General features: G+C 39.2%; 1 protein-coding gene across 1 annotated transcript; it reads right to left on the reverse strand.

Moving 5' to 3' along the window:
* Positions 1-25,875: 25,875 nt before the first annotated feature.
* Positions 25,876-38,742, reverse strand: LOC104112180 (ribose-phosphate pyrophosphokinase 1). Its single transcript, XM_009622030.4, has 9 exons — positions 38,535-38,742; positions 38,225-38,419; positions 33,690-33,938; positions 32,312-32,455; positions 31,984-32,151; positions 28,838-28,907; positions 28,257-28,338; positions 27,522-27,681; positions 25,876-26,130 (listed from the first exon to the last, which is right to left on the reverse strand). Exons 1-9 carry the CDS (start codon positions 38,616-38,618, stop codon positions 26,092-26,094), a joined length of 1,191 nt encoding a protein of 396 aa, XP_009620325.1. The 5' UTR covers positions 38,619-38,742; the 3' UTR covers positions 25,876-26,091.
* Between the last annotated feature and the right edge of the window lie 33,347 nt (positions 38,743-72,089).

A 72,089-nucleotide genomic window follows, 5' to 3' on the forward strand; every position in this document is an offset into this window, starting at 1 on the left:
TATGATTTTGTTTACCCGAAAAATCAGATAACGTTAAATTTGTGTATGGTTATAAGGATACGTGATATCCTTTGATACGAATCGTATAGAGAAATAGAAATACGATTATTCTTGACTATGAGAATGGGAATAATGAACAGAAAGACCGAGTAAGATGAAGTAAAACAAGCACAAAGAGATATCTTTATATATGAGAAAAGATCTTTTGTTACAATCTATTCAGTATGTCCATAACTTACAAGGATCCCCCTTTATAATAGAGGGTCATTACTTTATTTATAACAAAAAATAATAAAATAAAGCATATAGTGGAGGACCCATGATGATTTATTTTTTCCTCGATTCCCGCCAAGATTCTCTCTCTTGGTACGAGTGTAACGGCTCTTGTCTGTGGGCTCGATATTGGCTCGAACTCGATACTGGGTCGAGCCCTTCGGTTTTAGCTTGAGCTCGAACTTCGGGGTGGGTGTGGTGCATTTTCGACCTCGAAGCAATGTCTTGCGGATCGATTTGGTCACGGGCTCGATAAGATTATCGAGCCGACTCCTCGAGCAGCCTTCGGACTCGGGGCTCATTTGTACTGTCTTCATAGCTCACTCCCAAAAATCCCACTCCGATTTCTTGCCATTCGAACATAATCGAACGTAGGAAGTCCGAAATCTATTTCGACCGTATACAGATAGTCCCCTCGTTTCTCATGAAGGATGCGGTGAGAATCGATATGATTTTTGACGGTTCGATCGGGTTATAAGTTGACGTTTTCACAGGGATCGATTATGATGTATGTGATAGCTATCACATCGATTTAGTCTTTCAAGGTATTTAATGCTTGTCAGATGGCGGTCGGCTACCTCTGACATTGAACCGCCACGATGCGAGCCTATAAATAACCCTTCCGTCTAACATTTACCAGTTTTACGCCTTCACTCTTCCAAATTTCCTTATCCTTTCTCTCTATTTCGTCGCTTGCAGAGCCATCTATACCAGAGTTTGGTGTCGTCAATTTTTCACTTTCCTTTGGCTTTTTTCCTCTCATATCAATGGCCAAAACTTCGAAAACTGTACCTCAGAAGGAAAAAGCTTCTTCTTCACGGCCGTCCGGCGATAAGGTGCCGGTGAAGATCGATTTTAAGGTTGAGAATCCTTCATCTGTTCCGGGTCGATGCAAGCATGTGTCGATGTACATGTGCTCGATAACGGAGGGTCATCTCGAAGCCATTAGGAAAGACTGCAACCCCCCGAGGTTGTGTTGCAAATTCCATCCCCCGAAGAGAGCGTCATCACCCATGTGGAGGGGTTTTTAAGTGTTTACACTTATCCCTTCACGTTAGGTCCCGTTAACCCGATGATCATTGATATTTTCAAAAGATATCAGGTCACCCTCGGTCAAATTCATCCCTCTCTATGGCGTATAGTAATCCTACTTTGCTTCTTCTCCATCAAAGTCGGGGGGCTAGATTTTTCCCTGAATCACCTCATACGATTGTATTGGCCTCAAATCTTTAGAGGACTAATCAGACTTCATCGCCGGGCATCGAAGGATTTGATGTCGAGCATCGATAAAGACAAGGATCGGGGTTGGATGGGCCGTTATATTCGGGTGAGGACCTGTGACCTCATTCCGGAAGAGAAGATGTCGTTCCCCGAGGAATGAAATTTTGACCGTAAGTGGTTCTCATAAGACATTGCTTTTCGTATCTTTTCCCGATTTTTTCTGATGTCTTTCTCCGATATACAGCTGCCCCTTGGATGCCACAAGCGGTACCCGACCTCGAGGATTAGGTTCGAAAGTTAGACTCGACTTCCTCTTATGCCGAACACGCTTGGCGTGATTTGGCAAAAGGTAGATGGGAGGCCAAAAATCATGGTAAGGTTTTATTTCTCATTTCCTTCGAAGTGTTTTTTGTGCTCTATTCGTTACTGATTTCCTTTCATGCAGGTGTAACCAAGGATGCCGCTTTGAGGCCCTCGAGTGGTGAAGAAGGAACCAAGTCCCCGGTCTCGAAACCGGGGAAAGATAAGAAGCGAAAAGCTGCCTCTCGGTCAGAGGACCCCAAGACCAAAACTCGAAGGGTGAGGAGGAAGGAAATTGCTCTTCCGATGGACTTGGTCCAACGACTGAGAGAAGAATAATAATAATAAGAAGAAGAAGAAGAAGAAGAAGAAGAGAAAGACGATGCCTCAGCTTTGGTGATCCGATCTGCGAAAGCTATCGAGGTCACCAGAGCTCCTGAGCCGATGGCGGCTGTACCGATCGGGATCTCGGTCCTGGTATCCCGAGTCTTGATCGGAGCGTCCCGAGTGATTCGCTTGGGGCTATGAAAATAGGTCATTTGCCTTCTCTTCCAACCTTTTCTGAGGAGGCGTTAAAGGAAGTTCGAGAATTGAAGACCCCCGATATGGGCGGAGGCTCTTGTGTAGGGGACCCTTTTCGGGATTTCTTTACTGGAGTCGATGATGCTTCCAATATTGGTGATGCTTCTCTTCTACTAGAAGAGGCCCAACGTTTCATTACTCGGGTAATTATTTTACTATACTTGGTTTCTTTATTTTTTTCCAAACTTGACTTGTGTTCTTTCCCTACTGTGCAGGCAATTAGTAGGTTTCGAGACGACCTTAGCCAGTGTGAGGTCGAGCTTCAGAAGATCTCGGGGGAGAGAGATGCCCTGCGACTTCTTTGCAGCCAAAAGGACGAGGCTTTAAAGGACCTCCAAGCGGATTTGGCTAAGGTTCGTGAAGAAGAGGCCGAACTCGATAAGCAGGTGAGCCTCGTTCTGTTAAAGTATGGGTTTGATTCAACTGTGGAAGTTAACTCTTCATTGTCTCAGCTGCAGCAAAAGGTTGAAAAGATCGGGTTACTTCAAGAAGAAGTTGATCAAATCAAAGCTGAATGTAATCGGTGGAAGGAGACTATCGACCGCCTGGCTGCGAAAAAAGAAACCATTTTGACGAAATTATTATCAGCCAATGTTCAGCTTCGAAGCGTCAAGCAAAAGGGTTCGGCTCAAGCTAAGAGGATCGAGGAGCTTGAAACACGGCTTGCTGAGGCCAAGGCAGAAGTTGAGTCGTCGAAAGTCATGGCGGATAGGTTCATTGCCGTGTATCGAGCTGATGCTGAGGCTGCTAAGATGGAGGCACGAGAGGCGGCGAATACTGCCGACACTCAAGCATATTGGGTTGCCGAACTTGCTAAATGTAGGTCTCGGAGGGAGACCCTCGAGGAGATACACGCTCGAGGTTTCGACCTTGCTGAAGAGATAAAAAAGGCTAAAGAGCTCGAAGCTAAAGCTGAAGCCTTGGCTTCTGATGGCGATGATGATGATGATGACGGAAGGATCCATCTTAGCTCTTGTTCGGACTTCTGCTAGGTCAGTTTTGAAATGTAAATGAATATGGAAGGATCGTACCTTAGCAGTAGTATCATTTTAGATGTGACATATTCCAATTTCTTGATAGCTGTTTGCCGTTTATAATGTCGAGCATGTATGATCCATTTCCGACGTTCTCGAGAACCTGATATGGTCCTTCCCAATTTGGTCCTAGTTTTCCTTCGTTCGAATTTCGGGTATTGATGGTGACTTTCCTTAATACTAAGTCCCCGGGCTTGAAATGGCGGAGCTTGGTTCTTCGATTATAATATCTTTCGATTCGTTATTTTTGGGAGGCCAATTGGACGGGAGCAGTTTCTCGTATTTCGTCCGATAATTCAAGGCTGGTATTCATAGCCTCATTATTTGATTCTTCCATCGTGAATTAAAATCTTGTACTGGGTTCGCCGACTTCGACTGGTATCAATGCTTCGGACCCATATACTAAGGAGAATGGGGTCGCCCCCGTACTGGATTTTGACGTTGTCTGATATGCCCAAAGGACTTCGGGCAGGATTTCTCTCCACTTTCCTTTAGCATCGTTCAACCTCTTCTTTAGGTTTTGAATGATAGTTTTGTTCGTCGATTCGGCCTGTCCATTCCCACTGGGGTGGTATGGTGTTGATAATATCCTTCTTATTTTGTGATCTTCGAAGAATTTTGTTACTTTGCTGCCAACGAATTGCTTCCCATTGTCACATACTATTTCGGCGAGTATCCCGAATCGGCATACGATATGATCCCAGATAAAGTCTATAACTTCTTTCTCTCTTATTTTCTCGAACGCCTGTGCTTCAACCCATTTAGAAACATAGTCAGTCATAAATAAAATGAATTTGGCTCTACCTGGGGTCGATGGCAGAGGGCCGACGATATCCATTTCCCATTTCATGAACGGCCATGGGGATAGGACTGAGTGAAGTTGCTCTCCGGGTTGATGGATCATTGGCACAAACCTTTGACATTTGTCACATTTTCGAACAAATTCCTTCGCATCTTTGCCCATATCGATCCAATAATATCTTGCTCTGATTATTTTTTGAACTAATGTATCGGCACCGAAGTGATTCCCACAAGTGCCCTTGTGCACTTCCCGTAGGATGTAATCGGTATCTCCCGGACCCAAGCATAATGCCAACGGTTCGTCGAATCTCCTTCAATATAGCGTTCCATCCGAAGCCAATGTGAATCGAGCAGCTTTAGTCTATAGGGCCCTAGAATCTTTAGGGTCCGATGGGAGCTTTCCACTCTTTAAGTATTCAATATACTTATTTCTCCAATCCCAGGTTAAGCTTGTAGAATTTATCTCGGCGTGACCTTCTTCGATTACTAATCTTGAGAGTTGAACGACAGTCCCCGAGCTCAAGTCACCTTCCTCGACCGACGATCCCAAATTTGCAAGTGCATCAGGCTCACTATTTTACTCTCATGGAATATGCTGTAAAGTCCATTGTTTGAAATAGTGCAAAGTGACATGTAGTTTATCCAAATACAGTTGCATTTTGTCCTCTCGAACTTCGAAGGTTTTGTTTACTTGACTTACCACCAGCAAGGAGTCACATTTGGCTTCAATGCCTTCTACTCCCAAGTTTTTAGCTAACTCGAGACCTGCAATCATGGCCTCATACTCAGCCTCGTTGTTAGTCAACTTGGTAGTTTTAATAGATTGCCTAATAGTGTTACCCGTGGGTGGCTTCAAAACTATGCCTAGCCCGGACCCCTTCATGTTCGAAGCCTCGTTCGTAAAAAGGGTCCATACCCCCGATGATGTACCCGATTTCAACAGGAGTTCTTTTTCGACTTCGGGTACGAGGGTTGCCTTGAAATTGGCCACGAAGTCTGCTAAAATTTGAGACTTGATGGCCGTACGGGGTTGATATTCGATATCGTACCCACTAAGTTCGACGGCCCATTTGGCCAATCGGCCTGATAGTTCAGGCTTGTGCAAAATATTACGAAGCGGGTAAGTGGTTAATACGCATATGGGGTGACATTGAAAGTATGGTCTTAACTTTCTAGAGGCATTTATCAGTGCAAGTGCCAATTTTTCTAAGTGCGAATATCTAGTTTTTGCTTCTCCTAAGGTCTGACTTATATAATAAACGGGAAATTGCGTACCTTTCTCTTCTCGAACAAGGACACCACTTACGGCAATTTCCGATTCTGCCAAGTACAAGCAAAGTTTTTCGTCTGTTTTTGGAGTGTGAAGTAGTGGTGGGCTCGATAGATATCGTTTTAGTTCCTTTAATGCTTGTTGGCATTCCGGGGTCCAAGCAAAATCGTTCTTCTTTTTTAGTAGAGAGAAAAATTTGTGACTTCGATCTGATGATCTCAAAATGAATCGGCCTAAGTCTGCAATCCGTCCTGTTAGCCTTTGTACAACTTTCACGCTATCGGGGTTAATCTCGATTCATCGATTTGACACCATGAAGCCGAGGAACTTGCCCGAATAAAGGTAAGGAACCTCTTACTCTATATATATTTAAGATTATCCAAGTTGTGGCTAAGTCGTTGATGCTAGAACTTGTGAAATATATATCAAAAGGCTTGGTAGTAATGTTGTTAGTTGGTGGACTGTTTTGGAGGCTCAATATGATTATTAATGATGTTGTTTGGGCTGTTTGGTGATTGTATTGACTTGTGGGAAGTCATATAAATAGGGGAGGTGCTGTCCGTTTCATCGTAAAATAGGTTGCGGTCGATACATAATAGTTACGACGCTTAAACGATAATGATAGTGTCATTTCTCTTATTGTAGACTAAGGAGTCGTGACATTTGCATAGCTTGAGGTTGGGAAGTATATACAAGGTATGTGAGGCTATCCCCTTCATTCTTTTGCACGACTCCAATTGTACATAATGTAATGAACGAGCTCCCAAAGATACTCTACTCTTAGAAGCTAGCAGTACTTACATTGCTGCCCTTCTTATGAAACGATTGATATTGATGTTACTTCTCTTATTCTTATATTATCAATTTTGTTGGTAGTTCCTGATTCTTATAAGATTCTTGATGAAGAGTTAATCCTAATAACGTGTACGAAGGATACCGACCTTATGTCACTCCGAAAGGTTCAAAATGTGATTCCAATGAGTCCAGCATGCATCATATATATATATGTATCTATTTTACTCTACCGAGCCACGCTATAGTCGGCCGTGTATGGCACCTATAGTGCAACCACTGATCAGTTGGGTTTTACCGAGCTCCACGTGGCCGGGTACGATTCTACCGAGCCCTATGATGGCCGGGTACGTTTTACCGAACCTATTACGGCCGGGTACGATATGATGATGATGATGCCCATAAAGGCGTATGTTTTAAAAGTTTATGTATATATATATATATATGTATATATTATGTATTTCATGTCAGTAGCCCTCAGAGGTACCCAGATGTCACAGGTTGTATATTCCCTATCACTGTTTACATTATTGTTCTTACTTATGCTTTCCTGCCTTATATACTCAGTACTTTATTCGTACTGACGTCCTTTTTATTTGTGGATGATGCATGTCGTACTGCAGGGCCTGATAGACGGGTAGACGCAGCTCCCCCACCATAGTAGGCTGTCCAGTTCAGCGGTTATTGGCGAGATCCCTTCTCCGGACTTGCCGTGGTCTTGGTATGCATTATTGTTATAGACATTATGGGTATGTCGGGGCCCTGTTCCAGCAATGTTGTAGCTCTTAGGTTCCTTTAGAGGCTCATAGACAGGTGTCGACTTATGTATGGTTTAGAATGCCTTGTCGGCTGATTTTTGTTGTATAGTCTTTCATTGGCAGCATGGTAGCTCGTACCTTATATATAGTTTTTTGACAGTCTTGTCGTCCCATGTTATGGATGTTCATGACATTATCTTTCATTGTTGGATGTTCATGATCCATGTCTACTATTTATATTGATCTTGTCGGCCCTTAAAGATAATAAGGAAGGTTAGATAAAATGTACATTGGTGCTCGGCAAGTATGGCCCGGGTGCTAGTCATGACCCTCCAGTTGGGTCGTGACAAACTTGGTATCAGAGCAAGTCTGTCCTAGGGGATGTCTATGGGCCGTGTCTAGTAGAGTTTTGATTATGGATATGTAGCGCGCCACATTTATAATCAGGAGGCTACGTGACATCTAGGGTTGTTACCTTCTTCCTGAATCTAGATCGTGCGTAGAGTTGAGTAGTAAGTGTTCATATCTAATATTCACCTTGTTTTCTTTCAGCGATGCCTTCGACTAGGAAGCAAGCGATTAGTAAACGGCTTGATACAGCTGTGGGAGAGGGTAACATTCAGGTGCCTCCAGCCAGAGCAGGCCAAAGTGAGGCTCAGAGTGAGATGCCGTCTCATACCTCTCCGTCTCCTCTAGAGGATATTAGGAGGCACCCAGTACATCCAGTTCCTCCGTCTGGCACTACAGACCACGATATGCGCAGTGCGGTGCAATTGTTGACTAGCTTGGTAGCTGCTCAGGCTCAGAGGCAGAATACCAGTGCTGCTGATAAACCGGTTAGTGCGAGAGTTTGTGATTTTATTAATCTAGACCCTCCAGTGTTTACCGGATCAGACCCCAAGGAGGACCCACAAACATTTATTGATCAGGTTCATCGTACATTGCGGGTTATGCATGCTAGTGATATGGAGGCAGTAGAGTTGGCTTCTTATTGGTTACGGGATTTAGCGATTTTCTGGTATGATATTTGGGAGAGATCTAGGGGTCCGAACGCTCCTCCAGCCGTGTGGAAGGAATTTTCTGAGGCCTTTCTTCGTCACTACTTCCCAGTTGAGATACGACGAGCTAGAGCTGATAAGTTCTTGAACCTTCGATAGGGTAATATGAGTGTACGAGAGTATAGTATACAGTTTGATTCTTTAGCAAGGTATGCTCCCCATATGGTGTCCGAGATGAGTGATAGGGTGCATCTGTTCGTGAACGGGTTGGGACCACATCTGATAAATGAGTGCACAACAGCCTCCTTGGTAGAGGGCATGGATATTTCCCGTATTCAGGCTTATGCCCAGACCCTAGAGGATCGTAAGCGCCAGCAAAGGGCAGATAGGGAGTAGGATAGGGGCCAGCATAAGAGGGCGAGATTTGCAGGGTATTCTGATGAGTTCAGAGGCAGTATCAGGCCCCAATCTTCGAGGAGTTCGGCGCCACCTGTAGCTAGTGCTCCTCCATAGTTTCAGAGGCCTCGGTATGATTGATTTATCTATTCTGGTTCAGGTCAGAGTTCGAGGGCATCAGGCTCACAATTTCATAAAGATACTAGTCAGACGAGACCCCCAACACCTCGTTGTGATCAGTGCGGCAAGGCCCACTTTCGACTGTGCCGTCGAGGTTCCGATGCGTGCTATTCTTGCGGACAGCCTGGTCATATGATGCGGGATTGTCCTAACAGAGGAGGTGGTGGTATGGCTCAGCCGACTGGATCTGTGTCTAGTTCTTCCTCATCAGTTCGACCTCCAGCACAAGGTTTTCAATAGTTGACAGGTCGTGGTAGAGGTAGAGGTTCAGTGCCGAGTTCGAGTGGTGCTCAAAATCGAACCTATGCTCTAGTAGGTCGACAAGATCTCGAGTCGTCTCCGGATGTTGTTACAGGTATATTGTCTGTGTTTTCTTATGATGTATATGCGCTAATTGATCCAGGATCTACCTTATCATATGTTACACCCTTTGTGGCTAATAAGTTTGGCATTGAACCTGAATTGATAAGTAAACCACTTGCGGTATCCACTCCGATAGGAGATTCTGTGATTGCTAGAAGGGTATATAAAGGTTGCACTGTGATGATTTGTAGTCGTCAAACCTCGGCAAATTTATTTGAGTTAGAAATGGTTGATTTCGATGTGATAATGGGAATGGACTGGTTGGCCTCATGCTATGCAAATGTTGACTGTCGTACGAAGATGGTTAGGTTTCAGTTTCCTTGTGAACCCGCCATTGAATGGAAGGGGAACATTGCTACGCCGAAAGGTAGGTTTATTTCCTATCTTAAGGCAAGGAAGATGATCTCAAAAGGTTACATTTATCATCTTGTTCGCGTTAGGGATGCGGAGGCGAAGCCGCCTACTCTACAATTAATCCCCGTGGTCAATGGATTTCCAGATGTTTTCCCAGATGAACTCCCAGGCCTTCCTCCTGAAAAGGAAGTTTGAGTTTAGCATTGATGCATTGCCTGACACTCAACCGATCTCTATCCCTCCATACAGGATGGCCCCGGCAGAGTTGCGAGAGTTGAAGGCGCAGTTGAAGGACTTGCTGGATAAGGGTTTCATTAGGCCTATCACTTCACCTTGGGGTGCACCAGTCTTGTTCGTGCGGAAGAAAGATGGGTCATTAAGGATGTGTATTGATTATCGACAGTTGAATAAGTTTACAATAAAGAACAAGTATCCACTTCCAAGGATTGATGACCTGTTTGACCAACTCCAGGGTGCCAAGTATTTCTCCAAGATTGACTTGCGTTCAGGGTATCATCAGGTGAGGGTTAAGGAGAAGGATATTCCAAAAGACGGCCTTCCGGACAAGATATGGGCATTTTGAGTTCTTGGTGATGTCGTTCGGGCTAACAAATGCCCCAGCAGCTTTTATGAATCTCATGAATAGTGTATTCAGGCCCTATCTTGATGTGTTCGTGATCTTATTCATTGATGACATTCTAGTGTATTCTCGTTCGGAGGCGGAACATGCGGGCCACTTGCGGATAGTATTATAGACCCTTCAGGATCATAAGTTATATGCTAAGCTCTCTAAATGTGAATTCTGGCTGAACTCAGTAGCATTCCTTGGTCATGTGATATCTGATGAGGGTATTAGTGTCGACACTCAGAAGATCGATACAGTGAAGAATTGGCCGAGACCTACAGCACCATCAGAAGTCCGCAGCTTCCTGGGGCTAGCAGGATATTATAGGCGGTTTGTAGAAGGGTTTTCCTCTATATCAACACCATTGACTAAGTTAACACAGAAAGCTACCAAGTTCTAGTGGTCTAATGCTTGTGAACATAGTTTTCAGGAGCTAAAGAATCGATTGACATCCGCGCCAGTGCTCACTCTCCCAGAAGGAACAGAAGGTTATGTGGTATATTGTGATGCCTCAGGTATAGGTTTGGGGTGCGCATTGATGCAACGTGGGAAGGTGATTGCTTATGCATCAAGACAATTGAAGAAGCATAAAAAGAATTACCCGACCCATGATTTGGAATTGGCTGCAGTAATATATGCTTTGAAGATATGGCGGCACTACTTATACGGCGTCCATGTTGACATCTACACAGATCACAAGAGTTTACAATACATCTTCAAGCAGAAGGAGTTGAATTTGAGGCAGCGTAGGTGGCTTGAATTACTGAAAGACTATGACATCGAGATATTGTACCATCCCGGTAAAGCCAATGTTGTGGCAGACGCTCTCAGCCGTAAGTCAATGGGAAGCTTAATACATATTGAGGCAGGTAGACAAGGGTTGACCAAAGAGCTTCACCAGCTGGCCAATATGAGAATCAGATTGTTGGACTCTGATGACGGAGGTGTTACTGTACAGAATACAGCAGAATCATCTTTGGTAGCCGAGGTAAAAGCACGGCAATATGAAGATCCTACCTTAGTAAGATTGAGAGAGGGAATTCAGCAGTGTAAGATTACAGCTTTCAAGATCGGAGGAGATGGGACACTGAGATACCAGGGCCGATTATGTGTGCCTAGTGTGGCAGGGTTGCGAGAGAAGATTATGATTGAGATTCATCAGTCCCGATATTCTATCCATCCTGGCTCGACAAAGATGTATCATGACGTTAAGGAGCAGTATTGGTGGGATAACATGAAGAAGTCTATTGCAGAATTTGTAGCCCAGTGTCCTAATTGTCAACAAGTAAAGATCGAGCATCAGAAACCCAGTGGATTGATTCAGAATATAGAGATTCTGACCTGGAAATAGGAGGTGATTAATATGGACTTCATTATTGGATTACCTCGCTCTTATCATAAGTTTGACTCTATCTGGGTGATAGTTGATCGACTTACAAAATCTGCCCATTTTCTACCAGTTAAGACAACTTACACGGCTGAAGATTATGCGAAGTTGTATATCAAAGAGATTGTTAGGCTTCATGGTGTGCCGGTATCTATTATATCAGACCGAGGAGCTCAATTTACGGCTAACTTTTGGAGGTCTTTTCAGAAGGGTTTAGGCACACAAGTAAATCTCAGCACTGCATTCCATCGGCAGATTGATGGACAGGCTGAACGTACCATCCAGACGCTTGAAGATATACTACGAGCATGTGTTCTAGATTTCAAGGGGAATTGGGATGACCATCTGGCACTTATAGAATTTTCCTACAATAATAGCTACCATTCCAGTATTAAAATGGCCCCGTATGAGGCACTGTACGGGAGGAGATGTAGATCACTAGTTGGATAGTTCGAAGTCGGTGACACAGAATTATATGGGCCAGATTTGATTCACCAAGCCATTGAGAAGGTGAAAGTGATACAAGAGCGACTGAGGACGGCACAAAGCAGGAAAAAGTCTTATTCCGATGTCCGGCGTCGTGATCTGGAATTTGAGGTTGGTGATTGGGTTTTCCTAAAGATCTCGCCGATGAAGGGTGTTATGCGTTTTGGGAAGAAGGGTAAGTTGAGTCCGCGGTATATTGGGCCGTACAAAATTCTTCGACGAATTGGACAGGTTGCTTACGAGTTAGAATTGCCATCTGAATTGGAATTTGTCCACCCGGTATTCCATGTATCTATGTTGAGGAAATGTATTGGAGACCCTTCTCGGGTCGTCCCTATCAAAGATGTACAAGTTACAAAGGATCTATCATATGATGAAGTGCCAGTGGCTATATTAGATCGACAAGTCCGCAAGCTGAGAACAAAGGATGTAGCTTCCGTGAAAGTATTATGGAGGAACAAGAATATAGAAGAAATGACATGGGAAGCAGAAGAGGAGATGAAGTCTAAATACCCTTACCTATTCCAGAGTGAAGATAACGAGGATGCCGGGGGAAAGAAGGACGCATTATAAGGTGAAACGGCTCTATGAGGTAAGCAATAGCTTGTGAATACTCTTTTTTTTAATACAAAATGGTGATATGCAGATAATGTACATATCCATAATGCTTTGTATAGTCTTGTAAGGCCATAGGTTGGGTTTAACTGCTTGTAAGTTTGGCTAGTGTCCATTTTATAGGGGAAACTCAGCCGGAAATCTCCGTCGGAATCCATGATGAGTTAGACACCCCATAAACCCTTACATTCGAGGACGAATGTTCCTAAGGGGGAGAGGGTGTTACAACCCAAATTTGCATACCATAGATCATGCTGTAAGTTATCGATGTAAATACAAGAAGATATTATCTTTGAGATGATAAGAAGTTAATCCTATTGGTCTTAAACGATACAAGGGTGTATAAGAGTGGTTAACAAGTATTAGAAGTTAAACGAATCAAGGATGTTGTAACCCGTATTTTCGGGTAACACTAGAGGTGATTAACTGTCCCAAGAGGTCTTGTTTTAATGTATTTGAATCATATAATATCCGCATCATAAGTCTTGAAGTCAAGCGAGTTATGAAACAAAAGTCGATAAAAGTTGTCGCAACTTAGGTTTATAATTTTACTTAAACTTTAGGTCAAATGTTACTGCATTTTTCTCCCAATGTGCTTGGAATTATGGGGTGATCTACCTATCAAATTAAATATCTATGAGTCTAGTTTCCAACGCATTAAACCGTTCATCTATACGATCTCGGAATAGAGAGATATTCGCGTTTTCGCGAGAGTGCGCCAAGCTGCTCTCTATGGGGCCCACAAAGGCGGTTTAAGACATATGGACATATATAAGATACCTCAACCCCGTTTTAAGTTATTATTTTTCAGTATATTCAGACCTTATAACCCTAAAAATAGTCTCTCAAGGTTCTCTCATAATCCAAGACCCAAACAAAGGGCAAACAACATAAATCAAATATCGGGAATCCCGTGGCGCTAGTAAGTTTCTTGTTCTTCTTATTGTTGCTGATTTTTGTGTTGTTCCAGATCGTGTGGGAGGTTGTTTTAAGTGTTTTATGTCCTGTAAATACACCTTCAAGTTTTTAATATCAACCCTAGGTGATTTCAAGTCTTCTAAAGTAATTCTAGTGCCGAAAAACCCGAATTAATTGCTAGTTTCGCTTCCTTGTTCTTGTGGCAGAATTGAAGGGATATTTCATGGAAAATTAAGGTCAAATTGGAGTTGTTCTTTCTGTTTAAAGTTAAGGAACCTCTTACTCTATATATATTTAAGATTATCCAAGTTGTGGCTAAGTCGTTGATGCTAGAACTTGTGAAATATATATCAAAAGGCTTGGTAGTAATGTTGTTAGTTGGTGGACTATTTTGGAGGCTCAATATGATTATTAATGATGTTGTTTGGGCTGTTTGGTGATTGTATTGACTTGTGGGAAGTCATATAAATAGGGAAGGTTCTGTCCGTTTCATCGTAAAATAGGTTGCTGTCGATACATAATAGTTACGACGCTTAAACGATAATAATAGTATCATTTCTCGTATTGTAGACTAAGGAGTCGTGACATTTGCATAGCTTGAGGTTGGGAAGTATATACAAGGTATGTGAGTCTATCCCCTTCATTCTTTTGCACGACTCCGATTGTACATAATGTAATGAACGAGCTCCCAAAGATACTCTACTCTTAGAAGCTAGCAGTACTTACATTGCTGCCCTTCTTATGAAACGATTGATATTGATGTTACTTCTCTTATTCTTATATTATCAATTTTGTTGGTAGTTCCTGATTCTTATAAGATTCTTGATGAAGAGTTAATCCTAATAACGTGTACGAAGGATACCGACCTTACGTCACTCCGAAAGGTTCAAAATGTGATTCCAATGAGTCCAGCATGCATCATATATATATGTATCTATTTTACTCTACCGAGCCATGCTATAGTCGGCCGGGTATGGCACCTATTGTGCAACCACTGATCAATTGGGTTTTACCGATCTTCACATGGCCGGGTACGATTCTACCGAGCCCTATGATGGCCGGGTACGTTTTACCGAGCCTATTACGGCCGGGTACGATATGATGATGATGATGCCCATAAAGGCATATGTTTTAAAAGTTTATGTATATATATATGTATGTATTATGTATTTCATGTCAGTAGCCCTCAGAGGTACCCAGATGTCATAGGTTGTATATTCCCTATCACTGTTTACATTATTGTTCTTACTTATGCTTTCCTGCCTTATATACTCAGTACTTTATTCGTACTGACGTCCTTTTTATTTGTGGACGCTGCATGTCGTACTGCAGGTACTGATAGATGGGTAGACGCAGCTCCCCCACCACAGTAGGCTGTCCAGTTCAGCGGTTATTGGCGAGATCCCTTCTCCGGACTTGCCGTGGTCTTGGTATGCATTTTTGTTATAGACATTATGGGTATGTCGGGGCCCTGTTCCGGCAATGTTGTAGCACTTAGGTTCCTTTAGAGGCTCATAGACAGGTGTCGACTTATGTATGGTTTAGAATGCCTTGTTGGCTGATTTTTGTTGTATAGTCTTTCATGGCAGCATGGTAGCTCGTACCTTATATATAGTTTTTTGACAGTCTTGTCGTCCCATGTTATGCATGTTCATGACATTATCTTTCATTGTTGGATGTTCATGATCCATGTCTACTATTTATATTGATCTTGTCGGACTTAAAGATAATAAGGAAGGTTAGATAAAATATACGTTGGTGCTCGGCAAGTATGGCCCGGGTGCTAGTCATGACCCTCCAGTTGGGTCGTGACACATGCGATCGATGTTGGGCAGCGAAAAGGAATCTTTGGGGCATGCTTTGTTCAAATCCTTATAGTCCACACACATTCTAAGTGTGTTCCCTTTTTTAGGCACTACAACTACATTGGCTAACCATTCGGGATATTTCACCTCCCGAATGGACCTTATCTTGAGAAATTTGGTTACCTCGTCCTTTATGAATGCGTGCTTTTCCTCGCACTGGGGTCTTCTCTTTTGCTTCACTGGTTTGAACCTAAGGTCCAAACTTAGCCGATACGTCGTTATGTCCGGTGGGATCCCTATTATATCTAAATGAGACCAGGCAAAACAATCAATGTTATCGATAAGAAATTGAACAAGTTTCTTCTTGAGTTCGGGGCTCAACCCAATTCCCAAGTATACTTTTTGCTCGGGCCAGTGCTCGATTAGTGTGACTTGCTCTAGTTCCTCAATTTTTGATTTGGTGGCGTCGGATTCATCGAGAATCATGAAAGATCGAGGGACCCTTTGATCAACATCTTCTTCGATCTTCTGGTTATTTGGCTGGGTCGAAGCCGACATTTGTGATTGCTATTTGGTGTCCCGTTCTCCTTCTGAGCCCGATCCCTTTATTGGCGAAGGCGAGGATATTGATTTCGCTTCCTCGATGGCAAACATTTCTTTTGCGACTGGTTGTTCTCCGTATACTATTTTGACACCTCTCGATGTTGGGAATTTGAGGACCTGGTGTAGGGTCGAAGGTACAGCTCTCATGTTGTGGATCCATGGCCTTCCGAAAAGGGCATTGTATCTCATGTCGCCTTCGATCACGTGAAACTTCGTTCCCTGGATGGTTCCGGCCACGTTTATTGGTAGGATTATCTCGCTTTGGTGGTTTCACATGCCATATTGAATCTGTTTAGAACCAGAGTTGCGGGTACAATCTAGTCCTGCAGGCCAGCTGTTCTACGACCTTCAATCTGATGATGTTGGCCGAGCTACCTGGATCGATCAACACACACTTAACTTTAGTTTTATTCATGAGTACGGATATTACCACTACATCGTTATGAGGTTGAATGACTCCTTCTGCATCTTCATTATCAAAGGACAAAGTCCCTATGGATGCGTAATTTTGAGTTCGAGATCGCTTTTCCCTCACAATCGATGCTTTAGTGCGTTTAAGCACTGGTCCCTGAGGGGTATCGGCGCCGCCGATGATCATGTGAATGACATGCTGCGGTTCTTCTTGCTCGTTTTGCTTGCCGAAATCCCTATTTTTAAAATGGTTCTTCGCCCTATCACTCAGAAATTCCCGAAAGTGCCCTTTGTTAAATAAGCGGGCTACTTCCTCTTTTAATTGCCTGCATTCTTTCGTTCTGTGGCCATGGGTGCCATGATATTCGCACATTTGATTGGGATTACTTTGGGCAGGATCGATTTGCATGGGTCGAGGCCATTTAGTGTCTTTGATGCATCCGATAGCTGACACGATGGTGGATGCATCAACGCTGAAGTTATACTCTGATAACCGAGGTGCTTCTATAGGATCGGCATATTTATCAAAGCCGCTCTTGCTCATAAGTCCCCGAGAATTTTTCCCTCGATCAATCCTTCGATTGTTCTGAACGGTATTGCACGTTGAACCGTTGTTCATCCGATCTGTGACGTATGGTTGATATCGGTCTCTGTTCGACCTTTGTTCTCTATCGATCTCCCTTTGGTTTTTAGTAGTTGTCCTGTTCTGATGTATGGGTCCAGACGGAGCTCTCACCTGGTCATCTTCGACCCTAATTTTTGACTGATACCGGTTGTGTATATCTGCCCAAGTTATTGCCGGATACTCGATCAAATTTTGCTTCAGCCGACGTGATGCTATCGAACTTTGCTCGTTCAACCCTTGGGTGAAAGCTTGGATGGCCCAATCGTCTGTAACCGGTGGCAATTCCATGCGTTCTATTTGAAATAGGGATACGAATTCCCTCAGCATTTCATTACCCCTTTGCTTTACTTTGAAGAGATTTGATTTCCTTGTTGCAACCTTTATGGCACCAGCATGCGCCTTTACGAACGAATCTGCTAACATGGCAAAAGAATCGATGGAATTTGGCGGTAGATTGTGATACCACATCATTGCGAGAGGGTCTCCCCAAACTTTTTCAATAATACGGATTTGATCTCATCGTCCTCCAAATCGTTACCCTTGATGGCACATGTGTAAGAGGTGACGTGTTCGTTAGTATCGGTCGTACCGTTATACTTGGGAATTTTGGGCATACGGAATTTTTTGGGGATTGGTTTTGGAGCCGCACTCGAGGGAAAAGGCTTTTGTATGAATTTTTTCGAATCCAACCATTTTTTCATTGGTGGAGCCCCCGGGATTTGATCGATCCTAGCATTGTTTGTTTCCACTCTCTTGTCGTTAGCTTCGACTCATTTTGTGAGTTCTTCGAGCAATTTAGTAATTTCGGGAGTGGTCCCCGATTCTTGCTCGTTTGATTTCACTATGGCGGGCTCCGTTCTGGGGGTGATTTCTCGAAGCGGATTGGGATCCGGCCTGCTTTGTATATGAGTTTGGCTCTACAACTGGGCTATCGCTACTTGTTGGGCTTGTAGCATCTCGAAGATCATACGTAAGCTGGCTCCGATTTCCCCCACGTTATGGGTGTCTCGAGCTACGGATCGAGTACCGCCCTGAATGCTTTTTTCCGGTTCGGAACACTGATTTGCCTCCATAGCTATTTGTGAATTGACATCCAACGGTACTTTGGCTCGAATTTCAGGTACTTCGATTTGATCCTCAGTGCCATCGTCAAGTGGCCTTCCGCCTCCGGGTGCCAAGTTGTTGGTTTCATCTTGAAGGCCGGCTTCGTGGTCGATAGGTAAAGCCATTGCTGATTTGAAGTTGTAAACTGGTATGTACTGCAGATATATATCAAACAATCACTATTATCCTTAGCCCCACGGTGGGCGCCAAACTGTTTATCCGAGAAATCAGATAACATTAAATTTGTGTATGGTTCTAAGGATACGTGATACCCTTTGATACGAATCGTATAGAGAGATAGAAATACGATTATTCTTGACTATGAGAATGAGAATAATGAACAGAAAGACTGAGTAAGATGAAGTAAAACAAGCACAAAGAGATATCTTTGTATATGAGAAAAGATCTTTTGTTACAATCTATTAAGTATGTCCATAGCTTACAAGGATCCCCCATTTATAATAGAGGGTCATTACTTTATTTATAACAAAAAATAATAAAATAAAGCATATAGTGGAGGACCCATGATGATTTATTTTTCCTCGATTTTCGCCAAGATTCTCTCTCTTGGTGCGGTTGTAACGGCTCTTGTCTGTGGGCTCGATACTGGCTCGAACTCGTTACCGGGTCGAGCCCTTCGATTTTGGCTTGAGCTCGACCTTCGGGGTGGGCGTGGCGCATTTCCGACCTCGAAGCAATGCCTTGCAGATCGATTTGGTCACGGGCTCGATAAGATTATCGAGCCGACTCCTCGAGCAGCCTTCGGACTCGAGGCTCGTTTGTACTGTCTTCGGAGCTCACTCCCAAAAATCCCACTCCGGTTTCTTGCCATTCGAACACGATCGAACGTAGGAAGGCCGAAATTTATTTCGACCGTATACAGACTTATTTAGACTATAAATTTAAAAAATCAAATTTATTTCTTTTTTTTAATTTGTACATGATCAAACGATGCCACATAAATTGAAATGAAGCGAGTATTACTTACTACTTATTAAAAGGTATAAATATGAATAAGCAATATTAACATGAAGGCGCTAAAAACAGAAAGGTCGATGAGATTAATCAAACAAGAAATAATACTAATGGCTACCAAGTGGTTTCTAGCTTCATCCGTAGGTGGATCTTTTGAAAATAAATTAAAGCTATCTAGATATAGTGATATACAACAGTCGAAAGCAAAAATTTACAGAACTTGTCTATATCTATCTATCTATATATTATTATAAAAGTACGAATATGAAACACTAATTGCTGAATGATTAAAATATACCTAAGATATTGACCGACTTTTATACCCTTAATTATTTATATTAATTTTTACAAGAAATCATAAGAAAAGGACATAACTAGAAATACTACGTGTTAAGACTAAGAGTTATAATAGAATAAGAATTTAACCGTGAAAGAAAGTAGAATTATAAACAAAATAAGAATTAATTTTGGAGCAGGTACCTACTCATCACGTAAGAAAAAGTGATGAGAATTAGCAATGTTTCTCATGTTTGTTTGGTTACATTCACTCCAAACAATATATGTCCAAGAAAGTCCAGGACTCTCCACCTTAATATAAGACCTGTATCATTTATCTTTTTCTAAAAAATCGGTGGCTTCCCAAACTCTCTCCAAATTCAATAAGAACAGACACGAGTATCAATTACCATACTTGTAAGCGTATATTCGAATGAACAGAGGCGTATCTAGGATTTTAACAGTATGAATGCACTATACTACCGTCTAGCTTGACTCCATCAAAATTTTGTTATGACAACAACTTATCGAACAAACCATGGTTAATACTATTATCACAAGAAAATATTATTCCGTTTACAATTGTTCTTAACAAATTTTATTCCTTAGAAATTATTAATAATAGGATCGTAAGTTGAAGAAAAATCACTTCACAAATCAAAGAAAAATATAAATGAGAGAAATGATAAAGAAATTAGTTAGAGGATAACTATTGTTCGTAAAAAAAATGAGATAGAAAGAGAGGTAAGGAGGAGATGTGAATTTTAATTTTTTAGGAATGTTAAAACTCAAGTATGAACCAAAAAAGAAAAAAAAAAGGGAGAAAAGAATAAACATAAAATAAAGAAAAGATAAAACAATAAGAGAAGAACAACAAAATGAAACCAAAAAAGAAAAGAAGGAAAAGGAAGACAAGAAACAGAAAAAGAAAAGACAAAAAGTATAAAGGAAAATAGGGGAGAGGGGATTCGAACCCCTAACCTGGACAATCAAAGGGGCACACAGCCACAAACGGACCAAAGTGGCATCTTGGGCATGGGTTCACCCGGATCTAATTACGTATAATATCAGAAAAATTATAATGCTATATGCAATTTAGGGAGGGGAGCATGGGTTCACGTGAACCCATACCTTTCATGTAAATCCGCCCATGCGAATGACCACATAAAATACCTTAAATATAGATTCTACATGAAGGATTCTTACTCCAACATTGTTAGAAATCAAGGGTTTATGCTGAAATTCCCGAGAAGTAAGCACAATTTCAACTTGGTTCATAAATACGCAAGACATCAACAAGCCAATTGATGGAATAAATTATAGTAAGTTGAAATAAGAACTTGAATTATGCTGGCATTCCAAACGAAAGACGAGAAGAGTAAGATCCTGCAGTTTGGACTTATTCTCTGCGGCGTTGTGGCTTTGAAATATTCATAAGGTTAGCTTAGTCATAGTTCACTTTTAATGAATAAATAATAAATAGACAAAGGAAATCTTTTGCTGAATGAGTCGATTGCATCGTCTTTGATACATATGAACTATAGCCACAAAATTAAACAATGATTTCACTCAAGTATGTGTCATACAATGTCATTCTTCTATTAGTATATCAGGGATCTATTAAAGTTCTTCTATTATACTTTAGTTTTAACATTTAACGAATGTATTAAATCATACTTGTGTTTTCCAACCGCATGTATTTATGTATAGACTATTACATTAGGTTTGCTAATAGCTTTTTGTCGTATAAATTTTTAGTATAAAAAGTTTTGCAAGAATAAAATTGAAAAATATTCTAGCGATAATATGTGTTTTTTAAATATTTATATGGTTAAGAATTTTTAATTTTTAGCTACAAAACTTTGTAAGTAATGTCATGGAAGGCAGAAATAACTAAATGACTTTTTATTCTCTGTTTTCTCTATTATTAATGTATCTTAAAGAAATTGACTTCCATATACTCAAATCATTAAATATTAGGTAATTACATAGCGTGACCATAAGTATTAAATATACATGAGCGGGATCTTGCATATGACACAAAATATTTCGTGCATCGCACGAGCATAGAAACTAGTTATTATAAAAGCATGAATACAATGTCGGTTTACAAAAATAACCTTATAATATTAAGCATAATAATTCATAATAAAATGACATAACCGAAATTCTAGATATTAGTTTTAGGGCATAATACTACACATTAGGAATCTTACATGATTATCTTTAGGAATCCTATTAGTATAATTACTTTCGGGCTGTCTAATTCATATAGAATTGAACAAGTAAATATCTTTAGTCATGTAATCCTATTACTTTTAGGATATACTTCTTAAAAATTCCTATTATTAATTTAATTTGAAAACGTATTATAAGGTCCTATTACTCATTTAATTTGAGAATGTATTATATTGTCCAAATCCATTTAGAAAAAGGAGAGCCTATTTATTATAAAAGTATAATTAAATACAATATTAATATACCAAAATAACCCTAAAATATTAAGCGAAAGAACTCATAGGAAAAGGACACAACTGTAAAAACCTATTTTTTGTACTATAATACCTTCTTTGCTAATTTTTAATATTTAAGATTTTAAATTTAATAAAATTTTGTCTATTAAATTCTTATTAAAAATATATAGGAAGGTTTAATAAAATCAATTTCATAAGAATCATCCGTATTGGAAATACATTACCACTCCATAATGTCCAATACCAAAAATAAAAAGTAATATTAAATGGATTGTATAAAGAGTAGAAATTGAGGGGAAAAAACCACGATAATATATTTTTGCATTATATTTAAACTATTTTTCTAGTCAAATAATAATTTTTTTATCAATTTTTCATATAATATTGAAAAATATCCAATTATTAAACAACAACTATAAAAATATTTAAGAATATAAATGTGTGGGAAAGAGAAAAAATGGTTGGTAAGAGTCAATACCACTAATGATTCTACAAACATAAAGATCTAAACGTGAAATGTCAAATCAATCTTTTACTCCATGAAAATAAAATTTATAGTGGATAAAATTATAGTTAAGATTAAATATTCAAAATAAGAGATGAACTAATATTAAGATCTGAATCAACATAGAATAAATTATTTTTTTTGTTAAAAACAAATAATTAAATCTTTTAATTAATTATTTATCAAGAGAATCCAATTCAATTATTTTTTAAATTCATCATATGAGTAAAATTCTTATTCAAGTTTAAAAAAATCTTAGTGAATAGATTCAATATTCAGTGTCTTCTTACTTCGTGTCGGAAATGAAGAAGATCATCCAATAAAAGATGATTTGGTTTTTCCTGAACACTTGGTTATCAATCCCAATGGTAATAGTAGTGCATTTAATAAGAGAAATATTTCTATCATTAGATTAAAACGCAATTTGTGCAAATCGCATGATAAAATTAAAAAGATATCGTAGCTAGCAGAAATGAATATGTTGATAAACTAAATAAAAGATTAATTGCAAAATTTTATAATAAAATAAAATATTTTTCAGTTTTTGACTCAGCAGAAAATGATACCAATAATTAATACCAAGAAGAATACTTAAATACTTTAATACCAAATGGCTTTCTACCATATATGTTTGTTGTCAAGTTTATTATTTCTTACATATGTTAGTGTCACCGTATATATAATAGACTAAGTTAAAATTGATCTTCCATTGTATATAGGTTAATTTTGAAAAGAAATTATGTTCGTCATGCTACTGAAAAACTTAGATACGCCGAATAACTTATGTAATAGCACACAAACGGTATATAAAAGTTTTGACAATAACGTCATACATGCAAAAATTATGATGCTGGTCAATGTGCTTCTAAGTATATTCTTATCCTTAAATTCTACTTTCGTCTTCCGAAACTAAGGAATATCCTTTTAAATTTGTGTGAAAATAATTTTTAGTATGTTTATGTTTTGCAAATATAACAAATAAAGTACAAGGACAAACATTCTAAATATTGGACTATATTTACCGCAATATATTTTCTTGCACGAACAACTGTATGTTGCACTTTCAAGAGGGATATCAAGATCGATAACAAGAGTTTTGGTTAAAGTGGAGCAACCAAAGCATTAGGAGAAAACATACACAAAAAAAATATTGTCCACAAAGAAGTGTTCGTTAAAATACCATCACATTAAATACTTTTAAACTATAATACATAATTATCTAACTAACATGACAAAATTGATCATTTGTGGAAGTTTTGACGATGTCCTATTATTTTAAATTCATGTATTATGCTAATGTAATAATATTTTTTGGCATTTAGATGATTGTTGTATTATTATACATAAAATTTCTCTCATTACTTAAATTTTATTATTCTTTCATATAAATAAATGTTTAAATCATCACGTGTCATTATTAACGTGCAAAGCATGTTCATAGATACTAGTACCGTAAAAGACCATAAAATGACTACCAAAGATAAGCAACTACTCCATAAGGTATTTTATTTTATTCTTTTCTTTGGAGAAAAAATCTAACATACTTCCATAGCTTAGAAAGCGGGTTAATTTCACTAAAGGTCATCCAACTTATCATTTATTTCATAAAAGTTACTTAACTGTTTTTCATCACTTAAAAGTCACTCAACTTTACCTTTGTAACTTAAAAATCATTCCAATTCAAAACCTACAAAATATCCAATAAAAATATGACATGACATTACATTTAATTAAAAAATCTAACAATAATGCCACACAAGCTTAAATAGATCATATCTAAGTTAGACTCATTTCTTCCTCAGTCCGATTTGACCTATAACCAAAATGGATTATTAATATTTGAACAATTAACTGGACTAGCACTTTGATTTTGTGGTTAATTTGTAGAAAAAGAAGTTAAGAAATTTAAGAAAAATTAGGTCTTTTGAATTTATCTTTAGGTTTTGGTTGTACATTTACAGTCAATGACACAAGACGTTGTCTCATTCTTTTGTCTAGATTATCGCTATAGGTTGTCTACGATTGCAGTGTGTATTGACAATTTCTACTATGTAATTTCATTGTGGGTTCTTCTTACTGAGCAATATTTTTGTCTGTTAGTATTGCTTAATAAGTAATATTTTGACTTTAATGGAATAGTAATTTGTGAAAATAGGTTCTTATTAGCTTGTTGTTCTTGACTGTTAGTGGTACATTTAATTGTTATGTGAGATTGATATGGTAGTATTTTAACTTCATGGAGAATTATAAAATGATATGAAGGATGTAAAAACTGGTTATGTGCTAGTTTTGTTCATATTTTTAATGAAATTATAGGTTGTGGTATTAAGGTTATTACGTAACAAATAAAATAAGATATTTTTAGCACAGAATAATTGTTCTCTTATTTTCCTTCTAATGATCAAAATATTAAAACCTATTTGGATTATGAGTCAAATCGAATTGTGGATGAAATGGGTCTAAATTGGGTATGGTCCATCTAAGCTTATGTAGTAATATAACTAGAATTTTTAATTAAATTTAATGTCATGTCATGTCATATTTTTATAGGATATTTTATAGGTTTTGAACTAGAATGACTTTTAAGTTACAAATATAAAATAGAGTACTTTTAAGTAATGAAAAATAGTTAAGTGATTTTTGTGAAACAAAATAAGTTGGATCATTGAAATTAACCCCTTAGAAAACATGATAAAGTAAACGACAAGACCAACTAGAAAAGTTCAAACGCAGAAAAGTTATTGGATACCACGTCAGTCCAAGGGATAAATTAGTCTTGTCTTATTGCCCAACAGTGAAAATGTACGGTCATAAGACAATAAAGTACAACAGTGTTAAAGCACAGACCGATTGAATTACCAAAAATTTCCTTTGGTTGGCAAGCTGGGAAGACAAGCGTCTCCTGCTTCTAGAGTAGAAAGAGAAAAGCATTTTGCGCAACACTGGACATCCATTCCCAATTATATACTATATATATGTTGTTTGTGCCCAATAAGGTGAAAAACATATCACTTGGTGGTGACCTTGTGCTTAGGTGAGTTAGAGAAGTTGGGATTCTGATGGACAAAATTACACTTGTTGCGGTACTTAGTGAGGATGGTATATTTTGTCTTCAATGTTATGGTTTGAAATTTATGCACAAAAATAAGTTGCCGTCCTAGTGGTGCTAAATTCTGGTATTAAATTTGAATGAAAAAATATAGTGTATTGCACATAACGTATTTGTTAGCTTTTTTAAGGGCTCAAAACCAATTTTCACTTATCCATTGCCTTCCCTAACCTATGCTTGGTGTAAATTCTTCTTTTTTCTCTATGATGATAGCGTCTGAACGAGCTCATGCACACCTTGACTATTAGCTGCGACCTGCTTGGTGTAGATTCTTAGCACCTGAAACACATGGAGGGACCTACTTGGTTCGACTTGTTTTTTACATTTTTTCTTCTGCGAATACTAGAACCTTCATACATAATCCTTAGGCATTTTGCATAGTTTTCTCCATGCAATCATATTCTCTTCAAAACTCTATTTTTTTCCCAGAATCCTTTCTATATTTAACTGAATTCCGACTCAGCTTCTACAAATACAAGTGGAAGAGAACTTGTGTTGTGCGGCACAGAAAAGGTAAATTTGTTCGGGGCACGTTTCAAATCTTAATTTGCTCAGTACTTTTGGCAAGATAAGAATCATGATGCTCTATTATTGCTCAGTACTTTTGGCAAGATGCGATTCATGACGCCCCATAATAGCAATTCAAGTAAACTTCATATTAATCAAAAAACTCATCTACTACATGGATCCAAGTCACTGATTGAAAGATTTACAACGTAACATTCCGCACAAAATATTTGTACAACAGAAAATGCTCTCTTTGTTACTGGACGAAAATTTTGGTGGATCTGATCAACATACTGCTTCAAGTTCCAGACAACAGTGTCAAAACAAGCAATGAACAGGAAGGACTAATCAATTCCCAATCCGGAGTAAGGCTCAAAGCCGCCCTGACAAGTATAGACAGACAGAAGAGTGGCAAGGTTAGCTAAGACACATACTGAACATTCTCCTCAAGGATTGCTATAGACACTATTACCATTAAATCATGAAACTGAATTACCTTCCTAGCTAATAGAAATATTTGATAGATGTTTAAACTGTATAACTTAAACAGGGAGGCCCCAAATCTAACTGGCGTTAGTATTCACATGTAAAATAAGTAGAATTGTACATGTAGTATAAAGCTTTAAACATTAAGGAGCTGATTAATATTAGTGTTATTTAAGTTTCCTCAGTCGTTAAACCACTGCCTAAATCTCGTAAATCTATGAAGTTCCTAAGTTATTTCCAGAAGCAATTATAAAATCACATAAGAATCATAAAAGAATGCAGCCTAAATCAAGGTGTTGCACGACTTATAGAACTTTAATAATGAAACAAAAAGGTGAGATTTTTTCTCCATGTCATTTGCAACAACAGCCAAGTGTATTCCCACAAATGGTGTCTGGGGAGGGTAGGATGTACGCAGCCTTACCCCTACCCTGGAAGGGCAGAGAGATTGTTTCCGATATACCTTCGGCTAAAGAAAAGATGGAAGAAGCACTGATAGCAATTAATAACAATACAAGATATTTAGAAAACTAAATCCAAGATAGCAAAAGAGAAGATGAAAGAAGTGCTGATAGCAAGTAATAACAGTACAAGATATGTAGTGATAGCAAACTAAGGAAGTACTGATGTCAAGTAATAACAGTACAAGATATGCGGTAATAGCAAACTAAGGATAAAAGGGATACCATACTGATACTAATACTATTGAACTAAGGAAGACAGGGAAACACTCGACTATCTACTAACCTTCTACCCTAATTCTCAACTTCCACACCCTCCTATCAAGGGTCATGTCCTCGGTTAGCTCAAGCTGCGCCATGTCCCGCCTGATCACCTCTCCCCAAGACTTCTTTGGCCTACCTCTACCCTTCCTCTTACCCCCAAGGCCAACCTCTCACACCTCCTGACTGGGGCATCTGTGCTTCTCCTTTTAACATGCCTGAACCATCTTAGCCTCGCCTCTCGCATCTTTTCCTCCACAGGGGGCACTCCCACCTTGTCCCAAATAACTCCATTCCTAATTCTATCTAACCTAGTATGCCCACACATCCATCTCCATGTCATTTAACAATGTCATGATAGCTTTGCTCTTCTTCTTAGTAAAAAAGAAAAAAGAATGAAACTTAGCTTGTTCTACCTTGTACTTTTTTAAACAAATCCGATGACATAACGCCATTATCCCGCAATTCAAAACAGGAAGGAAAAGGATAATTAATGGAACAGGATAGATGAGGGTTATAAAACCATTGTTTAACTAGTTCATCTTAAAAGAGAAGCTCAAACTTACTGCGCAGTCATCATGGACACGCCAAATCGTTTCGCCCAAGAGGTTTGCAACAGATAAGATGGTCAGCTGGGGAAAATAGTTTTGTTCTGCCACCGGAATGGTATTTGTGATGATTACCTCCTGAAACAGTCCACTCGACAACCTCTCTATCGCAGGAGGGCTGCAAAACATAAGATTAAGGTTCAGGGTTCAAATCCCAGCAAAGGCAACAAAAACAGTAGGTGTTTCTTCCCATTCGCCTAAGCCTTGGCGGACAGAATTACCAGGTACCTTAACTGGTGGGGCAGGTACCCGATGGAATAGTCAAGGGACGCGCACCACCATTATCAAAAAAGGTATCATGCAAAGTTCACTAGCAAGTTGGGAAGCCTAGAATCTCGATATCCAAAGTCTTATCTTGAAGGACACAATGCAAACAATGCTGTAGTGCCCTAGTGATTTAATTACAATAAAAGGATTGGGATGGGCAGTCTTTTTCCCCCTTCCCCCTTCCCCCTTCCCCCTTTATTTTTGTGCCAAAAGATTTCCATTAGCAAATTGATGCAGTTCTGAGAATAGACCGATAACTTATTTTATCGGGATCCATAGTGTACATGAGTTCATCACCACTTACTGAGAAACGGATGTATTAAGTAATTTCAGGCTAATACTGACGATATGGAAGGGAGTCTTTACAATAAAAGCAGCAAGCCCAAAATTGATGCAATGCTCCAGCTTTGGGTAAACCATAAGTACCTGAAAACTGCATGAGTGGTGCATGCATAAACTTCCCTGGCTCCTTCTTGATGTAAAAGGGCAGCTCCTTTTGCAATAGTACCTGAAAACAATTAAGCAGTGTCAACATCTAACTCTCTCTCTCTCTCTCTCTCTCTCTCTCTACATATATATATATATATATATATATATATATAGATTAACAAGGAATAATCAGTTTTGACCAATGATAAACTAACCAACTCACCAATCATGCTGAAAAAAGAAATGGACAGAAAAGAGAAAAAGGAACAGAACATGAGCATGAAATGTCTCCCAGTCCCCGGTCAAAACAATGCCTAAGCAATTAATAGCGAGTAGTAATACATACAATAACCAAAAAAACAATTATTTGTGTTATAGCACTTCACATAGAACAAAATGGGACGAAAATAATTTTGTAGTTTCTTGCTTTCATATTTGACCATTTAACTTGAAACAAAATTGAAAACCTCCGTAGTGTAGAAAAGGAGGTGCAGATTGCTTCTCTCACAAAACAAAAAAAATAAAAAAGAACTGCAGCAAATAAGACCACTAAGCGAAAACGAAAAGTAAGTGCTAACCAGCCGTATCAATCATGTCATCAACCATAACTGCCACTTTTCCCCTAACATCGCCAATCAAATTCATTACCTATGGGCAGAAAAGCAGCAAGTTAGTGCTCACCCAAAAAAAAAAACATAAACAGGTACATAGAGAGTTATGATATATGGAGGGGCTACACAAGTATTGATGATGTTATATGCAAGAGGATTCTTGTACTTGGTCTAATATGTTCAAAACATGTAAAGGTACGTTCACGGCAGTGATTTTGAGAGCGCGAAGCGCAAAAAAGCAATAGGGCCTTGCTTCGCTTAAAGTGTGAAGCGAAGCGCTCGCTTCGTTGAAGTGAAGTGGAATTTTAAAAGATCTTAAATGATCATTGCACAAATAAATAAAGTAACTAAATAAACAAGACCAAATTAGACCAAGGGAATTCTGTCTGCTATATTTAAAATTAATAAATAAGGGCTTCTGAATTCATCTCATCTTTTAAGAATTTTCATTTTTCTTTATTGGTTAATAACCTTATCATTAAATAAAATGCGCTTTATAGCAATATCACATAGTATACATTTCAACCTCGAATTTTCAATTATGAAAAAAAATTGAGTCCATTAGTTCATGAATCATGACAAAAAAAATATTTCTCGATATAGAAATCAAAACTGAATTATAGGAAAGAAAGAATAAAAAGGAAAAAGACATCCCCCTTTTTGCTTTTGCAATTAGATTCTTTTCTTTTTATTTCTATTTTCTTGAGAGTTGGGAGAGTGAGAAAGATACCAGTCATTCAATTTTAAAGCCTCAAAAAGATTTGGGAACTTTTGTTAAATGTTCAGGAAAACCCTGTTTAAGTGCCTCAGAGGTCGAATGAGGGGAACAAGGTACATCCAAAGAAGATTGAAGCAGTGCAGAGTTAGCCCAGACCATCGTCAGCTACTGAGATCAAGAGTTTTCTTAGTTTAGTAGGCTATTACCGTCGTTTCGTAAAGGGTTTCTCATCTATTGCTACACCTATGACCAGATGGACCTAGAAGGGCGCTCCGTTCAGATGGACCGAGGAGTGTGAGGAGAGCTTTCAAAAGCTCAAGACGGCTTTGACTGTAGCCCCAATATTGGTGTTGCCTAGCATTTGGGGTCTCACACTGTATACTGTGATACGTCACGTGTTAGCCTCGATGCGATGTTGATGCAAGACGATAGGTTGATTGCCTACGCGTCTAGACAACTGATGGTTCATGATAAGAATTATCATGTCCATGACCTGGAATTAGCAGCTATTGTTCATGCCTTGAAATTTGGAGGTTTTATTTGTACGGTGTCCCTTATGAGGTCTATATCGATCACCACAGTCTACAACATCTATTTAAACAGAAGGATTTTTACTTGTGGAAGCGGAGGTGGTTAGAGTTTCTTAAGGACTATGACATCACCATTCTATATTATTCCGGGAAGGTCAATATGGTGGCCGATGCCTTGAGTCAAAAATCGGAGAGCTTGGGTAGTTTAGCATATATACCGACAGCAGAGAGGCCGTTAACATTGGATGTTCAGGCCTTGGCCAACCATTTTTTAGATTTGATATTTCCGAGCCGAGTCAAGTTCTGGCTTGCATGATTTCTCGGTCTTCTCTGTATGATCCTATCAGAGAGTATTAGTTTGACGACCCCAATTTCCTTGTCCTCCAAGACACAATTCAACACGGCAATGCCAATGAGGTTACTATTATGTAAAGAGCTAATAATCATCCATAAGACAAGTCTCTCCTTTGGTCATATTTATTGGATGACGCCACTTAAATTGCTTTTATTAGAACGTAAAAGAGAAGAAGTCATTAATCAACTGATTGTTATATATAAACCAACGATTAGCAGAATAAATTGAAACTAATTTGGGCTTCTTTTTTATTATATAAACCGGAAAACAGGGAGTAAAAAAACAGTTGCAGCAATTAATCAATTGAAAGTTGAAACTGAGGGAAAAGAAGAACATGTCCAATTGAATTCTGTGGCAAAAGGAAAAGAAAGATTACCAAATAAAATTAATTAACAAAGTGAAAAAAAAAATCTGAAGAAGCAAGGAAACAAGAAGACGGAAAAAAAAATAAGCAGCAACAAGGCAGAGAAGAAGCAGCCAAACAGAGAGAAGAAGAAAAAAGAAGAAGCTGCAGCAACACAGAGAAGAAGCAAAAGAGAAGAAGAGAAGAAGAGAAGAAGAGAAGAAGAAGAAGAAGAAGGAGAAGGAGAAGAGAAGCAAAAGAAGACCTGGAACAAAGTCGATGAAGTAGAAGAGAACAAAGTCAGGAACCCTAAACGCAGAGAAGAAGCAGGGATGAAATTGCAGAGAACCATCCTTCCCTTTTTCTCCTAAATAAGTGGCCTTTTCTGAAAAACCTTAACAAACGATCACTTCCTTGCTTTCTCGCTTCTCGCCTCTTCAACTGAAGCGAGCTCTTCATTTAAGCTGTCTCGCCTCAGCTCTCGGAAGCTCAACAGAGGTCGCCTCGCCTCGCTTCAAGCGATGAAGAGAGCGCTTTTTATTAAGAAGTATAATGTTGAAGGAGGTGAGCTGACAAAATAGTAAAAGACATAGTAGGTGGCTTCTATGGTTGAACCATAGCCCAGGAACTCAATTCCAAAAAATTGGGAAGATGGAACCTTTAATGCTTGTAAAATGTAAAGAGGAGTCATGTAGTACAAGAAGTTGAAAAGTGATGCTTAAAAGTTCCAGAGCCAAAGCAGTCAGAGTTAGAGGAATCAACACTGAAATTTTTTTTTAAGGAAAGAAAATGAATCTTATTTCAACAGTATATAACCAATCATGCAATGAAGAGAATTCACAAAATTTATAGGTAAGCACATGCATGCCCACAAAAGTATCATCGTAAGCAGTACAAAGAAGTTAGCATATTGCCCAAATTACAAACAGATTTAGCATGTAGCCTGGCACTAGATTTTGAATTGCATGTAATAACAATTTCACTGTAAAGCTAATATACAATAGATGAAGAAATATAAAAAGTTTGTTCTTCACCAAAAAACTGTTTAAACCATCAAAATTAACTAACTCAAACCAACCCCACATGCTCCCTCCAGAAAAAAAAAAAAAAAGGATAAAAGAAGAGGACAAGAAGAAACCTCAAATAAAATACTAGCAACCAGAATACCTCAGCAACATTGTGCCCATGACGCCTTTTATCCACAATAGCTAGAGGTGCATCAGATAACTTTTTGGCAAAAGCTCTTGCCCTTGCAACCCCACCAACATCCGGAGATACCACAACTAGATCATCAGAGCAGATAGTCTTGCTGGCAAGGTAATCAAGTATGACAGGCTATACATGCAGACACAAAAGTAAGAAGGCAGATAAGCATATGAATGAATACAATTTTTCCAATTTCTAGCGGAGGGAAAGCCTTTCTCATTCTACAAAATCATGCCTAATACTGACGCTAAAGATGCTAAAGTTAATATTGTCGCTATTGACAAATTACCTGGCCATGTACATGATCCACTGGAATATCAAAGTAACCCATTGACTGGCCAGAATGAAGATCACAAGCAAGAACTCGATCTGCACCAGCTTCTGTAATCAGGTTTGCTACAAGTTTGGCAGCAATCGATTCACGACCTTGAGTCTGCAAAAGGATTGGGCATTTGAGTGAATTAGACTAGCACTAAGGTTTATCTCTGTTAATACTGACCACACCAAAACTCAAGTACCCCTCGCCCAATCAATCCAGAACAGGCAAATGTTTGTAAAAATGAGGACATGCATTTGACCCTTTTTTTTTATAAGTAATTAAAGATATTATAAATTTATGCACCAAGTCAGTGCATCAGGCATAATTATAGGTTGTGCAAACCCTCTGTTGTATCTAGCAATCCATCTACATCATGTTCAATTATCAGATTGCACCAAAAAGCTAACCAAAAAAACACATCTCTGTTTAAGGCTGTGAATGTTTCTCATTGTGCCTTCAAAAATTCTATTGTTTCTTTCAAGCCAGACAGTTCACCAAATGGCCTGAGGTATGGTATTCCAAGTTCTTAGAGATTTCTTACTAATCCCCTCTCTGCTCCAACCTTGCAAGAGCTCAACAATTGATTTCGGTATGGTCCAACCCATGCCCAGAATTACCAGAAACATATTCCACAGCTGCCTAGTGACCCTGCAATGCAAGAAGAGGTGGCCAACTTCTTCCGGATGCTCTTCAAACAATGGACATCTACTGCACAGTTGAAACCCCCTTTTTTGGAGGTTCGATTGTGTGAGACAAGCCTCCCGAGCAACAATCCAAGAGAAACAAGAATCCTTCAAAGGAGCCTTGCTTCTCCAAACCTTTTCCCAAGGCCATAATACCCCGTCGATGCTAGAATCCAACATGTGGTAACAACTTTTGCGTGAAAAGAGACCCTGCTGATGGCTTTTCCAACCTATGGAGTATGTTTCGTTGTGATCCAAGGTTATGTTGTTTAACCTCTGTAGCAAAATACAGTCTTTCCACTTGATTTCAAGGACATGCATTTGATTTCCAAAAGCTATTTCATCTTCACATACCAAATTCTTATTCATCTTCATCAAAAACAGAAATGGCTTCAAAGATGAAGCATTCATAATATATTCAATCTTTTCACGGTTACATAAAACTCATCGAACTTGAATCAACACTGTAGCTCAACTTATTAAGCCAGGGCCAAGTTGAGAAGAATATGCATTGCCTATTGACACACCCATCCGATCAAACATGTATTATGGTAGCCGTACCATCTTGGATTTAAACAACTAATTTTCAACATGGAAATAACAAGAATCTATGACATACTCGATCATTTATTTACCATTTAATAGGACAAGCAACATAGAATTACCTTACGATCAGCACGGGCATACCCAAAGTACGGAATCACTGCAGTAATATTTTTGGCTGAGGCTCTACGGCAAGCATCAATCATTATCAAGAGTTCCATCAGATTTTCATTAGCAGGAGGACACGTAGGTTGGACAAGATATACATCACAACCCCTAACACTCTCTTGTAACTGGACATAGATTTCGCCATCAGCAAAACGTTTTATCATTATCTTTCCAAGTTCCAAACCCATGTAGCAAGCAATTTCCTATGAAACAGGCAGCATATCCATCAGTAATGACACATCAAAAGAACACATAACGGTATTACCCAAAAACTATTAAACAACTTCTAATGGAATTAAAAGAACCGCATTGGTAGAGATGATGAAGCAAGCAAATTTTTATTTTTATTATTGTTACTTTGACGTGGTAAACTCAATCCCCTAAACCCCCTTACCCTTACCCTGGAGCCCAAGCTTGACCTTTTCCCACTGATATTACGTGATGCCTACGATGGAGGGTAGGTCAAACTATCAAAGAGAAGAACTAGCAAGCTTCTAGGTTGGCAAGCTTCTGAAGGAGTGCATATGACACTTAAGGCAAATCCCACATGGAATAGGAGATAAAAAACTTTATAAGGCATAGCACAAAGTTCACATGGTACGCACACTTTTGGACTCGATGATTGCGTAGCTCAAGTGACAAATCCGTGAGGTCTGTTGGGTCAAAATATGTGTCATGGGCTTGGGCTATGACACTAGAACCCCCAAACATATAATTGGATGTTAAAAAGTATTTACCACTACGCTATCCCTCAATTGTTGAATCGAACAAAATAAAATGTTGTAGTTTTTTAACACTACTCTTTCACTTATTTAACCAATGTAAAATACTGGAATATATTGTTTTTGCACTTCTTCTTTTTAACTTTCATAGAATCTTTAGAGCTTTGAAGAATGCCTTGGATGACTCTGTAGTCCCAATTTCAGTAACTCTAGAATGGAGATTAAGGTTGTGTATATTCAAATATTCCTTTAATCATCTTCATCTGATATCAGCTCATAAATGAAGTCTATAATGATTACCATGGAGAGCTAGAGAAGAAAAAGAATTGAGTCAAGTAACACCTAAAGTATCTTATACTCAAGTTGCAATTGAGCCTATAGCGCTTGTTCTTTTTTTTTATGAAATAAGTTGTATTTCATTAACAAGAAGCATCCAGGGGATGCATAGGTTACAAAAAGAAAGGAAATACCAACCCAATGACAAAAAAACTATTGTAAGACTAAGGCGCTGATAAATTCCAAATAAGAGTCAGGGTTATATACAGGTGTAAAATTAACCCAACTAAAAAGATTAACTAAACATTTGGCCTCGAGTGCATGGTTGGCAATTAAAATGCCATCAAAACATCTTTGATTCCTTTCTGTCCATATGCACCACAAAATACAAGCAGGAATCATAGACCATATCCTTTTGGTGGACTTCCCAACTCTCCAAGCATTCCAACTCAAGAACGCCTCCTTGACATTGCATGGCATAGTCCAGCGCAGTCCAAAAAGTGACAAAAACATGTTCCATATACTTGTTGCAACTGGGCAATGAAGAAACAGGTGATTAATTGTCTCTGGGTTGCAAAGGCACATGTAACATCTGTTAGGTAGTTGAAAATTTCTCCTGATGAGATTGTCCTGAGTTAAGCATGCTCCCTTTAAAGTGATCCAGCTGAAACATGTGACTTTTGGTGGTAATTTTGCTCTCCAGACAACCTTCCAAGGCCATTGATCAATTAAGTCTTTGTTGGAGCTTAACTGAAGATAACTTGCTTTCACTGAATAAGTGCCTTCCCCGCTATTGCCCCACTTGAGTTTGTCTCTGCTCTGGGTGTTGAATGAGCTGTTCTGAAGGCTTTCAAGAAGTGCAAATAGGTCTTCAATCTCCCAATCATTTAGGTCTCTTCTCTGGTTTAGTCTCCATGTGTTGTCCTCCCTGTTTTGAGCAATAATAGAATCCGGGTTGGTTGCAACTAGGAATAATCTTGGAAAGGCCTCCTTTAGAGTAGTGTGTCCCAGCCATCTGTCTTTCCAGAATTGAATGAGTGGCCCATTTCCCACCTGAAGAGATGTGTTGCAGGAGAAGTCATCCCATAGTCTCCTGATACCCTTCCATAACCCAGTGCCATAAGGTATTCTGACAGCATTGGTACACCAGTGACTATTAGCCCCATACTTTGCTTGAACTATCTCCTTCCAAAGGCCAGCATCTTCTTGGTTATACCTCCAGTGCCATTTCATTAACATGCTCTTGTTGTGAAGTGCTAGGTCTTTGACCCCAAGACCTCCAAGTGTTTTAGGAAGTGTGACTTTGGCCCATTTGACTAGGTGGAACTTGTGGCTGGAGCTATTACCTTCCCATAGGAAAGATCTCCTAATCTTGTCAAGTTGTTTCTGCACTTTGATTGGAATTGGAAAGAGGGACATGAAATAGGTAGGTATGCTATCCAAAACACTATTGATTAGTATTGCTATCCAAGACACTATTGCCACCGAGAGATAGGTATTGTTGCTGCCAAGAAGCCAATCTTTTCTCAAACTTTTCAACAACTGCATTCCATATTTCAGTTGATCTCTGACTGGCACCCAAAGGAAGACCAAGATAAGTGGTAGGGAAGGAACCAGTGTTGCAATACATAATATATGCCAACTCTTCCAACTCAGGAACCACATTAACAGGGTAAATAATGCTTTTAGACATGTTAATGTGGAGACCTGACATGGCTTCAAAAAGCATAAGATTGAGGTTAAGGAACTGAACTTGAGATTTATCTGCCCCACAAAAAATAAGAGTGTCATCTGCGAATAATAGGTGTGATACAGAAACTGTCAATCCTGAGTTGCTACCCATATCAAAACCTTGTAACCATTGCATCTGCTTGGCCTTTTCCATCATTCTACTAAGCCCCTCCATGGCTAGGATGAATAGAAAGGGAGATAGGGGGTTTCCTTGCCTGATCACTCTTTTAAGAGAGAAGAAGCCTATAGGGCTTCTGTTAACAAGCACAGAGTACTTCACTGTGGTGAAGCTATATCTGATCCATTTGATCCATTTCTCTCCAAATCCCATTTGCCTTAGGATTGAGATTAGATATTGCCAATTTAGTTTGTCAAATTCTCAATATCCAGCTTGAATAGAAGACCAGGTTCACCACTTTTGTCTCCAATCTAGCACTTCATTAGCAATGAGGCCCTAACCCATCGGTGATCTGATTTTGCCACTGTAGCTTTAGTTTCGGTAGCCGGAGACCACCAATCAAGAGTGAATCTTCGCCCATTCCAAAACCAATCACCAATTTTAACTCTTTCTGCTTCTTGTGTAGAAGGAAACCGGAAAAGAAAAAGGTTGGGCGAAAGTAGTGTGACTATCAACCCCGATGTCATCCTCCATCTCTTCAGGAACCAAGGTTGAATGATCTCTGCATTAGGGCTTGAGCAGAAGGGATCGTTAAAGAAGCCCACAAGGCAGCAGAAGAGGTATTTGTTGAGCTTCAAACTGGTTTCCTCTGACGAGACCTGAACTTGAGCCGCTACTTCTGGCCATTTTTGAATGTTCGCGACTTCAATGCAAGAGAAATCAGGAGTAGTGAATCTTTGGAGGTTTGGACTGGATGGCTTGCCCAAGAACCTAAGAATTTTGTCGGCGATTTCGCACCAGCCCGCGTTGTAATCAACCTCCGGGATTATAATTGCCGATTTTCTATTTCCAAGCCATTTTTCTATTCTGATGAAGCGCCCATGAATATTGTAGTTCTGGTAGACTCTATGCAAAAGATCTTGTTGCTTCCTCCCCCATCTTCCGTAAAGATCTCCTTGACCCCTTGATGCCTGCTTCAGGTTATGATAGACCCATCTCAAATTGCATTCATCGATTTTTAACTTGCTGGTGAAACGCCTATTGTGTTCAATAAAAAGAAACCACCTGCTTTGGCCCTCACTAATGTAAGTGATTTGAAAGGATTTGTCTTCAGAGGTGAAAAAGACCTTTTCTCCCATAATAAAATTGGCTAACACCGCTGAGAGGTCTTGCCGGTGAGAGTGACAGATCGGAGAGAGAGAGAGAGAGGGAAAGGTTAGGTGCACGTTTCCCAAGTCAGAGAGAAAAAGTAGAGAGAACATTTTTCTTTCTCTTCACTTGCCTACAGAGCTTGTTCTTTCAAACAAACCCTAAACTCAAATACTCTGTTTCTTTAGGCATTAATCATCTATTTTAGGCATTAATTGAAGTTTATTGCAATTACCAAGGAGAGCTAGACAGAATAAAGAATTGGAAGCTTAACTTTCAATTAACGCCTAAAATTTCTTATGCTCAAGTTGCAATTAAGTCTAGAGCTTTTTCTTTCAAGCAATCCCTAAATTCAAGTGTGTGTTTCCTTTACTTTAGCTGCAGCGCTATGCAGCCAACTCAGTCCCCTTTAATTATAACGCCAACATCTTATTATTTTTAGAATGAAGTAGAAGTAAAAATACCAACTAACTACATAGACAACAATTAATACCTGAGAAAGTGCAGGATTGGCAGTGCCGGAGAAAATGCGGAGTCTAGTATCAATCTGAGCATGTGGAACTGGAAATCTTCTTACTTGATTAGCGTTCCAAAGATTGTTAAATGAAGTGTCGCCATTAATCTGAAGAGGCATGTTTGATCTCCCATTCTCCTTGTTAAAACTTAATGGTTCTGCCACATTACATCTCTACAAAGCCACAACAACATTAAGATAACAGCACGTTTTCAGAGTCACAATCATAATTAATCTAGATATACTCCATTTGCAAGCAGAAGGAGAAGGGGAAGAGAAAATTGCTTACTACAATTGAGTCTCCGGCAGCATATCTACAAGGACTAGGTTTGCTGGTAGCTAAAAAGCTTCCAGGTAGAGCTAAAGATGCCATGTGGAGAAGAGAGAGGGATGGAGACCCCCTTGTTTTTGGTGTTAGGGTTTTGGAAAGAAAAAAATATACAGTATATATCTTCAAATTAACGCAGGATGCCTGAAATGACTTTTCCAAGAGTCGTGCCACACGTTGTAAAGTGCTTAGTGCTTGAATTTATTTAGAAACAAAAAGGGTCAAACGACACCAATCAGCAGTATACAAAATCAAATTGTATGCTGTAAGATTGCAATTAGATTATGTAATCGTTATTTGATTTTGTATGATCAATAACTAAATTGGCACTAATAGTACAATATGACTATATGTAAGTGCATAAACATAATATCAATCGCTATCTTAATTTTTTATCAGCGCTTATAAAGGAGCACCGAAAGCTGTCATGGAACGTGACATTAAGTATTAGCCGTTTTGAAAGATTAAAGGCATTAAGGGGTCGTTTAGGGTGTATAAGAATAATGCTTAATAAGGTGTATAAAAATAATATTTAATAAGGTGTATTGGTAATGCAAGTATTAGTAATACATGAGTTAGTAATGCAAACATTAGTTATGCAGTGGTTATTTCTTATCCATTGTTTGGTGTGGTGTATTAAAAATTAAAATCCATTACATAATTTTTAAGAAAATTGTTTGTTTACAAAAAATGTCCTCCATATTCTTTAGTTTTAAAGGACTTTAAGGATAATTTGGCCTTTAATCATGCTAATGCATGCATTAATAGCCTTGGTGTTGCTAATACCATGGTTTGCTATGCATTAGCTATACATAGGATAATACCAAATATGATGTATAACTAATGCATGTATTAGTTATACATAGGTTAAAAAAGTGTACCAAGCAAGGCTTTACTAATACACAAAGCTAATGCATGCATTATTTTATCTAATGTAAGGTCGTTTGGCAGCTGGTTAAGAGAAAAATTATCCATGTAATAGGGGCAACATAACTTATACAATGTTTGGTAGCCATTAGTTATTTTGTACTAAATTCAGCATAACTAATATCATGTTTGGTTGTCATTTTACAATTCTATATAAATAATACATGTATAAGTTATGAGTCAATCTGTGTATTATTTTATGCGGGGTAGAAGATGGAATAACTAATACATGTATTAGTAATATATGGATAAAATATTAAAATAATAAATTTACCCCTATCACTTTACACATAAAGGCTTCCTTCGATAGATTGATCTGTATCAAACCATTTGGAGAGCAAGCATGGAGACATTGATGCCTCACTGCTAGGCTCTTCCTCTTCTCAAAATATTAGAGACAAAATTAGTAAATAAGTATTTTACTTTAAAATTTATATAATGTATATGACTTTCTAATACAACAAACCAAATATTCAAAAAAATAATCTCAGCGTAACTAATGCATGTATAACTAATACATGCATAACTAATGCATGTATAACTAATACTTGCATAACTAAAACTTGTATAACTAATATCTGCATAACTCTAACCGGCCACCAAACGACCTCTAAAGGTTGGATTATGAATACATGAACAGGTGGTGAGAGTTAAAAATTCTAATGGATATTCACTTTTTTTTAATTCATAATTATCACGATCGAAATTAGAATCGCGACCGACATAATATAAGTTAACCCTTGTCAAGCGAATCACCAAAATATAATATCGTCAATACATATAGAATCATACAACACCCCAAAACTATATGTGGTACATGGAATATGTCTCTAGAAACTATACTATGTAAATACTATTAACAATACACTAAACTAGCACCCGAGAAACATATGTGAAGCTCTACAGAAACTATGACTCAACCATGCAGCCTAAAGTCATGAACTCTCTGCCTTTGTATATGCACTTGTATTTGAAAAATATATCAAGAGAGGAGTGAGATTTTACTTAGTTAGGCATTTAACCATGAATATTTAGGCATTAGCAAATAGGTTGGAGAAATTGGATATTTCGAAGCCGAGCAGAGTCCTTGCTTGCGTTGTATCTCGGTCGTCCTTGTTTGAGTACATTAAGACGCATTAGTATGATGATCCCCACTTGCTTGTCCGTATGGACATGACGCAACACAGTGATGCTAAGGAGGTGACTATTGGTGATGATGGGGTATTGGGGCTTCAGGGTCATATTTGTGTTCCAAATATGAATGGCTTGAGAGAGTTGATTCTTGAAGAGGCTCATAGTTCACGATATTCCATTCATCTAGGTGCTACAAAGATGAACCGTGATTTGGAGCAGCATTATTGGTGGAGAAGCACATTGTTGGGCATGTTGCACGGTATTTGAATTATCAGCAGATCAAGTTTGAGCATCAGAAAATTGGGTCGTTTGCTTCATAAGATTGATATACCGAAGCAGAAGTGGAAGCGTATCACCATGGACTTCAAGGTAGGGTTGTCGCGAACCTTGAGGAAGTTTGATGTCATTTGGGTTATTGTGGATTGGTTGAACAAATCAGTGCATTTCATTCTGGTCATGACCTCCTACACGTCAGAGCAGTTGGCTAAGATCTATACCCAGGAGATTGTTTGCTTGCGTGGTGTACTTATTTCTATCATCTCGAATCGCGCTACTCAGTTTACCTTGCATTTCTGAGAGTTGTGCTGCGTGAGTTGGGCATGCAGGTTGAGTTGAGTACAATATTTCAACATCAGATAGACGTGCAGTCCTGAGCGGGCCATTCAGATCTTGGAGGATATGTTGAGGGCCTGCATAGTTGATTTCGGAGTCCAGTGGGATCAGTTTCAACCATTAGCGAAGTTTGCATATAATAACAACCACTAGTCTAGAGAAGGTGATGTCGCTCTCCGATTGGTTGGTTTAAACATGGGGAGGCTAGATTATTGGGCACTGATTTGGTTCGAGATGCTTTAGAGAAAGTGAAGTTATTTAGGTGAGGCTTTGCACCGTAGAGTCGAGGCAGAAGAGTTATGCAGATAGAAAGGATCGCGAGTGATATTCATGGTATGTGAGAAGGTTCTACTTAGAGTTTTGCCTATGAAGGGCATGATGAGGTTCGGGAAGAAGGTCCAATTGAGTCCTCCTTTTTTGGTCAATTTGAGGTCTTGGAAAGAGTTGGTGAGGTGACCTACATGTTTGCTTTGCCACCCAGCTTGTCAGGAGTTCATTCGGTATTCCATGTTTCCATGCTTTGGAAGTACTATGAGGATCCGTCACATGCTTCAGTATTGGATTTCAGCTTGGTGTACTTGGACAAAGATTTAACTTATGATGAGGAGGTAGTGGTCTTTTTTATAGGCAGGTTCGAAAGCCGAGATCGAAGAATACTGCATCAGTAAAGGTATCAGCAGAGGAGGCAACTTGGGAGATTGAGAATAATATGCAGAGAAGTTATCCTCACCTTTTGGCACTTCAAGTATGACTCTAAACTAGTTCGAGGACGACGTTTATTTAAGAGGGGGGGAGTGTAATGACCCGACTGGTTGTTTTGAGTATTTTAACCTTGTTCCTCTATTTGATGTTCCACATATGTGTATTTGATGTTTTGGTGATTTGTAGGGATTGGTTTCGGGAAGGTTTTGGAGTGAATTGAGACACTTAGTCTCATTTTGAAACCTTAAGTTGTAAGAGATGACTAAGGTTTGACTTTTGTGTAAACAACCTCAAATTCGTATTTTGATGGTTCCAATAGGTGCGTATGGTGATTTTGGACTTAGATATATGCCCAGATTTAGATTCGGAGGTACCTAGGATATTTTGGCGTTATTTACTGAAAGTTGGCAATTTGAAGATTTGGAAAGTTCATAAATTTAACTATGGGTTGACTTTTAGGCTATCAGGTTCAGATTGTTGATCCAGGACTTGGGATATGTTTGTATAGTCATTTGGAATTTGTGTGCAAAGTTTGGGTTCATTCCAAATTGGTTAGGCTTGAACCAGACGCTTGGTTGTAAATGTTTAAAGTTCTTGTACTTGAAGGGATGCATTATGTGTTTTGGTGTTCGATTCTTGGTTATGAGTGTTGTTTTGATGTTTTGAGCTTATGATCATGTTTGTATATTAATTATATACTTGTTGGTGTGATTGGACGGGGTCCTACGGGGCTCGGGTGGGTTTCAGATAACCCGGAGCATTTTGGAAACTTGTAGATTTTTGTTGGTGTCAGTTCCTCTTTCGCAATCACGGAGGTTAGATCGCAATTGCAGAGTGTTTTGAGCTGGGCAGGGATATACTTCTTCGAGTTTGTGACACATGGGGCGTGTTCTTGATGGGTGAGGCTGAATGGCATGCGCTTTTGTGACCTGGGCATCGCGTTTGCGTATCAGTGAGGACAATTGAGGAGGGTCAGGTCTTTGGCCTTCTAGTTTGCGGGAAGGGGACCGGGTTCATGTAGGCGTGTGATGTTTCGGAATCTTGATCACAGGCTGGGGGCTGCGTTCGCATAGGTGTAATTTGAAGCAGTGAATTTTTCTGCTTCGCAAACGCAAGGATGGGGCCGCGTTCGTGAAGGGTACTATTGGACAGAAGTATAAGTGATGTAATATCATGACTTAGACCAATTATTTTTTATTTGAGCCCTAGACTTTGAAAGGGGCAATTTTTGAACGGGATTTTCACACAAGGCAAGAGAGTAAGTGATTCCTACTTAATTTTCACATTATATCTTATTTCCCTATGGATATTTACACATAGACTATGTGATTCAAAAGAGAAAATTGGGGATTTTGACTATGGTTATGGAGAGTGAAGAGATAGAGATTTGAACCCCGATTCGAAGTCGTATTTGGATGAAACTTATATATTTGGACTCGTGTTGGAATGGGTTATCGGAATTTGTAACTTTTGTCGCGTTTCAGGACACGATCCTAGGTTGAATTTTTAGTTGACTTTGTGTATTTGTATAAAGATCAAAGCTTTATTGTTTGGGATTGTTTACTTTTGCTTTATTTTATGTTATTGAGTTGTTTTTGGCTAGATTCGAGCCGTTCGGAGGTCTATTCGCGTGGGAAGGCTTTTTTGGAGTATTGACTTGGCTAGTGTGAGGTAAGTATCTTGCCTAAATTTAGTTGAGGCACTAGTTGCCTAAGTTATTGGTGTTGGCTACGTGCTAAGGTGTCATACATACAAGGGGTTGAGACCATGTGCGTGCACCAGGGCTTATTCATGTTTGGGGTAGTATTTAGGCTATATTATGCCTTGTTTTGAATATTTATGATTATTACTATCATGATTCTTCTTTATATGCATCATGAGCTTTACTTACAGCTAGGCAAAGATTTTAGTATTGTTACTGTGTATTGTATGTATTCATGACTTATACAAATTTTATCACGTGAGTATCATTGGTGATTCTTGCGGCTACCTCTTCGAGGTTAGTCATGATACTTATAAAGTACACGGGTCAGTTGTACTCATATTATACTCTGCACTTAATTATGCAGATCTAGATGTGGGACCTAGTTGAGAGCTATTTTGGATAACTGTGGAGTCACCGGGAGACGAGGTAGAGCTGCATCTCGTTCGTATATCTTGGCATCTCTTTCCATTTCTATTACTATTATTGTTGTTCAGACAGTACTTTTATGTTATCAGACTTGTACACCTATTGTAGAGCTCATGACTCTTTATTACCAGTTATGGGAGATTTTGTTGTATCAGCACAAATCTTTATTTTTAATATTTGGCTTAGACTTGTACTATTCTACAAGTCATTATCTTGTATCATTATTGTTATGCTTGGCTTGCCTAGCAAGTGAGTTAGGTGCCATCATGATCGGATAGTTGTTTTGGATCATGATAATATCTCCTCCATATGCTGAACTGTTATCCTGATTAATATTCATGCATATCTTCTCTATATGCACCATAAGCTTTACCTGAAGTTATACATATATTCAGGTATTATTACTACCTATTCATGACTTGTATAGATTTTATCACGTGAGTATCATTGATGACTCCTGCGACTACCTCTATAAGGTTAGTCATGATACTTACGGAGTACATGGGGTCGGTTGTACTCATACTACACTTTGTACTTAATTATGCAGATCCAGGTATAGGACCTAGCTGAGAGCTATGCTGGACCCATTTTGCTGAGCTGCTGAGAGACGAGGTAGAGTTGCATCCCGTTCGTAGATTGTAATGACTCAGCCGGTCATTTTGAGTATTACAGCCCCGTTCCCCCCATTTGCTGCTCAATTTATGCCTTACAGTTGATGTATGACTTATCGGGTTAGTTGGTTCGGGTCCGGAAGGATTTCGGAGTGAAATGAGACACTTAGTCTCATAATTAAAAACTTAAGTTGAAAAAGTTGACCGGATATCCACTTATGTGTAAACGACCTCGAAATTGAATTCTGATGATTCCAATAGCTCAGTATGGTGATTTATTACTTAGGAGCGTGTCCGAAAAATTATTTAGAGGTCCGTAGTGGAATTATGCTTGAAATGGCAAAAGTCAAATTTTTGAAAAGTTTGACCGGGGGGTTGACTTTTTGCTTTCGGGGTCGAAATCCGATTCTGAAAATTAAAATACCTCTGTTATGTCATTTATGACTTGTGTGCAAAATTTGAGGTCATTCGGACATGATTTGATGTGTTTCGGCACAAGATATAAAAATTTGAAATTTCAAAGTTCATTAGGCTTGAATTGGGGTATGATTCGCGGTTTTAGCGTTGTTTGAGGTAGTTTGAGGGTTCGACTAAGTTCGTATGATGTTTTGGGACTTGATGGTATGTTTGGTTGAGGTCTCGGGGGGCTCGGGTGAGTTCCGAGATGGTTTCAGATCATTTTTCCTTGTTTTGCAACTGCTGGAACTGGTGTCTAGTGTTGTTCTTCGCGAACGCGAAGGGTCTCACGCGTTCGCGAAGAAGGATTTTGGATTGCTGGGATTTTGCCCATCGCGAACGCGATGAATAAGATGCGAACGCGAAGAAGGGAGCTGGGAAAGCCTACGCGAACGCGAGTGGGCGGACGCGAACGCGAAGAGGAAAGGGAGCAGGGGGCCTGCCTGGCGTTAAGCCTTCGCGAACGCGGCTCGTGGCTCGCGAACGGGAAAGGTAGAGGTCGGAAGGCATCGCGAACGCGATAGGGATATCACGAACGCGAAGAAGGAATCTTGGCAACACATTTTTGTGCTTCGCGAATGCGAAGCTATGGTCGCGAGCGCGATGAAGGCATATATGGGTAGAATTAAAAGTTCCAAAACGGGGGTTTTGAGTTCATAACACAAAATTGAATTGGGAGCTCGGTAGAAGACGATTTTTAGAGAGATTCTTGCGTAGGTGTTTGGGGTAAGTGATTCTTATCCAGTTTTGATTAATTTTCATGATTATGCCTTTGAATCCATCATTTAATGGGTGAATTAAGTTAAAAATTTTGGAAAACTCTCTTGGTTTAATTTGAAGATTTGAGGGTCGAGTTGAGGTCAGATTTTGGCAAAATTGATATGGCTAGACTCGTGGTTGAATGAGCTTTCGAATTTTATAACTTTTGTCGGGTTCTGAGACGTGGGCCCCACGGGCAATTTTTGAGTGTCATTTCAAATTTTGTGGAAAAATTAGTATTTTGATATGAAATTAATTCCTATAATTTGTGTTGACCGAACCAAATTAATTGTGGCTAGATTCGAGCCGTTCGAAAGTTGATACGCGCAGAATGGGATTTCTGGAGCATTGTTTAGCTTGCTCGACTTTGGATTCGTCGTGTTCGAGGTAAGTAACTCTTCTAATCTTGGAGCTCAGGGTTTGAACCCTGAATATATGTATTATGTGAATTGTTGGGAGGTGACGCACATGTTAGGTGATGGGCGTGTGGGCGTGCGCCATTGGAATTGTGACGTAATTGTTCCATGGAATTTTATAGTAAAATAATCTTGGCATTTTCCATGCAGTTTTATGCGTTAAATAAATTAAGCCGAGAATCATATTAAAACCTGTTGAGGCTATGTGCCATTATTATTGGGACCCACAGAGGTCATATTGCTGTGAATTATTTGTTTAAATTGAAGATTTATACTCAGTCATATTTATTTCATTACATATTATATCTAAGTCTCTTTTGTTATTTATTGATTCATCATATCATCATTTTGGGCTAGTTCATGACATTCTGAGCCCGAGAGACTGGAGAGATTGATGACTAAGTGAGGCCGAGGGCCTAATTATGAGGATAATTATAGGATCGGGCTGCACGCCACAGCAGGCCATATTGGCTTTATATATATTTTATTATGGCACTTGAGTTGTCCGTATAGATACAAATATTGATACTATAGTACGTGAGTTGTTCGTGCAACACGTGAGTTGTCCGTACAGATTATAGCGCTTGGGCTGAAGGAGCCCCTCCGGAGTCTGTACACACCCCCAGTGAGCGCAGGTACCTACTGAGTGCGAGTGCCGGGTGTGAGTGCCGAGCGATTGGGAGGATTGAGTGACTGTGAGGATTGAGTGCCTGTGAGGACTGAGTGACTGGGAGGACTGAGTGACTGGGAGGACTAAGAGGACTGAGTGAAATGATACTGTGAGAGTATGCATATGATTTTATCACTGAGTTGCATCGCATTGACATGCACACATTACATATATGCATAGAGATGTATTTTCCTCATGCTGTACAGTATCATATCATTCATGATTTCTCACACATGTTGACAGATGGGCATAGTGATGCATTTGTTTTACATGGGTTATCTGGAAAGAAAATGAAACATATCATTTATTATTGAAAGGATTTTTGGGAAAATTATTGTTTTCAAACTTATTCATATTTTTGGTAACTTCGGTAAACGATTTGATTTTTCACTGATGTACTTGAAAGGAAGAGCTATTTTAGAAATCATGATTTAGCTGAGCATTTTATCTCTGAGTTACTTCTTGTATTATTGCTTTATGTTGTTATGGACTGTTGTGGACTATTGGTTTTGGACCCGACCTTGGTAAAATCTCGTCACTACTTTCAACCTAAGGTTAGGTTTGTTACTTATTGAGTACATGAGGTCGGTTGTACTCATACTACACTTCTGCACCTTACGTGCAGATATTGGATATTGATGTTGCTGTACTCGACGGGAGCTGGAATTGAAGACGTACCTGTATTCTGGTTGTAGCTGCTTCTTGTTCATGGTAGCCTTAGATTTATAAGAATATGTTTATGTACATTTCAAACAGATGATGTATTTATTTTATACCAGTTTTGTAAATTCTAATCTTAGAAGCTCATGATTTGTACTACTAGTTCTTAGGAAAATGTGTTAGTTTTATCTATTTTCTTTTAATTAATTGCCTTATTAATTTCATTGGAATTGGATAGTTGGTAATTGGCTTACCTAGCGGGTTGGGTTAGGTACCATCATGACTAGTTGGATTTTGGGTCGTGACAAGGTGGTATAAGAGCTCTAGGTTCATAGGTTCTACGAGTCATGAGCAAGTGTCTAGTAGAGTCTTGCAGATCGGTATGATGACGTCCATACTTATCTTCGAGAGGCTATAGGGCATTTAGGATAATTTCCCATCTTTCTTTCCTTATCGTGCGGAATTGATTCAGCTTGAAATATAACTCTTTGAATTCCTTCCACGCATTCATGTGCGCACATGAGCGCTCGGTATCAGCTGTGTATCACCGGCTTGTGATTTCAGGGATGATGTGCGAGATGCGTATTCTGTGTTTTGCTGATGGGCCAGTCTGGAGGACTTGAGGCCATGGTTGAACTGGAGCTTAAGGTCGGTAGCTTTAGTTGTAACTTGTACATTTGGACTCATATGTCCGGTAATGTTCCTACGAGGGGAATTTGTGGCTCGATGAGCGGCGGAATGGCTTTGTGATGAGTATGATGAAACTGCGGGATGTGTTAAGACGATTTAAATGTGACGAGAAGTGTTTCCTTGATATGTAAAGGAAGGCCATTGGGAGCTTGATTTTCGTTTTTATGTGACTTATAACCTCGAGAATTAATGTTTTGGAGGATCTTTCACGTTATTAAATTGTGGAGAGAATTAAATTTTATTGTCTTGTTAATGAGTTTGGACTCAGGAAGATTAAGTGATTGCGTAGTAATTGTGGATGCGAAAGGGTGTAACAAGATGCCAATTTGAGGCTAAGCAGGTGGATTATCCCCTGCGGAGTAATCTATGTAGGTGTGTTCCTTATAATGTGAGTGGAGAGTTTCTTTTCTGGCAGTGGGGCGTATGTGTGGAGGTTTGAATTTGAAGCTGGTTGAGAAAGTTGACTTGACTGTCAAAAGAAAAAAAAGCGAGTTTAGTGGATGATTGAGGTATTTTATAGTTGGCGTTGTATGAGCTTGAGAAGAATTTTCGTTAGACTGACTGTAGTATTATGGCAGTAATAAAGTATGGGTATTGTGAGTTATGAAGTGTTTTAATCTATGGCTTTGAGTCAAGTGGGGGAGCCTGCTATTGGCAATTCAATTGATGGTTATATGTTAAATTTTAGTTTGGTCTGAGGCATACTTGTGGATTGGTTATGACTTGCAAATGTTGAGATCGAGGATGACTCGAGTATTGAAATTTCTAGATACGGAATATATTTCTATGTGGCACGGAAGAATTATGAAGATTTCCTCGTAGGATGATCGTGCATGAAGAATGTGTTAGTCATTCTAGTAATGGAGTTGGGATCAGTTACGATGATTCATGTGTTCGATGAATTTGGAGACTGGGAGTTCGCAGAAGTATATTGTTTCGGGTTGCGGCCTATTTGAGGTGAGTATTTTATTTTAACTTAGTGTAGTCACTAGTTGCGTTAATTATTTGTGATAGCTACGCGCTATAAGTGTGCATATATGTGAGGTTTGAGCCAATATGCGGGCATTGGGGCAAGTATTTACTCTAAAGAATGCTTAAGCTATGATATGCCTAGAGTTGATTGTTAAGTGTAAAGTTATAACATTTCTCGTGTTTTAACCTTTGTTGAGAACTATCTGGGCTACACTTGAGGTTACAAAGATGCTAATTCCCTGAATAAACGGGGTAGTTACTATCTCTGCGTTAAATTACCGATTTGAAGTGTGATAGTAGACTTTGCACATGCTTACACTATGACGTGTTATTTATACCAGTCTAAGAGCATGAGAATCTTATTTCATCATCATATATAAGTGTACTTGTTTAATTGCTCCTGTATGATATGCTGGGGTTGTTGGCCTGTGACCATGCCAGGCGATTCATATTATTGGCATGTGAGTCGTCCGTGCCGTGTGTGGAAATTTTATTTCTACGATAATTTATCTGATTCATTAATTTTCTTCATCTACAATTGTGCACATGCGCCTACAGTTAACCTCTTCACGAAATTTGAGGAGTTGGTTGTAACATTGTGGTTGTGGTGGTGCTTGTTGAACTTGCAATATGGTTCTCTTCCTTGAGACATCTCCCATATTTGGGAACACGGATTGCGCAGTGGTGGCTGGAGTTATATTGATGTGGCGTGTCTATGGGATAGTGTGTTTAATAATATAAGGTCATTGGACCTAGAATGAGTACTATCAGGTTTGAAACGGTATATTCAGGAGGATAATATTGAAATTCGGCTTAGAAAGTGATTATGGTTATGGTTGGGGCGAGAGAGCTCCATGAATTGTTGATATGATAAGGGGTCCTGAGATTTCTGCGTGTTTCTTTCATTATCGGTAGTATACGAAGGCTTTCGAACAAGGTTTTGTTTGATATGGGGTTTAATATGAGTGCCGGGTTAGCTGGAGTAGTTACTGTGATCAGGGAATGGTGCTGCGAGCATGCGAGTTGTGTAGTATGTTATGTGATTATATCTGGGGTTATGGTCATGGCTCGATGCAGCTTGTTCAGACTTATACAGTGTGTATCTGTGAGATTCGAGTCTTGTAAGAAATTCTGAAGTTTGGGAATTGAATTCAAAGGTTTTTGGGCTAAGGCTAAATTAAGGATTTTCAGTTGTATTGTGTTGTCAGGCCTATATGACGTGGGACGTGGGATCACCCTCGGGTACGTGCGTGGTAAGATGGAATAGTGATTTGATGGCTTGGAAGCAACTCTTGGCACGTTCGCGGATGAATGTATGTTTAAGTGGGGGAGAATGTAACAACCCGGCCGGTCGTTTTGAGTATTACGGCCCCGTTCCCCCATTTACTACTCAACTTATGCCTTACAGTTGATTTATGACTTATCGGGTTAGTTGGTTCGGGTCCGGAAGGATTTCGGAGTGAAATGAGACACTTAGTCTCATAATTAAAAACTTAAGTTGAAAAAGTTGATCGGATATTCACTTATGTGAAACGACCTCAGAATTGAATTCTGATGATTCCAATAGTTCCGTATGGTGATTTTGGACTTAGGAGCGTGTCTGGAAAATTATTTGGAGGTCCGTAGTGGAATTAGGCTTGAAATGGCGAAAGTCGAATTTTTGGGAAGTTTGACCGGGGGGGTTAACTTTTTGATTTCGGGGCCAGAATCCGATTCTAAAAATTGAAATACCTTAGTTATGTCATTTAATGACTTGTGTTCAAAATTTGAGGTCAATCGGACGTGATTTGATGTGTTTTGGCACAATATATAGAAATTTGAAATTTCAAAGTTTATTAGGCTTGAATTGGGGTATGATTCATGATTTTAGCGTTGTTTGAGGTAATTTGAAGGTTTGACTAAGTTCGTATGATGTTTTGGAACTTGATGGTATGTTTGGTTGAGGTCCGGGTGGCTCGGGTGAGTTCCGGGATGGTTTCAGATCATTTTTCCTTGTTTTGCAGCTGCTGGAACTGGTGTATGGTGTTGTTCTTCGCGAACGCGAAGGGTCTCACGCGTTTGCGAAGAAGAATTTTGGACTGCTGGGATTTTACCCATCGCGAACGCGATGAATAAGACTCGAACGCGAAGAAGGGAGCTGGGAAAGCCTATGCGAACGCGAGTGGGCGGACGTGAACGCGAAGAGGAAAGGGAGCTGGGGGCCTGCCTGGCGTTAAGCCTTCGCGAACGCGGCTCGTGTCTCGCGAACGCGAAGGGTAGAGGTCGAAAGGCATCGCGGATGTGATAGGGATATCGCGAACGCGAAGAAGGAATCTTGGCAACACATTTTTGTGCTTCGCGAACGCGAAACCATGGTCGCGAACGCGATGAAGGCATATATGGGCAAAATTAAAAGTTCCAAAATGGGGGTTTTGAGTTCATAACACAAAATTGAATTGGGATCTCGGTAGAAGGCGATTTTTGGAGAGATTCTTGCGTGGGTGTTTGGGGTAAGTGATTCTTATCCAGTTTTGATTAATTTTCATGATTATGCCTTTGAATCCATCATTTAATGGGTGAATTAAGTTAAACATTTTGGAAAACACTCTTGGTTTTATTTGAAGATTTGAGGCTCGAGTTGAGGTCGGATTTTGGTAAAATTGGTATGGCTAGACTCGTGGTTGAATGGGCTTTCGGATTTTGTAACTTTTGTCGGGTTCCTAGACGTGAGCCCCACAGACATTTTTTGAGTGTCATTTCGGATTTTGTGGAAAAATTAGTATTTTGATATGGAATTAATTCCTATAATTTGTGTTGACTGAACCAAATTAATTGTGGCTAGATTCGAGCCGTTCGGAAGTTGATATGCACAGAACTGGATTTTTGGAGCATTGTTTAGCTTGCTCGACTTTGTATTTATCGTGTTCGAGGTAAGTAACTCTTTTTATCTTATAGCTGAGGGTATGAACCCTGAATATATGACGGGCGTGTGGGCGTGCACCATAGGAATTATGACGTAATTGTTCCGTGGAATTTTGTAGTCAAATAATCTTGGCATTTTCCATGCAGTTTTATGTGTTAAATAAATTGAGCTGAGAATCATATTAAAACCTGTTGAGGCTATGTGCCATTATTATTGAGACCCACAGAGGTCATATTGCTGTGAATTATTTGTTTAAATTGAAGATTTATACTCAGTCATATTCATTTCATTACATATTATATCTAAGTCTTTGTTGTTATTTATTGATTCATCATATCATCATTGTGGGCTAGTTTCATGACATTCTGAGCCCGAGAGACTGGAGAGATTGATGACCGAGTGAGGCCGAGGGATTGATTGTGAGGATAATTATGGGATCGGGCTGCATGCCATATTGGCTTTATATATTTTATTATGGCACGTGAGTTGTCCGTGCGGATACAGATATTGATACTATAGCACGTGAGTTGTCCGTGCAAATTATAGCGCTTGGGCTGAAGGAGCCCCTTCGGAGTCTGTACACACCCCCAGTAAGCGCAGGTACCTACTGAGTGCGAGTGCCGAGCTATTGGGAGGATTTAGTGACTGTGAGGACTGAGTGCCTGGGAGGACTGAGTGATTGGGAGGACTGAGTGAAATGATACTCTGAGAGTCTGCATATGATTTTATCACTGAGTTGCATCGCATTGACATGCACACATTACATACATGCATAGAGATGTATTTTCCTCAAGCTGTACAGTATCATATCATTCATGATTTCTCACACATGTTGACAGATGGGCATAGTGATGCATTTGTTTTACACGGGTTATCTGGAAAGAAAATAAAACATCTCATTTATTATTGAAAGGATTTTTGGGAAAATTATTGTTTTCAAACTTATTCATATTTTTGGCAACTTCGGTAAACGATTTGGTTTTTCACTGATGTAATTGAAAGGAAGAGCTATTTTTAGAAATCATGATTTAGCTGAGTATTTTATCTCTGAGTTACTTTTTGTATTATTACTTTACGTTGTTATGGACTGTTGTGGACTATTGGTTTTGGACCTAACATTGGTAAAGGCTCGTCACTACTTTCAACCTAAGGTTAGGTTTGTTACTTATTGAGTACATGAGGTCGGTTGTACTCATACTACACTTTTGCACCTTGCGTGCAGATATTGGATGTTGATGTTGCTGTACTCGACGGGAGCTGGAATTGAAGACGTACCTGCATTCTGGTTGTAGCTGCCTCTTGTTCATGGTAGCCTTAGATTTATAAGAATCTTTTTATGTACATTTCGAACAGATGATGTATTTATTTCAGACCAGCTTTGTAAATTCTAATCTTAGAAGCTCATGATTTGTACTACCAGTTCTTGGGGAAATGTGTTAGTTTTATCTATTTTCTTTTAATGAATTGCCTTATTAATTTCATTGGAATTGGATAGTTGGTAATTGGCTTACCTAGCGGGTTGGGTTAGGTGCCATCACGACTAGGTTGATTTTGGGTCGTGACATAGATCTTGGCATGTTTTTCCATTTCTAATACTATTATTGTTGTTCATATAGTACTTTTACATTATCAGACTTGTACTCCTATTGTAGAGATCATGACTCAGTATTACTAGTTCTGGGGGATTTATTATATCAGTACAATCTTTATTTAATTTGGCTTTTAGACTTGTATTATTTCATAATTCGTTATCTTGATTTGTTATTGTTATTCTTGACATGCCTAGCAAGTGGGTTAGGAGCAATCACGATTGGATGGTGGTTTTGGATCGTGACAAGTTGGTATCAGAGCCCTAGGTTCATAGGTTCTATGAGTCATGAGCAAGTTTAGTAGAGTCTTGCAGATCAGTGCGAAGACTGTACTTATTCTCGAGAGTCTACCAAATTGTTAGGAAAACTTCTCCTTTTTTCATTCTATATAGTGAGGATTTGTTTACTCTAAAATTTTAAATCATTGATCTTCTATTCCCTCCTAGATGGTGAGGACTCTATCTGTCGGATCAGCTAAGCAGACACTAGTGCCTCCTGTTAGGGCCGTGAGAGGTCGGGGCCGAGGTAGGGCAGGCACCGCAGCTAGATCCCCTGCTAGAGCTTTAACTGTGGACCCACCAGTTTCTCTAGTTGGGGAGCAAGTCCCAGATTATGATAAGTTAGTGGGACAAGCTCAGGCTCCAGAGGTACCTATTGCTATGCCTCGTTTTTAGAAGACTTTGGCTCTAATTCTGAGTGTGTAATCAATCTTGGCCTAGGCGGGTATGATACCAGTTGCACCAGCTATCTCACAGGCTAGGGTATGAGCCCATATTTATGCCGCCCACACACTAGAGTAGCTGGCTTAGGGTTATCAGGCATTGGGGTTCTGTCGGTGCAACATGTTGTTGCAACTCAGGCCGAGATTAGACCATCCTTGAGTGCTGAGGTGCAGAAGAGGCTAGAGAGATTCCAGAGACTATATCCTCCTCATCTCAGTGGTGAGCCTAATGAGGATGCACATAGTTTTCTTGATCAGTGCTAGCGGATTCTACGCACTTTGGATCTTCTCGACTTAAATGGAGTTGAATTTACTACTTTCCAGCTAACGGGGCCAGCCTACAAGTGATAGCAGACCTATGAGTTAGGCAAGCCAGTTGGCGTAGCACCATTTACATGACATCAGTTCTAAGTTCTCTTATTAGAGAAGTTCATTCCATAAACTCGCAGAGAGGAGTTGCATAGGGAGTTTGAACATCTACGTTAGGAGTGTATGACCGTGACTCAGTATGAGATGATATTCATGAAGTTGGCATGTCATGTAGTGTTCTTGATTCCTACTAAGAGGGAAAGGTTTAGGAGGTTCATTGAGGGCCTCAATTTTGGTATCCGGTATGGGATGACCTAGGAGGCCGATATTGATACTACTTTTCTTCAGGCTGTTGAGAATGCCAGGCGCTTGGAGCAGATTCACAGGTAGGAGAGAGAGGAGCGGGACTCCAAGCGGGCCTGTAGTTTAGGTGGTTTTATTAGTGCCCATATGGAGGCCATGGTCATCATAGTAGATGTCGTCCTTTCAGACCCACCTAGTCAGTTTAGCAAATTCATCGGGGTTCTTCAGTCTACCACGGTTAACCAGTCATCTTTTAGTGCATTGCTAGCATAGAGTTCATACCATTCTACGTCTACTCAGGGTTCCACAGGCGGATACTCAGGTTCTCAGGGCCAGTCACAGAGTTAGCAGTTCCGCCAGATGAGGGGTTATTTTGAGTACAGGGACTTGGGTTATCTCAAGAGGGACTGTCCCAGACTTCTGAGCAGTACATCACCTCAGCGTGCCCTGCCCATGGTCCTAGTGCCAGCAGTTACACTACCTACACAGTCATCTAGTGGTGGAACTTAGTCTGTTTGAGGCCGTCCTAGAGGGGGAGGTAAGTCAGGTAGAGGACCGGGCCATTGCTATGCATTTCCAGCCAGTTCAGAGGCAGTTGCTTCAGACGGCATGATCACAAGTATTGTCTTAGTGTGCCACATGGATGCTTCAGTGTTATTAGACCTTGGTTCTACTTATTAGTCTGGGATTTAACCACTTATTATTGTCTTCTTGCTACAGTGTTTAGTTTAAAGTTACTAATTTTATTCCTAATTCCAATGAAAATGGTTGAATTGCAGGTGTGTTGGAAAGAACTTAAGGTCTTGGAGAAAGAATGACACAAAAAGGAGATAATCTTACGCATTTCAATAAAGAGGAGAAGGGCAGAGAAAAGTGCGATCGGTAGAAATAGAATTGCGGCCGCAAAAGTCTTTGTGGTCAGCAAAAGAAGAAATACGCCCGGAAAAGATGAACTGAAGCTTCAAGAACCTTAGGCAAAAGTGATGTCTGTAGAAGAAAATGTGTGGTCGGACTCTAATCCGCAAAATGGTTCGCACTGATGAATTGAATGACTAGAGAATAAGCAGTTAGCCGATTATGAAGCCTCCTCAAGTACGGTCTGCATAACTAAAAGTGCGGCCGCAAAAGCTGATGTGCTGTCGTAATGGTTGATGAGCGACCGTAGAACTTCACTCACTGACAACACAAGCAAAGTCAACCCAGCATAGTGCAGACCGCAGTACACATTTGGCAGTCACAAACCCTCCGAAGGGCATCTTTTTACTAAAATTTTGGGAGTCCTATAAATAGAACTTTATATTTTTTAGGGCATCTTTTCACTGCAGCAGCTAGGAGGTAGTTACTTTTAGCTACTTTGAGCAAGTTTGAGCTACAATTGGAGAAGATCTTCTACGCTTTCATTTATTTTTAGGTTTATGTCTTTAATTTCATATTATTTTTATATTTCTATGTCTTTTATTATGAGTAGCTAGATTTTTATCTAGGGTTGTAATCCAATACTAGTGAGTAAATCTTATGAGTTATTGATATGATACTTGTTTATGATTGGGTTAAGTGTTATTTAGCCATATTTATGCTTTAAAGTTGCAAATGGTTGCAAATATTGATTCGTACCTTTTTGACCTTGTTCTTACTTGAGAAAGAGGAACTAAATATACAAAAACTTGGCTAACTAGAAATTAACTAGTTGAGGGATTGATTATTTTAATTAACAGATTTGGACTAGAGATAGCGATAATCCAACTTGGCTTCATAATCAAATGCACTATAGCTATCTATTTAGACTTGAGAAAGCAAAATTTGGCATAATCACTCTTTAATCGAGAGTTATTGAGTGAATACTTGAGATTTGAGAGTCATAACAACCCCAATCGAACAAACAAGCATATTAGATTTTACCCATTATGTTTACATCTAGGTTTGGAATACAAATCTAGGATCTTCTCCTTGCAGCTTCTTTGAAATATTACATATTAAGTGTTTGTTGAATTAATCCTTAGAAACATTCTAGTTTAATTAATAGATTCAATACACCACTTTCGTTTGGAAGATAATCCAAGATACATTAAGTTGCTTACTGAGTGTCTACCTTAACACCTAATAAACTCCTTGTGGTTCGTCCCCAACTCTTGTTGGGTATTATATATTGCTATCAACCATTTCATATCCCATTTTGGTGTGTGTCTTGGACGTGATCAATTTTGATTGCTGGGGAGTTTACGGTGTTAGATATATACTTGAGTTTGTTTCTTGAGTATCTTCTTTTACTTTTGTGATTCTAACTTGTTTAAGTGTTTATAAGTTTACAAAGGCGAACAAAGATCTTAGAAATTTACTATTGGGAGTGGTGCATGGCGAGGTGGAGCAACTTGATGAAATGCCTCTGGCACCACAACCAAAATGCTGAGGTCGTGGGAACCAAGACAAAGTGCCTCCACCTTCCCCACCACCACCACTACCACAACCCCAAGAGGCGCAACACCAGAGTTTTCCCAATGAATGGTATGCTAGTGCTATAGTCCCCCCTTGCATTAGGGCAGGCAACTTCCAAGTCACCAATATGATGCTCACTTTGCTCGAGCAACGAGGCTATTTCATCGGAGCAACACATAAAAATGCTTAGAAACATTTGAAAGGTTTAGTGGATGCATGTTGGGGAAGCAAACAAACTAATATTTCGGAAGATGTATTGAGGTTAAGTCTATTTCCTTTTTCACTAAGGGTGAAGGCGTTAGATTGGTTGGAATGCTTGCTCACTCATTCTATTCATACATGAGATGAACTGGTGGCAAAGTTCATTTCTAAATTCTTTTCCCCCGGGCACGTGGAAACCTTATGCGATGAAATATTAGATTTCAAGAAATAACCCATTGAACCGTTACATGAGATTTGGGTGAGGTATCGTACTAGGGTGAATGAGTTCCCCAACAATGATATGACCCGCAACATGATCCAATAAACATTTTACCGTGGCATCAATACCACAAATAAATGTGCGGTCAATCAATTGGCCGGGGAAAATTTTATGACAATACCATATGCAGAGGCATGTGAGATTCTTGATGATATGGCAGAGACATCTTTGACTTGGAGATCCCGAGCCAATGTTCCTCAAGGTGACCCCAACATGATTCGCCTTCATAAAGAATTGCAAGATCATAGGCAAGCTATTGCGGAACTAACCACTATCATGACTCAACTTGGTAAGGCACAACTCTATAAAACTCCAGCTCCAAAGCAAGTCCATTCCATGGAAGGAGTGAGTGCTTTGGCCAACAAGAAGCGGACTAAAGGTCCGCAGTCTCAACCCCAAAAAGAGAGTTATGCACAAGAGGATGGTGGTTATACTGTAATGATCCGGTCGGTCTTTTTGAGTGTATTAGCCCCGACCCATTATTTATTGCCTCCTATGTGTTATATTGTAGTTGCGTGACTTGTCGGGATGTTTGGTTTTGGTTTTGGGTCAATTTCGGAGTGATATGGGACACATAGTCCCTAAGTTAAAAGTTTAAGTCATAGGAGTTGACCGTAGTTTGACTTGTGTGAAGTTGACTCCGGAATAGAGTTTTGATGGTTCCAATAACTTCGTAGGGTAATTTTGGTCTTAGGAGTGTGTCTGGATATTGATTTGGAGGTCCGTAGGTCGTTTCAGCGTGATTTGGCGAAAGTTGGAAATTGGAGGAATTTGGGAAGTTTGACCGGGGGTGGACTTTTTGATATCGGGGTCGTATTCCGAGAGTTAAAATAGGTCCGTAATATCAATTAAGACTTGTGTGCAAAATTTGGTGTCAATCAGAGTTGTTTGGTATGAATCAGCGTTGGTTTCCGAATTTGGAAGTTCATAGGCTTGAATTTGGGTTGCAGTTCGTGGAATTTGTGTTGTTTTATGTGATTTGTGGCCTCGAATAGGTCCGTTATATGTTTTGGAACTAGTTGGTATATTCGGAAGGGCTCCTAGGGACCCCGGGTGTGAATCGGATTGAAATCAGATCAATTTGGGACTTGTAAAGTTAATGAACGTTTTCAGCTTCTGGTGTCATCACACCTGCGGAGGGTTTGGCCACAGGTGCAGGCTCGCGAAAGCGAGCAATTGGTCGCTGAGGAAAATTTGGTTTAGCCCAGTTGGTAGCGTAGGTGCGAGGAGTTATTCGCATCTGCGAGTCTGCAGGTGCGGACGAGGCTGGCCTAGGCTATGGTCACAGAAGCGGAGGGGTTCTCCACAGAAGCGGGCTCGTAGAAGCAGAATCTGAGGACTTAAGTGGAGTCCGCACCTGCGATAGTTTTTCTGCAGGTGCGACGTCGTATAAGCAACCTAAAGGCCGCAGAAGCGGAAGTTGTTGGGCAGAAAAGGGGAAATTCGAGGGTTTGTTTTCATAATTCATTTTGGGAGCTCGGTTTGAGGAGAAATTTCGAAGGATATTTAGAGAAATTGTTGGGGTAAGACTTCTTGACTCGATTTTGGTTAAATTATACTAATCTATCATTATTATTAGCATGTAATTAAAGATTGGAGTTGGAAAAATTGGGGAAAATGTGAAGAAGTTCTTAGACTATGTTTTTGGGTTTTGAAAGGAAAAATGAGGTCGGATTTGGATAATTCTTGTATGGTTGGACTCGATATGGAATGTGTGTTCGAATTTTATAATTTTTGCCGGGTTCCGATATGCGGGCCCGGGTCGACTTGTTGGAGCGATTTTTCAATTCTTTGCTAAGATCATAATTTTATAAGATGGGCTAAAACGCGGGGTGCTATTTCGGGAAAATAATTTTCAAAACTAAATGTAAAGGCTCCCGCGGTGATATAAGGAAAGACTGTGAGTTACTTTTATGATTTGGGACTACGAGGCGGTACATCGATAGGGCCCCCTGTTGATCTTCCTCTATTTGCTATATTTGTTTTGGTTGTTGTGTTCCTTAAGTGAAACAAAATAGAAACGACATGGATGTAGATATAACAGCAGGAAGGGAGGCATGATATTTGCAAGTTAAGCAGATATATGGTATGGACAACACATCAACAATCAAGATAGAGGACAAAGATAGAACATCAACGACAACTGATGTAGATAACATAGGTGCAACAGTAATAACTCCCGGTAAAGGCATAAATGCGCACACAAGGAAAAGATATCACAACATAAGGCATGTCCCTCGTCCTCGCCTGCACGGAAACACCCTGCGTGCTTTACACTTCTCTTCTCATGATAAAATATATAAAATGGCACGATATTACCCTTCGTGCTTTACACTCTCCCTCACATGATAATATTTATGCAATGGCACGGCATCACCCTTCGTGCTTTACACTCTTCCTTACATGATAATATATATGCAATGGCACGACATCACCCTTCGTGATTTACACTCTTCCTCACCAAGCATATGTATATCAATGACAAACAAGGTAGAAAGCATAAATAACGTCAGGGAGAGTGGTTAAACGAATATTCCAAATGAACCCCAGTCACAACTTTCAAGCCAACAATAGTTCAATAAACCCTCAAGAACCTTATTATTCAAGTATTTCAACAAATCTCTAGAATAATCTACAAAACGAGTGTAGAATCTAATATCTCAAGAATAACGGTCGTAGAAATGTATTAGTGATCAAGCATAATGATGACCGAATTAGACACATTAATGTTTCTAAAAATTCTGACAAATTTTAATCAAGTTATAATAAACTAAATCTTGGTTTCTAACATTTAATTCCATATTCTTAGTGATCTAGAAGTCAAGTAAGACATGAAGCAAGAAGGTCACAAAATTCTACAAGGCGCAATTTATAGTATAATTACCCCCGAGCATGTTTAACCTTGGCACATGCATATATTCTTGTCACCTCATATATGTATCACCCCCGCATGTAGCAAATAATGTCAATTAGTAGAAAAAATTCCCTCAACAAAGATAGGCAATACACTTACCTCAAAAGAGCCAAATCGATACCCTAGAAGCGTCATCCCGCTCAAATCATCCTCAGAACGGCTCGAAACTAGCCAAAGGAAACTCAAAGGCATCAAATAATACCTAAGGAAACAATTCCAAATGATAAAGGTCGAATCTTTGATCAAAATCCTAAAGTCAACTAAAAGGTCAAACTTGGGCTCACCCCTCGGAACCCGACGAAACTCACAAAATTCGACAACCCATTCAATTACGAGTCCAACCATACTAATTTTACTCAAATCCGACTCTAAATCGATGTTCAAAACTCAAAAATTCCCTTTAGGAAATTTTAGACGAAAACCCCCAATTTCTCTTTTGAAACCCTCGATCAAATGCCAAAAACGAAGATATATTCATGATACATAATAAAAAATGAGTAGAGAACGCTTACCCTAATCCACATGGTGAAAATTGCTTCAAGAATTTGACGAGCGCAAAACACATACTTAAATATGCTCGCTAGTCGAATATAGTATAATATAATATCGTATCCACATGGATTGGAGTTAAACAGTATTATCATAGTTTGTATCTAGATTGCTATCCAAGATAATCAACGGTTGAGAATTATGTGATTAAAAACTAAAATTTACTAAGAATCTAGAGCTAATTGACTAATGACAATCAAACAAAAGTAGCAAGGAAGATATCAATGGGAGAAAATAAGGGTTGATTGGATAGGTGCAAGATAATTGTCTGGGATTTAACTCTAGTTAATTCACTTCTAATGTTTAAGTGAGTCTCTCGAATTCACTCAATTATTAGTTCAAACGTTTAGTAGAAACTCCTCTCTCGATTAAGTCTCAAACTCACAATATGAACCAATTTAAGCTTGATGAAGATATGCAAGAGTTCGTAGTGATTTGGTTTTTAGGAGAACCTCTCTCGATTATCCTCCTAACTAGGTATAAACAATAATTCAACTAGTCACTTTCGATTACTAAGAATAATTAATGAATTCAACCAACAAGATAATGCAAAGATATCACAAGTATGTCTCTCTCGATTACATGAACATGTGAATATAGATGCAATAATTAAAATATCCAAAATGATTCAATGTATAAAAACTAGAGTTAATATCAATAAAAAATTATCAATACACCAAAACCATCAAAACCTAAAGGGAACTACTCCATGGATATGGAGTAATTCATCACAAATCTGGTTAAAGTAAGGAAAAATATAAAACGATCCAAACTCTTGTCTTGAGTGAGGACTGAATGATGAATTCCTTGTGCTTTTGCTTCTGCCCCTCCTCCTTAGCCTCCTTAGGTCTTAGATTTGTCAAAATTCCTAAAAATAACGTTTTTACATGTATTTATACCAAGTAGGGTCGAGCTCAAATGAAACCACCTTTTCCTACGCAAATTAGGACAATTACTCTGTAAAATTTGACCAAGCGCGCCGCATGGGGCGACGCGCCAGGCGGGGCGGAAGTGGGAAACTTCAGAGAGCTCAACAATTCACAAGTAACAGGATTTGCACTAGCGCGTCACATTAGTGCGTCGCATTAGTGCAAATTTCTCAGAGTACGGATTTTGCTTTGATTTTGACATCCAGACTTGGTCCTCGATCCCCGAACACGATTCTGGCTTAATCCCTTGGGCTTTTACTCAGACTTCAAAGCTCCAAATAGCTCAAATTCATTCTGTAATATCTACATAGCTCGAAATCCTCCTACAAGGCATAAAATACACAATTATTGTAGAACACTAGCGATTAAAGCTCAAACTCAATTAAAGTGCAGTAAATTAGAGTGCAATAAGCGACTAAAACACGAGATTATAAACTACCATCAACACCCCACACTTAAACCATTACTCGTCCTCAAGCAATCAAACTACACTTCATAAAGACACGACCTTTTTAAATAACTCCCATAACTCATCAAACCAAGAATATTTAAAATAGATTAAGCACAATAACGTAACATCATAGCCTCAAAATATGACTCAAAAGTACCACATATTTTTCACAACCTGTTCACTTATTCTAACATAGAGGTCAACAACATTACCTCCCTTCGTGAATCGTGTGCCCTCACATAACAATATAGAGAAGTTACACACATAATAAAAGTTAAGAACAATTAGGAACACAAGATAGAAAGATTTCACTTACTCTCAGAAACAACTTTCATATGCCCCAAAAGATGCACCATAGGTTTGCCAGTAGTGTACTACTCTACTAATTAAGTTCATTCAGTCAAGGATCAAGTAGGACTTTAATTGGTTGTAATGTAAGCTGCGGGATGGGTCAGATACATTTAGATATAAGAGTGACTACACCTCCCTAATCACTTTAATACATACACTTTGCCTTTCAAAACCCCACACTTATGTCAAACCATAACTCCACCTTCACATCAATTTATATTAACTCCCTACTTCTTTAAGCACAATTACATCAAGATTTACCACTATCATGGAATATTTCTTTTTCAATTCAAGTGGCTCTTACTTTTTCAATACAGTGCACCTTTCTCCTTATTTCATTAGTTCTACTCAAAAGCCAAACCAACCACACCACACTTCAACTTTTACAAAGTTCATAACAAATTTATGTGCTCATGGAAGGTTAAAGGTTCAAATAGATGGTCAATTCAAAAACAATGGGTAAGGCTTGTAATGTGGTTGCCAAAGAAACACGATTACATGCTCAAAGGGGTTAACTAAGATACATAACAATTAGGTGGGTAAGAGCATATAACTGGTTCAAAAAAAGAAATGCCTAAATCACTTCCAAGACTGAACAACACTACTATTTCGCTTTGCAAACACACGGGGCAAGTTCTACACATCAAATGCAATGCACAAAAAACACAAAACCTTACACACACATGGCACATAACTCACTCAAGATTGGACTATCAAGACACTCTAGTAAGAGCAGTTAAGCAAAGTTAAAATTATACAATTTAAAGTGCTTATGCAAGAGTCAAAAACTGAGCCGAAGCGTCACAACTAAAGCACTAACTATTCCCAAGGTATAATAGAGTCAAGAGATATCGCCTTCAATTCAAAACACATCACACGATTTCCTACTATTCAGTAAAATAAAAACTAACTATACCCAATTCAAACAAAACCCTTGGAAAAGAACCGCGGCACAAAGAAAAACCAAGGGAAAATTATTACACTAACTACAAAAGAAAATCTTTTTGTCTTTTCCTTTCGACTTTAATCCCTCAAGAAACCCGTCGAATGACATCCATCATCGGGAAAAGTCGAAAATTTTAAATTTTTATGGGTTTTTCTCATTTTTCTATCTCTCACTACTAAAACAACAAAACTAAATTACAAACACATATACATACAACATACAATTTTCCCCACCCCACACTTTAAGTTGTGGCATGCCCCCATGACACACAATTAAAAAGCATAAGGTAAAAGAAACTTCCCTGAATTTTCAGTCGGGGTCTGAGTTGAAGTCGGGCTCCATTCCATGCGTCCAAACCAATGCATATATCCATGCGGCCAGCATCTTCTCAACCTTCTTGGGGTATACCTCACACTTATCTTTTCCACTCATCGCAACCTTTTCTTTCGAGCTCTTCAGTTTTCACTCAACGCTTGCAGCCGGCTTCTCCTTTTTCACCCCCGTTTCTACATTCATCTCAAAAGTTATAGTCTCCTCACCCAACTCTAATCATGAGTCTTCTCTCGTGTATGTCTAAGATTTCTCTGCCCATTGGTAAGAATGGTATTCCCAAGATGAGAGGGACCTCCATATTCACTACTATAAAGTCTAAAGTAAATACCAAATTATCTACTCGCACTAAAAAATCTTGCACTATCCCCTCGGGTATCAGAGTTGTTTGGTCATCCAGCTACAAAGATATTGGTATCGACCTTATCTCTCCAATCTAACTCTCTAGCTTCCTGTAAATAGACAAAGGAATTAGATTAATTGAGGCACCAGAATCACATAAAGATTTATCAAAATTAATAGTGTCTAAAGAGCAAGGTATAGTAAAACTCCTGAATCTCAACACTTTTGTGGGAGTTTGTTTTGCAAGATTGCGCTGCAGTGCTATGTGAGCTTGACCACTGAGGTCTCTTCTATCTTCCTCTTATTTGTAAGGATCTCCTTCAAGAACTTAGCATAAGCTGGCATTTGGGAGAGCACCACTGTGAATGGCAAATTTACATTAACTTGTTTCAGCATATCCAATAATCTCTCAAATTGCTTGTCCATCTTCTCTCTATAAAGCTTTTGGGAAAAGGTAGAGCATGCATATGCTCGCTCTCATTAGATTTCTCCCTTCTTGAAGTTTGCTCTTTCTTTTTTTGCTCACCTCCTTTCTTGCATTTCTTCTTCTTATCAATTTTATTTTTTTAGCTGCTCCCCACTTTCTTTTTCAGAAATCACCTCTTTTTGGATTGGAGTGGGATCTTCCAACACTTGCCCGCTTCTCAAGGTCACAACATTTACCGTTTCCTTGGGGTTTCTTTCATTATCAGTTGGCAAAGTACCTGGGATCCTTTCAGACAATATGATGGCAATTTGTCTCACTTGCTTCTCTAAGTTTTGCAGCCCTGTGCCATGTTCTTTGATAGTTGCACCATGCATCTAACCACTCATATGTCTTGACAATAAAGGACTTCATCAGATCTTCTAGCCCATGCTGATTGGATTGTTGAGGTTAAAACTGCTGCCTTTGCTGATTTTGGAAGCCTAGAGCTCATTGTCCATGGAATCTGGAGTTGTTTTGTTGCCATGCATTTGCAGTACCCCAGATGAACTCTGTGAAAAACCGGGGTGCTTATGACCCATTGCATTAAAGTAATAATTCCCCACAGCATTTACTTCCTCAGTTGAGGCCTGACACTCATGAGTAGGGTGTCCTCTTCCACATATATCACAAGTTGCATGATTCGCACTTTGTATAGAAGCTAAGGTTAGTTTCCTTACCTATTTCGCCATGGCATCAAGATGTACCTGCACAGATGTGTTAACATCAACCTGGTGAACACCATTCGCCTGTCTTCTTTCAACACTTTTAGAGGGCCACTGATTTGCATCTTCAGATAATTCATCCAGAATAATGACTATCTCCTCTAGTGTCTTTTTTATCAAAGGGCCTCCAGCTGCATTACTCAATATTCTACGTGAGGCCGGTGTCAAACCATCCCAAAAATCTTGGAGTTGCATCCAAAGTTTAATTTCGCTATGTTGATGCTTCAAACACAGTTTCAGTCTCTATCTGGCAGAAGTTATGGATTTCTCTTCTAAACTTGCCCATCTTAGCTGAGGAGAAATATTTATCAAGAAATTTTCTAGTCATCTCCTGCCATGTTCTAATTGATCCCCGAAGCAAGGTTCTAAGCCACTACTTTGCATCATCTTTGAGTGTGAAGGGGAATGTCCTTAAATACATTGTATCTTGTGACACACCATTATATTGGAAGGTGTTCATACTCTCCTAGAAGTCCATTAGATGTGTATTTAGATCTTCGTTTGGCTTCCCTCTGAAGACACAACAATTCTGAAGAGTTTGGAGCAACCCTTGCTTCAATTCGAAATTGTTCACAGCCACTAAAGGTGGTCTAATACTTGATAAGCCTTGGTTGTAGACCAGTCTAACGTAATCACCAAGTGGTCTCCCTGCTCCGGGAGTTATGTTTCTGAATTGGTCTACACCCACGGGTCGATTATGAGCAATTCTCCGAGCCCTCTCCTCTTCATAGACAAAGTGTGCATTTCAAAAAGCATCTTCCTCCGCATCTCATACAGCTCTTTCTCATTGTTGGGCTGCCTCTCTTGCATCCAAATCAACATTATCATCATCTCCAGCCATAACTTCTTTGGTTGAGGATTGTCAAACTTCTCTATATTCTCAGGGAGATTTCTTTTCTTCCTCAACTGTCGCAGTTATTTCTCAATTTCTGGTTCATATGGTAGAGATTCTTTCCCAGAAGAGCGAGTCATGCACCGATATAACCTGTAGCCCGCGCACAGTTAAAAAGCACCAACGTAAAACGAAAATAAAATAAAATAAAAATTCCCGAATTAGCACTACAAACTATTTCAAATACTATTGATTGCCAATCTCCGGCAACGATGCCAAATTTGACGAGCGCAAAACACACACTTAAATATGCTCGCTAGTCGAATATAGTATAATATAATATCGTACCCACATGGATTTGAGTTAAATAATATTATTATAGTTTGTAGCTAGATTTCTATCCAAGTTAATCAACAGTTGAGAATTATGTGAATAAAAACTAAAATTTACTAAGAATCTAGAGCTAATTGACTAATGACAATCAAACAAAAGTAGCAAGGAAGATATCAATGGGAGAAAATAGGGGTTGATTGGATAGGTGTAAGATAATTGTTTGGGATTTAACTCTAGTTAATTCACTTCTAATGTTCAAGTGAGTCTCTCGAATTTACTCAATTATTAGTTCAAACATTTAGTAGAAACTCCTCTCTCGATTAAGTCTCAACCTCACAATATGAACCAATTTAAGCTCGGTGAAGATATGCAAGAGTTCGTAGTGGATTGGTATTTAGGAGAACCTCTCTCGATTATCCTCCTAACTAGGTCTAAACAATAATTCAACTAGCCTTTTTTGATTACTAAGAAGAATTAATGAATTCAACCAACAAGATAATGCAAAGATATCACAAGTATGCCTCTCTCAATTACATGAGCATGTGAATATAGATGCAACAATAAAATTACCCAAAATGATTCAATGCATAAAAACTAGAGTTAATATCCATAAACAATTATCAATACACCAAATCCATCAAACCCTAAAGGGAACTACTCCATGGATATGGAGTAATTCATCACAAATATGGTTAAAGTAAAGAAAAACATAAAATAATCCAAACTCTTATCTTGAGTGAGGATTGAATGATGAATTCCTTGTGATTTTGCTTCTACCCTCCTCCTTAGCCTCCTTAGGTCTTAGATTTTTTAAAAGTCCTAAAAATAACGTTTATACATGTATTTATACCAAGTGGGGTCGAGCTCAAACGAAATCACCTTTTCCTACGCGAATTAGGACAATTACTGTGTAAAATTTGACCAGGCGCGCCGCATGGGGCGATGCGCCTGGCGGGGCGAAAGTGGGAAACTTCAGAGAGCTCAACAATTCACAAGCAGCAAGATTTGCACTAGCGCGTCGCACAGTGCGTCACATTAGTGCAAATTTCTCAGAGTACAGATTTTGCTTCGATTTTGATATCCAAACTTGGTCCTCGACCCCCGAACACGATCCCGGCTTAATCCCTTGGGCTTTTACTTAGACTTCAAAGCTCCAAATAGCTCAAATTCATTCTGTAACATCTATATAGCTCGGAATCCTCCTATAAGGAATAAAATGCACAATTAATGCATAACACTAGCAATTAAAGCTTAAACTCAATTAAAGTGCAGTAAACGAATAAAATACGAGATTATAGCTTACTATCATAATCACCTCAATCCGAGCTCCACAACTCCAAATATGTACAAATGGCTTAAACCATAGAAATAGAGTACTTTATATTCACTAGACAGAAATACCCTATGCCATCGCGTAATTACCTATCCGAACGCGATGATTACCTTCATTTGAATTATGCGATAGTAACAAATACAATGCGAATGCAAAGAAGAAACAGCCACTACCCAGCTCAGCCCAAACCACTACGCGAATGCGTGAGTACATACGCGAACATGATGCACAATCTGCAGCAGCCTACGCTAACGCGTCTGAGGACTCACGAACGCTATGAAGTAGAAATACTATGCTCCAATTTTCTCTTATGAGATCTCACCTCTAAGTCTGTGATCGCGAAGAACCTTTAGTGCACAAGACTTCAGCAGAAACCAGCAATGCGATATGAAGAAGAAATGGTCTGAAATGGATTTGAAACACGCCTGAGCCCCTCGGGACCACGTCTGAACATTCAAACAAGTCTCGTAATATAACACCAACGTACTCGAGGACAAAAATAACACATAACAACATCGAAACGACGAATCACACCCAAATCAAAATCAATGAACTTTGAGCTTTCAATTTCCAAAACTCGCGTCGAAACATATCAGATCAACCTGGAATGAACTCAAATTTTGCACACAAGTCCCAACTGAGATATCAAAGGTATTCCAATCCCTAGAACAACAATCTGAATCTGATATCCTCAAAGTCAACTTTTGGTCAAACTTATAAACTTTTCAAACCTTCAAATTTCTAACATTCGCCAATTAGTGATGAATCCTTCTAGAAATATCCAAATGGAAATCCGGGCATACGCTCGAGTCCAAAATAACCATCCGGACCTAATGGAACCATCAAAACTCCAATCCGAGGTCAAATGCCAAAAAAGTCAAAATTGGTCAACTCTTCCAACTTAAAACTTCAATCATTAAGTTCATTATTCCAAATCGATTCCGAATAACCTGAAAACCAAAATTGACGATTCAAATAAGTCATAATACATCATGCGGAGACACTCGTGCCCTCAAACTACCGAGCGAAGTGCAAATGCTCAAAACGACCGATCGGGTTGTTACAAGTTGTTAGTTCGTCGCGTTCTCGTCTTTTATATTCCAATCTCGTCTTTTATTTTCCAATGTTTATCATCATCTACTTGTTATTTTGGGCCCAGTTCGGAGGATCATTCGGGGGGTTGTGGCCTCAAAATATCATTCTCATCGGCCCTATTCATAATAAATTCACTGAATTCGTATACTCCGACAAGTGCAACATTGTTCCCCTTTTCGAAAGAAAGGACCATCAGTAATGTAATCAAGTGAATAAATCAGTGAAAATAATCGTTGGACCACGCTTCCAAACCCACAGTTAATACAATATTTAATCAAAAGGGGCATCATCAATGGCAAACATTTCCAGCCAACAAAATGGTATCAACTTGGGATCATAATGGCAAGAAACAGTAAGCCATAAAGGGCTACAAGGAGTCTTAAAACATGGAGGAAAAATCTGCAGGTAGCAGTGAAGTCAGACGAGCTGAAAGATTGATCTTGAATCGGATCCCGACAACAAACAGTAGTAACAAAGTGTTATCATAACCAAACGCACACAAACAGTCATAGGGAAATGCCAAGAAGATTAAAATAGTCATGGGGGTCGCTGGAAACTTAAATCCGGCCAGATTCGAAACACCCAAACCCTCCTTCCATTTGACGGCCAGCATCGCCACTCCCACGACGAACATCTTCGGAGCAACGACACTAAAGGATCAGATCAGAAGTCATTGGAGTTCACTCCCCCTCTGGTTAGATCTTGCAATAGCAGGCCCTTTGGTGAAGCAGCAAGGAAGAGAAGTGAATGTGGTGAGGGAGGAGATAGTGTGAATCGCCGTGGTTTCCAAGCCATCACCGAAAATCTCCCAAGAGAGAGAGGGCTGAAGGGTGAGCGATTGTCTTTTCTCAAGAATGAGAGAAAGAGATAGATATTAGAGTTTTGTTGGGGGGAAATCAGTTGTAGTGTTGGGTGTTTGTTTTTTGTGTGTATTGTATATAGTATGTGTCTATAGGAAGATATGTGATAAAATTTGGGGACCAAGTTTGAATTAAAAAAAAGGTAAAAATGTAAAAGAAAATATGGTCAAAGATGAAAGAAGGTCAAGTCAAATCGATTGTCACATCAATGTCATGTCGCGTCAATGTCTGGTCACATCAAATGTCTTGTCACATCGGATGTTAATAGGACATCAGGTTCGATAGAATTTGATCCGTATTTTTTAATTAAATTCTACTAGCTTCTGTGTCGTTAATAGACTTTGCTATATAAAAAATATTTATTTAATCCAGAGACATTATAGTATTTATTTGAAATTGTAACTACTACGATGCGGTAGTAATTATCATTTTGTTTTTTTAAATGACAATAAATTGACAGAGTATCCTAATATTTGAAAAATAGGACAATTATCAATAAATTGTTTCAAATTTAGATAATGCGCAAAAAACTATATTTTTATCATCTTTTACTAGAACGCCTGCCGAAGTTAATTTTTAACTACAGAGGGTCAAAATTGAGTATCAACAACTAGCATGAAAGAATAAGCTCACGTAGTCATACTATTGATTCAAACATAATGCATAGAAGGCACACAACCAAACAAGACTTAATGAAAGCCTAGAGTCCAACCCAAACATGAATATGTCATGACCCCAATTTTCCTCCGTAGGATGTCGTGATGGCACCTAGTCTCTAAGATTAAGTAAGCCTAACATACATGCAGAATATAACTGAGATAATGATAAAACTCTCAAATACTCAACAACTATTGTAAAGAAAACTTCGCAACTCAACATAAACAAATTTCCCAAAATCTGGTGATAACAAGTCACAAGCTCTATGAGTAAGTATTGATCATCTCTATACAACAATGTCTAAAATAAAGGAAAGAAAAGTGAAGTAGACTAGATAGAGGGGGACTCCGAGGCCTGCGGACGCTGGCAGGTATACCTTGAAGTCTCTGAAGCTGAGCCCATCTCAATGGTGCCTGGATTGGTAAGAGGTACCTGGATCTACACAAAATGATGTGCAGAAGCGTAGCATGAGTACACCACAACGATACCCAGTAAGTGCCAAGCCTAACCTCAGTAGAGTAGTGATGAGGTCAGGTCAATCCCCTACTGGAATAAATAAGAAACTGAAAAGGCATACAACAGTGTAATAATGATAACAATGGAAATGAAACAATAAGGAAATATACCAAGATTAACTATACTGAACTAAGGCAAATATTGCATCATGGAAGGAAACAAGGAATGACATGCCAAGGATACAAAGCAACCAAACACAAGTGAAGTAACAGAAAGTATCAAAAAGAATCACTACCGAGGTATCGCCTCGTAGTCTCATATCACAATAACAATTCACAATCTTTTCTTATATTACCGCGAGAGCCTTGAATTTAGTTTTGAAAATTATTTTCCCTGAAATAACTTCCTGCGTTTTAGCGCACCTTAGACTCTGAGGGATGCGGTGCGTAGCATAGAGAGCAACTCACCATAA

This window comes from Nicotiana tomentosiformis, chromosome 8, assembly GCF_000390325.3.
Source record: "Nicotiana tomentosiformis chromosome 8, ASM39032v3, whole genome shotgun sequence".
Taxonomy (NCBI): Eukaryota; Viridiplantae; Streptophyta; class Magnoliopsida; order Solanales; family Solanaceae; genus Nicotiana; species Nicotiana tomentosiformis.

Excerpts from the sequence above, each read along its gene's own strand:
- LOC104112180 (XM_009622030.4), bottom strand. The coding sequence starts at position 38,618 with ATGGCATCTTTAGCTCTACCTGGAAGCTTTTTAGCTACCAGCAAACCT. Across the intron at positions 38,420-38,534 it reads CTGCCGGAGACTCAATTGTA|AGATGTAATGTGGCAGAACC; the intron begins GTAAGCAATTTT and ends GTGGCTTTGTAG. Across the intron at positions 32,456-33,689 it reads ATGCCCGTGCTGATCGTAAG|ACTCAAGGTCGTGAATCGAT; the intron begins GTAATTCTATGT and ends ATCCTTTTGCAG.